Raw genomic sequence first — 51407 nt, 5'->3', positions numbered from 1 at the left:
CTGATGGGAGGAGTGCAATCTGACAAACCCTTTTTTTTGCAAAAATCATACTTTATTCAAAAAAACCTGAAAGAACATTTCAAAATGGCCATCACAGAAAGTGCAATGATATTCAAACTTTCTACATAGATCCTCTTGCACTCTGAGGTGCTTCAAAACAATTGAAATACATGTTATATTCACTGTAAACATTCAATGTAAGCCATATAGCCCGAGGGGTCTATGCAATTTCCAGCCCCTCGGTGTACAATGACTGAAAAGTCTTAGACAGCGACCCTTCCCCATTGCGCCTTTGTGGCAGCTGCCCCAAGCTAAAGTGCATCCCTCAGCACGTAGACCTGGAGCTTGGAATGTGCCAGTCTGCAACACTCAGTCGGGGACAATTCTTTACACTGGAAGACCAACAAGTTTTGGGCAGACCAAAGAGCGTCTTTCACTGAGTTGATGACTCTCCAGCTGCAGTTGATGTTTGTTTCTGTGTGCGTCCCTGGGAACAGCCCGTAGAGCACAGAGTCCTGTATCACAGAGCTGCTTGGGATGAACCTCGACAGAAATCATTGCATCTCTCTCCAGACCTTCTTTGCAAAGGCACATCACATAGTAGATTTAACGCTACGCATGTTAATGGATACAATCTTTCTCCTCATTTTAAAGCATTTTTTCACTTACCAGGCTTTGTTGTATTTGACAGTTCCAGTCTTTTGGTCTGCTCCTGCATATCCATAGCGTTTGCAAATTGTCTCACTTGTGATGGGCTGAGGAAACCGAACTCCTGAATCGCCGTGTGCGCTGAAAATTGACAAGGCAGCAAATGCGAGATCTAATGTGTGGCTATTTGTCTGCTTTCATACTTTTCAGTCAGAAAGTTGCCTCCTACTGGCTGACTGTCACTTACAGGAAGACCAGAGGGATGGCAGGGGGACATGGAAGCTGAATGTGAAACTGCTGACCCCAGGAAACAGTGAGGGACTCAAGAGGGATTACGAAAGTTGCTGAAGCCAAGGATTTGAGTGCATGATGCAGAGAGCAGAGGTGATGCATCGTTGGAGAGAGTGAGATACCATCAGAGGGAATGAAACATCATTGGAGGGAGTAAGACATTGTCGGAGGGGGAGTGAGACGCCGTTGGCGGGAGTGAAAAACTGTCAGAGGGAGTGGAGGGACCGATGCTCTGTCAAAGGGAGCGAGACACTATCAGAATGAGATATCATTGGAGGGAGTATACTCTGAATGGGGTACTTCATAGTCCATCATCTAAATAGCTCGATAGCATCACTACTGACTGAGCTGGTTAAGCTCTGAAGGACATATCTGCCAGGCTTGGCCTGCAGCAGATGGAGAGAGAACCAACACAAAGATAAAATCTACTTGACCCTGTCCTTGCCAATCTACCTGTTCCAGATGCATCTGTCCATGACAGTATTGTAGGAGTGACAACCACACAATCCTATGGAGACAAAGTGCTGTCTTCACACTGAGGACATGCTCCATCATATTGTGTAATACAACCACCCAGTTTAATGGGGTAGATTCAAAACAGATCTAACAGCTCAAAACTGGGCAACCATGAGGCACTGTGGACCATCAGCAGCAGCAGCAGAATTGTATTCAACCACATTATGTAACCTCATGGTCCGGCATATTCCTCACTCTACCATTACCATCAAACCAGGTGACCAATCCTGGTTCAATGAGGAGTTTGGGAGGGCATGCCAGGAGAAGTACCAGGTGTACCTAAAAATTAGCTGCTAAACTGGTGAAGCTACAACACAGGACTACAGCAGAAGCAGCATGCAGTAGACAAAGCTAAGCTATCCCACAACGAAGGGATCAAAGAACGGTAAGAACTTTGCGACAGTTCCCAGCAGCACAAATGACAATGTCCAGCCAATTCAATATACTCCAAATAATATCAAAAAACAGCTGAGTGCATTGAATACAGCAAAGGCTATAGGCCCTGACAGAATCCCACTGTAGTACTGAAGATTTGTGCTCCAGAACTTGCCGTGCCCCTAGCCAAGCTGTTCCAGTACAGCTACAACACTGGCATCTACCCGGCTACGTGGGAAATTGTCCAGGTATGTCCTGTACACAAAAAGCAGGATATTCAAACCCGGCCAGTTACCGCCTCATCTACTCTCAATCATCAGTAAAGTGATGGAAGGGGTCATCGACAGTGCTATCAAGCAGCACTTATTCAGTAATAACCTGCTCACTGACGCTCAGTTCGGGTTCCATCAGGGCCACTCTGCTTCAGACCTCATTATAACTTTGGTACAAACATGGGCAAAATTGAGGTCACTGAGAACCATGGGGAAAGCTCTTTACTGGCTGGAGTCATATCCGGGGTGTAATGCTGCCAGAGCGCACCGGAGCTGACAAGCGGCTGACGACTCCCGAACCCTGGGCCCAAGGAACATATCGGCGTTGCCGGAAACTTGCTGCTTTGAAGAATTCGGAGATTGCCGATTGGATTGGGACTTGAGGCCAGGCCTGGAGGCCAGGAACTGCATTTCCCAGCAGGCTGCAGCCGCTCTCGGGACTTTGACGCACGCACTGGCCGGGAACTGGCCGCACATGCACAGTTTTATTGTTCCTCGGGCCGGGGAAAGGCCCTGCACATCTGCAAAGAAGAAAAGGACTTAAAGAACTCACACAGTACAAAACTACAGGTCAGGAGACCTGAGCAGGAGCGCCATTACAGAGAAGGTGTCCCACAGAACAGGATGCAGCAAGGGGACTGGGAAGGTCCCAGAAGTAAAGTCCCAGGTAAGGGACAAAGATAGGGGTCAGAGATAGATCCCATTGAGTCAAGATAACTGACAGGAGCAGGGAAAAAGGCTCCAAGTTAAAGAAAGAGCTGCAGGGAGCAAATTGGAAGCAAAGTGGGCTTGAAAGAAGCCGTGAAGATCTGAGGAGTCAGCCGAAGGTTGGTGCCTCTCTACTGATGGCCTTTGGAGCAGTGGCGTTCTGCTTGACATGGCCGAAGATCTGGAAATGTCCTTGGAAGGTGAAGCTTGAGTGTACATGGAGGATCCAGAGGAATCGCTGAAGTAAGATTGAAACCCTGGAGGTGAACAATGCGCGAGAACTACTTTCCATTTCCGGCGCCACTGCATTGTGTGCCAGTCATCGTCTGTTTAGTGTCTCAATATTTTAACTTTTTTCCCAGGCACCCAGCCCTCAATGCCTCGAAGTGGCAGGTTAACAGCTTATAAAATAAAAAAGCCTAAAATCCACTGGTCTACTCAGTACTCACTGCCAACCTGAAGGGAGAAAGGCCTCAATCAGAATTGCTAACAGGTGTCCACAGGAAACAGGACAATTTCTAAAATCTCCAAACCCAGGAGCCTGCTGTACACATAATTTGGGGAAAAAACAATCAAACATTCAAAACCGCTTGATAGCAACACAATGACTGTGAAACAAAAAATCATAACCTCCTGAATTTGGAGAGAAAGTAAAGAAAGTGAAGAACGCTCATGTCCTGTCACACTGAGTTACGGTGGAGGGATAGGGAGAGGGAGAGCTCGAGTGCTGTTACACTGAGTGATGGTGGAGGGAGAGGGAGAGGGAGAGTGACGATGGAGGGGGAGGGAGAGGGAGAGCTCCAGTGCTGTCACACTGAGTGATGGTGGAGGGAGAGGGAGAGGGTGAGTGACGATGGAGGGGGAGGGAGAGGGAGAGCTCCAGTGCTGTTACACTGAGTGATGGTGGAGGGAGAGGGAGAGGGTGAGTGACGATGGAGGGGGAGGGAGAGGGAGAGCTCCAGTGCTGTTACACTGAGTGACGGTGGAGGGAGAGGGAGAGGGTGAGTGACGATGGAGGGGGAGGGAGAGGGAGAGCTCCAGTGCTGTTACACTGAGTGACGGTGGAGGGAGAGGGAGAGCTCCAGTGCTGTCACACTGAGTGACGGTGGAGGGAGAGAGAGAGGGAGAGCTCGAGTGCTGTTACACTGAGTGACGATGGAGGGAGAGGGAGAGGGAGAGCTCGAGTGCTGTTACACTGAGTGACGATGGAGGGAGAGAGAGAGGGAGAGCTCGAGTGCTGTTACACTGAGTGACGATGGAGGGAGAGAGAGAGGGAGAGCGCCAGTGCTGTCACACTGAGTGACGATGGAGGGAGAGAGAGAGGGAGAGCTCCAGTGCTGTCACACTGAGTGACGATGGAGGGAGAGAGAGAGGGAGAGCTCCAGTGCTGTCACACTGAGTGACGGTGGAGGGAGAGGAAGAGGGAGAGGGAGAGCTCCAGTGCTGTTACACTGAGTGACGGTGGAGGGAGAGGGAGAGGGTGAGTGACGATGGAGGGGGAGAGAGAGGGAGAGGGAGAGCTCCAGTGCTGTTACACTGAGTGATGGTGGAGGGAGAGGGAGAGGGTGAGTGACGATGGAGGGGGAGGGAGAGGGAGAGGGAGAGCTCCAGTGCTGTCACACTGAGTGATGGTGGAGGGAGAGGGAGAGGGTGAGTGACGATGGAGGGGGAGGGAGAGGGAGAGCTCCAGTGCTGTCACACTGAGTGATGGTGGAGGGAGAGGGAGAGGGTGAGTGACGATGGAGGGGGAGGGAGAGGGAGAGCTCCAGTGCTGTTACACTGAGTGACGATGGGGGGAGAGGGAGAGCTCCAGCGCTGTCACACTGAGTGACGGTGGAGGGAGAGGCAGAGCTCCAGTGCAGCAGCTGCCTCAGAGTAAGGGACAAAACTGCCCACACAGTGTACATCTGAAAGTGAGCTGGATACAGTGGCAGGTCAGTATCCCTGTGTGAGCAAAGGCAATGTAGAAGGGGAGACACACCCTTGGTTAAACTATAAGGATAAAAATCTTGGGTGTAAAGTGTGTGCAAATATTATTAGCTTATCACTTTTCACATCAAAGGGATTGAGACTTTTGAATGAATGGCGTTTGTACCAAGTGAAATCCAATGGATCCAGCCGGAAAGCAAGTTTAAAATCTCTCAGAAAAACACAAACTGTTGAAAGTTGCTATCACTGTGCAGTGTGTCACTGAAAACGCAGAGGGAAACACTCTTGGAAATATTCGCGAAGACCTGAACGCTTCTCATCTAAAGGTGACTTGTGCAGTTTTCCACTCTGCACATTACCCAGCTCAAAATAAGACCTTCCTCTGATCACTTTGCCTTGCTGGAACTTCAAAGTGCAAGTGGTATAGGCACGGGGACTGGGTTGCATTCCCTCTACAGTGCTGCAGAAATGATTGACTACATTAACTACCCCAATGAGGAAGAAAATCTGCTGACATATCAAAGTAATGGAGGGTAAAATTTTGATTATTATTGATGAATCTACGAGTCTAAGGATCAAAACCGCTCCATTCGTTTACCTGAAATGTGAAGGTGATAAGAAGGATGATCCACGCTTCATGTTCTTAGGTCTGATTGAACTCCCAGATCAAAAAGCTGATACAATAGTTAAGTATCTTCTTAAATGTCTTGTGAAACATGGTTTTGAGACTCTGACCCGAAACAGCACCTTGTAGTGTTTGCTAGTGATGGAGCGAGTGTTATGCTGGGCAGTCAAATAGAGCTCAGACGTATGGAGCAATACCCAGATATTATTATTTGGCATCACCTGAACCATAGATTAGAACTTGCAATGGGCGATTCAGTGACAGAAGTTAGTGGAGTGAACCATTTCCATTCCTTTATCCACTTACGCATCTCTGATCGACCAATTGCGTTTTCTTGACAAAGACTATTGGTCATGCTGAAATGCCACCAAAGCTATGGAGAATCATCAATAGCTTCTCTTTGCAAGCAGTTTAAATTATCATCTACTCCTGTAATCAATACTTACAGAAATTATGTGGAGGGAGCTGGACAACGCTTTCCCCAGAATTCACGACCATTACTAAATTGCACATAAATAATTAAAAGCAGCACTGCAGAATGTGAGCGTGGATTCAATCAAATGAACTTAATTATAACACCAACACACTCAAGAATTCTCATAAGACGGGTATCAGCATTCATGTTTGTCAGACTATACGAACCCCCCATACTTATAACGCTTTGGGACTCGACACCATTTGTCACAACCTGGCTGCGATGTCACCAATCGACTGAGGGCTCGAGGACAAGACCAGCCTCTCCCTCGAGGACACGTGTGGAACCCAAGCCGTGGTGTAAATTATTGTGAAGTGTTAGTCACTGAAATTCAGGGAGCGTCATGGTGTCAAGTTTTTGAGAGTGTGGTGATAAAGCCTCTGCAGACCATGACACCGCTGGAAAATCTGTTGATGAATTTGCTATGCTAGTTTCAGATGAAAACATCTTGCCTGAACAAATTTACAATGCTGACGAAACGAGTCTCTTCTGGCGATATGCCCCTAGGAAAATGCTAGCGATGGCTGAGGAGAGTGCACCAACTGGTGTTAAAGATGCTAAGGATAGGTTGACTGTCCTTGGTTATGCCAAAGTGGCCGGCAGATGTAAGTTGGCTGTAATTGGGAAGAGCAAATATCCCAGGAGCTTCAAGGGTATTCAGACATTACCTGTTCACTATTACGCCAATAAGAGGGTAACCAGGGACATGCTTTCTGATTGGTTTCACAACCACTTTGTGCCAGAGGCACGTGCGCATTGTCGGGTAGCTGGACTTGAAGAAAGCTGTAAAATCACGATGCTCCTGGACAATTGTTAAGCACATTCCCCTGCTGAACTCTTGGTGAAGAACAATGTTTTCGCTGTTTACTTCTCCCACCAAAGTAAAGTCATTAATTCAGCTGATGGATCAAAGCAATTTTCAGTCCATGAAATGTAAATATAAAGACTCCTTCCTGAATAGTGTGCTTGGTGCTGTGAAGAGAGGCCTGGCGCTGGGAGGTTTCCAAAAGGCGTTTACAGTTAAGGACGCCATGTACACACCTGCTAATGCCTGGTGCCTTGCTGATAAAGACACCTTGACCAACGGCTGGCACAACCTTCAGCCCGCAACAATGTTCACTGAAGACAATAATATTGACGAAGACTTTGAAGGATTTATAGGAACATGGGAGCAGATTTCATGTGAACAAGGAAGAAAATCTGGTAAACCAGCTCCCTGAGCGTGCAAAACGTGTATCAATGGAATGTGTGAATACGCTGGATTCTGAGAATATCAAGGAAGTGTTTAACATTGATAACAACGCTCCAGTCGCACATTCTTTGACTGATGGGAAGATTGCAGAAATGGTGTTACATCAAGATCAACTTGATAAAAACAGTGATGACGGGGATGACAGAGTGGACCCAACAGAGAAAGTGCCGACAGACGGTATTATTAAGATGTGTGACAGGTTGATAGATGCACTCGAACAACGTGCATTTATAAGTGAGCAAGAAATAATGTCAACCCATGAAATAAAAGACAAGCTTATGAAACAAAAAACAATGTTAATGAGGCAGATGAAGCTGGAAGAATTTATTCAAGAATGCCTCCCAGCAGAGTACATGGACACTCTGACCCCTCTCCTCCCAGCAGAGTACATGGACACTCTGACCCCTCTCCTCCCAGCAGAGTACATGGACACTCTGACCCCTCTCCTCCCAGCAGAGTACATGGACACTCTGACCCCTCTCCTCCCAGCAGAGTACATGGACACTCTGACCCCTCTCCTACAAGCAGAATCACAGATGGTGCCATGGGTGGGAACTTATTACAGTTACCCTACATTTGATATTCACTGATACATCTTGCTTTTCTAGCCAGTTTATTTACTTTAGACTATAGCTGGCCTAGGCTTCGGCCATTGTAATGTAAGTAGGCCAAGTCCTCTGTGCTGTATCCAAAAACCAAAATTATCCGAAATTCGAAACACAATCGGCCCCAAGGATTTCAGATAACAGATACACGACCTGTAAAATGTTGCATAATGAAATTTTAGTTACACTAATGATTCAAAATACCACACGGTTCACAATAAAATGCCTACCACCTACGAGCACTAATATTTTTCACTTAAAAAGCATAGTTTTACTGATTTTTGGGGACTCCAACAAGGCTAATAGTAGATTTAGAAATAATATGGCCAACACATTTTCTCAAAGCTCCTGCTCCTCAAAATTTGGCACTACACCCCTGGTCATGCCTACCACAAAGGAAGATGGTTGTGGTTGTTGGAGGTCAGTCATCTCAGCTCCAGGACATCACTGCAGGAGTTCCTCAGGATAGTGTCCTCAGCCCAACCATCTTCAGCTGCTTCATCAATGACCTTCCTTCCATCATAAGGTCAGAAGTGGGAATGTTCACTGACAATTGCACAATGTTCAGCACTATTCATGACTCCTCAGATACTGAAGCAGTCCCCGCCCATATGCAGCAAGACCTGGACAATATCCAGGCTTGTGCTGATAAGTGGAACATTTCAGTTGTGCCACACAAGTGCCAGGCAATTACCATCTCCAACAAGAGAGAATCTAGTTCAGTTTCTGGTCAACGGTAACCCCCAGGATATTGATGGTGAGGAATTCAGTGATGAGAATGTCATTGAATATGCCATGGAATCTAACCATCGCCCCTTGATGTTCAATGGCATTACCATCGCTGAATTCCCCACTATCAACATCCTGGGGGTCACCATTGAGCAGAAACTGAACTGGACTAGCCATATAAATACTATGGCTACAAGAGTAGGTCAGGAATAGTGTGATGAGTAACTCACCTCCTGACTCCCCAAAGCCTGTCCACCAACTACAAGGCACAAGTAGGAGTGTGATGGAATACTCCCCACTTACCTGGATGAACACAACTCCTACAACACTCAAGAAGCTTGACACCATCCAGGACAAAGCAGCCCACTTGATTGGCACCACATCCACAAACATTCACTCCCTCCACCACCGACGCACAGTGACAGCAGCGTGTGTACCATCTACAAGACGCACTGCAGAAATTCACCAAAGCTCCTTCGACAGCACCTTCCAAACCTGCGTCCTCTACCACCTAGATGGACAAGAGCAGCAGACATATGGGAACACCACCAACTGGAAGATTCTCCCCAAAATCCTGGAACTCCCTCCCTGGATTGCTTGCTAGGGCATTTAAGAGTCAACCACATTGCTGTGGGTCTGGAGTCATATGTAGGCCAGACCAGGTAAGGATGGCAGATTTCTGTCCTTAAAAAGACATTAGTGAACCAGATGGGTTTTTATGACAACAGGCAATAGTTTCATGGTCATCATCAGACTTTTAATTACAGATTTTATTTAATTCAAATTCCACCAGTTGATGTGGTAGGATTTGAACCCAAGTCCCCAGATTACTTACCCAGCGACATTACCACTACACCATCACCTCCCCTTTACTCCCTAGCTGACCCTATGCTCTACCTGTCCTGGGAGTGTTTGATGGGGACAGTGTAGAGGGAACTTTACTCTGTATCTAACCACATGCTGTACCTGTCCTGGGAGAGTTTGATGGGGACAGTGTAGAGGGAGCTTTACTCTGTATCTAACCCCGTGCTGTACCTGTCCTGGGAGTGTTTGATGGGGATAGTGTAGAGGGAGCTTTACTCTGTATCTAACCCCGTGCTATACCTGCCCTGGGAGTGTTTGATGGGGACAGTGTAGAGGGAGCTTTACTCTGTATCTAACCCCGTGCTGTACCTGTCCTGGGAGTGTTTGATGGGGACAGTGTAGAGGGAGCTTTACTCTGTATCTAACCCCGTGCTGTACCTGCCCTGGGAGTGTTTGATGGGGACAGTGTTGAGAGAGGATTACTCTGTATGTAATCCAACCTGAGACACCTTCCTTATCCTTCCTGTAGTTTGAATATTTTATAAAAACTGATGTTTTCTTTATTGGAGGAAATATGCCTATTAATTACTTTAATGACATTTCAAACCTCATACAGATGTCTGAAATGTTTATCGACTTTGTTCAATTCGCACCTTTTCGAGTACTCACTAACTCCAGTTCTCTCACTCTGCCACAGCTGATTGCTTGAACCTCAGTGTCCTCTCACAGATTTACAGCACACTGAAAATCTGTGCAGCTCAGTCCAGACAGATTGTATTCTTCCAGAATGGGTTTGATTCTCTTTGGCTGTACCTGCCATTAGTGAGGTATATTAGCTTTGAGAAAAGAAGGAACAGTCAGACTCAAGTGCATCGTTACAATTTGATCACAAGATGAGAGGAATTGCCAGACAGGTACACACTTGTACAAAATCCAATGGAAATGCTGCTTTTGTGCCAAGTTCTATTGAAGAATTTTGGATTAAAAGTTTATTCTTAAATTGAAAACAAAATTGTCAGTTACTAGTTTCTGAATATCCCAGTGAGCATCTGTGTCCAGCAGAGTTTCATAGACCAGGGACATCTTGGGTTCAATTCTTGGTCTGTGCTGAGTCAACCATGACAGCAAAATCCTCTCCAACACTGCCAGTACAGTACTGAGGGAGAGCTACACTGTCAGAGGGTCAGTACTGACAGAGTGCTGCACTGTCAGAGGGTCAGTACTGAGGGAGAGCTACACTGTCAGAGGGTCAGTACTGACAGAGTGCTGCACTGTCAGAGGGTCAGTACTGAGGGAGTGCTGCACTGTCACATGCAGTACTGAGGGAGTGCTACACTGGCAGAGGGTCAGTACTGACAGAGTGCTGCACTGTCAGAGGGTCAGTACTGAGGGAGTGCTGCATTGTCACATGCAGTACTGAGGGAGTGCTACACTGGCAGAGGGTCAGTAGTGAGGGAGAGCTACACTGTCAGAGGGTCAGTCCTGACAGAGTGCTGCACTGTCAGAGGGTCAGTACTGAGGGAGTGCTGCACTGTCACATGCAGTACTGAGGGAGTGCTACACTGGCAGAGGGTCAGTAGTGAGGGAGAGCTACACTGTCAGAGGGTCAGTACTGAGGGAGCGCTGCACTGTCAGAGGGTCAGTACTGAGGGAGTGCTGCACTGTCAGAGGGCCAGTACTGAGGGAGTTCTGCACAGTCAAGGAGGTCAGTACTGAGGGAGAGCTGCACTGTCAGAGGGTCAGTACTGAGGGAGTGCTGCACTGTCAGGGGGTCATTACTAAGGGAGTGCTGCACTGTCAGAGGGTCAGTACCGAGAAAGTTTTGCACTGACGGAGCGTCGTTACTGAGGGAGTGCTGCATTTTTGGAGGATCAGTACTGAAGGAGAGCTGCACTGTTGGAGGGGCCATTTTTGGATGAGACATTATACTGAGGCCCCACATAACCTTACAGATGGATGTGAAATACTCCATGGTGACTATTGGAAGAGCAGGAGAGTTGTTCCTGTGTTGTGGACAATCATAATCAATGGAACAGATGATGTGGTAATTTGTTTTGTTGTCTGTGGGAGCTTGCTGTGCACAAGTTGGCTCTTACACTACAGCAGTGCCTACACAAAAATACCTCTTTAGGGTGTTAAGCTATTCATGATATTGATGAGGTTGTGAAAGGTGCTTTGAAAGTGGGGAGGCAATGGTGTAGTGATGTTGTCACTGGACTGATAATCCAGAGATACAGAGTAATACTATGGGGACATGGGTTCGAATCCCACCACGAGTGATGGGATGGTGGAATTTGAATTTAATAAAAAATCTGGAATTAATAATCTAATGATGACCATGAAGCCATTGTTGATTGTTGTAAAAACCCATGTGGGCCACTAATTCCCTTTAGGGAAGGAAATCTGCTGTCCTTACCTGGTCTGGCCTACATGTGATTCCAAACCCACAACAATGTGGTTGACTTTTAACTGCCCTCTGAAAGGGCCTAACAAGCCACTCAGTTGTATCAAACCGTTACAAACAAGTCAAGAAGGAATTAAACTGGACGGACCACCCAGCATCAACCTAGGTACCCAAAACTCAGTCTGTTGACCCTACAAAGTCCTCCTTACTAACATCTGGGGGCTAGTGCCAAAATTGGGAGAGCTGTCTCACAGATTGGTCAGGCAACAGCCTGACATAGTCATCCTCACGGAATCATACCTTACAGATAATGTCCCAGACACCACCGTCATCATCCCTGGCTATGTCCTGTCAGGGCAGGACAGACCCTGCAGAGGTGTCATCACAGTGGTATACAGTCGGGAGGGAGTTGCGCTGCGGGTCCTCAACATTGACTCCAGACCCCATGACGTCTCATGCACTTGAAGCCATCCTCACCAACCTGCCTGCCACAGATGCATCTTCCATGACAGCATCGGTAGGAGTGACGACCACACGGTTCTTATGGAGATGAAGTCCCGTCTTCACTTTGAGGATACCTCCATCGTGTTGTGTCGTGCTATCACTGTGATAAATGGGGTAGATTCAAGACAGTTCTGGCAGATCAAGACTGGGTATCCATGAGGTGCTGTGGGCCATCAGCAGCAGCAGAATTGTACTCAAACACAATCTGAAACCTCATGGCCCAGTATATCCCCAACTCTACCATTACCATGAAGCCAGGGGATCAGCCCTGGTTCAATGAAGAGTGCAGGAGGGCATGCCAGGAGCAGCACCAGGCATATCTAAAAATGAGGTGTCAACCTGGTGAAGCTATAACACAGGACTACTTGTGTGCTAAACAGCACAAGCAGCAAGTGATAGACAGAGCTAAGCAATCCCACAACCAACGGATCAGATATAAGCTCTGCAGTCCTGCTACATCCAGTCGTGAATGGTGGTGAAAAATTAAACAACTCACTGAAGGATCCACAAATATCCCCATCCTCAAAGAAGGTGGAGCCCAGCACCTCAGTACAAAAGATAAGGCTGAAGCATTTGCTACAATCTTCAGCCAAAAGTGCCGAGTGGATGATCCATCTCGGCCTCCTCCGGAGGTCCCCAGCATCACAGATGCCAGTCTTCAGCCAATTCGATTCACTCCACATGAAATCAAGAAACGGCTGAAGGCACTGGATACTGCAAAGGCTTTGGGCCCTGACAATATTCCAGCAATAGTACTGAAGACTTGTGCTCCAGAACTTCCCGCGTCCCTAGCCAAGCTGTTCCAATACAGCTACAACACTGGCATCTACCCGGCTATGTGGAAAATTGCCCCATTACACAAAAAGCAGGACAAATCCAACCCGGCCAATTACCGCCCCATCAGTCTACTCTCCATCATCAGTAAAGTGATGGAAGGGGTCATCAACAGTGCTATCAAGTGGCACTTGCTTAGCAATAACCTGCTCACTGATGCCCAGTTTGAGTTCTGCCAGGGCCACTCAGCTCCTGACCTCATTACAGCCTTGGTTCAAAGATGGAAAAAAGAGCTGAACTCCTGAGGTGAGGTGAGAGTGACTGCCATTGACATCAAGGCAGCATTTGACCGAGTGTGACATCAAGGAGCCCTAACAAAACTGGAGTCAATGGGAATCAGGGGGAAAACTCTCCACTGTTTGGAGTCATACCTAGCACAAAGGAAGATGGTTGTGGTTGTTGGAGGTCAGTCATCTCAGTTCCAGGACATCACTGCAGGAGTTCCTCAGGGTAGTGTCCTTGGCTCAACCATCTTTAGTTGCTTCATCAATGAACTTTCTTCCATCACTAGGTCAGAATTGGGGATGTTCACTGATGATTGCACAATGTTCAACACCATTCGCGACTCCTCAGATACTGAAGCAGTCCATGTCCAAATACAGCAAGACCTGAACAATATCCAGGCTTGGACTGATAAGTGGCAAGTAACATTTGCACCACACAAGTGCCAGGCAATGACCATCTCCAACAAGAGAGAATCCAACTCTCTTCCCTTGACATTCAGGGGCTGGAAATTCTGCAGAGAGTAACTCACCTCCTGACTCCCCAAAGCCTGTCCACCATCTACAAGGCACAAGTCAGGAGCGTGATGGAATACTCTCCACTCACCTGGATGAGTGCAGCTCCCACAACACTCAAGAAGCTTGACACCATCCAGGACAAAGCAGCCCACTTGATTGACACCACATCCACAAACATTCAGTCCCTCCACCCCTGACACACAGTGGCAGCAGTGTGTACCATCTACAAGATGCACTGCAGGAACTCACCAAAGCTCCTTCGACAGCACCTTCCAAACCCACGACCATTACCTTCTAGAAGGACAAGGGCAGCAGATAGATGGGAACACCACCACCTGGGATTTCCCCTCCAAGCCACTCACCATCCTGGTTTGGAAATATACCGCCGTTCCTTCACTGTCGCTGGGTCAAAATCCTGGAACTCCCTTCCTAACAGCACTGTGGGTGTATCTACACCACATGGACTGCAGTGGTTCAAGAAGGCAGCTCACCACCACCTTCTCAAGGGCAACTAGGAATGGGCAATAAATGCTGGCCCATCAAACATTCCCAGGACAGGTACAGCACAGGGTTAGATACAGAGTAAAGCTCCCTCTGCACTGTCACCATCAAACACTCCCAGGACAGGTACTGCATGGGGTTAGATACAGAGTAAAGCTCCCTCTACACTGTCCCCATCAAACACTCCCAGGACAGGTACAGCACAGGGTTAGGTACAGAGTAAAGCTCCCTCTACACTGTCCCCATGAAACACTCCCAGGGCAGGTACAGCACAGGGTTAGATACAGAGTAAAGCTCCCTCTACACTGTCCCCATCAAACACTCCCAGGACAGGTACAGCACGGGGTTAGATACAGAGTAAAGATCCCTCTACAATGTCCCCATCAAACACTCCCAGGGCAGGTACAGCACGGGGTTAGATACAGAGTAAAGCTCCCTCTACACTGTCCCCATCAAACACTCCCAGGGCAGGTACAGCACAGGGTTAGATACAGAGTAAAGTTCCCTCTACACTGTCCCCATCAAACACTCCCAGGGCAGGTACAGCACAGGGTTAGATACAGAGTAAAGCTCCCTCTACACTGTCCCCATCAAACACTCCCAGGACAGGTACAGCACGGGGTTAGATACAGAGTAAAGCTCCCTCTACACTGTCCTCATCAAACACTCCCAGGACAGGTACAGCACGGGGTCATCTACAGAGTAAAGCTCCCTCTACACTGGCCCCATCAAACACTCCCAGGACAGGTACAGCATGAGGTTAGATACAGAGTAAAGATCCCTCTACAACGTCCCCATCAAACACTCCCAGGGCAGGTACAGCACGGGGTTGGATACAGAGTAAAGCTCCCTCTACACTGTCCCCATCAAACACTCCCAGGACAGGTACAGCACGGGGTTAGATACAGAGTAAAGCTCCCTCTACACTGTCCCCATCAAACACTCCCAGGGTAAGTATAGTTTGGGTTAGACAAAAATTGCTTTGTACATTTTACCAACCAGTTGCCAATTTTATAATGTCAGCCCCTTTGATTGCATCGCTTTCATTTTGTAACTGGTAAACAGGGAAATTTCATGCCAATGTTTTGTCTGGGATTGGAGCCCAAGTCAAAAAGTCTAATCCAATGTGTAGCTGAGATTTCCATTGGAATTACTTATACCATCACATTTGGAAATGCACCATAAATAATATCTGCTGCACCAGGATGCATGCTGGTATTGCATACCTGCTCTAACTTGTCAATCAGATGCAGCGTTGTTCAGTAACTCACACAGCCCACAGCAAGCCCCTTCAACACCTAAACATCATCCAGTGTACTTGTCCTTCCCCATGCACCAGCAACAAATCTCATGTCCAGTCTGGAACAATGGCACAAGGACAAGGAAGGTCCAAGAGTGAACCCAATTGGCAAAGAAAAAAACGAAACTTGCATTTCTTTCGCATCTTTCACAACCTCTGGACATTGGAAATACTCCACAGTCAATGGAGAACCTTTGGAGTTTAGTCACTGATGTATTACAAGATGTGTGGCAGCAATTTGTGCACAGCAAGATCACACAAACACCAATGTGATAATAACCAGATAATCAGTTTTCCTGGCAATTTATCCTCAATAGATTTGGACCCCAGGACACTAGAAAGTAATTCCCACTGCTCTTCTTCAGAATTTTGCCATGGGATCTTTTACATCCACCCAAGAGAGGATAGCGTAGTGGTAAAGTTGCTGGGCTAGTAATCCAGAGACCCAGGCTGATGCTCGGTGAGGGGGGAGAGGCATGGGTTCAAATCCCTCCCATGGCAGCTGGTGAAATTTAAATTCAGTTAATAAATCAGGAATATAAAGCTAGGCTCAGTGATGGTGACCATGAAACTATCATCAGTTGTCATAAAAATCCATCTGGTTTACTAACGTCCTTTAGGGAAGGAAATCTGCTGGTCTGGCCTACATATGATTCCAGACCCATAGTGCTTGACTCTTAACTACCCTCTGAAATGACTTAGCAAGGTCAGTTTGAGGACAATTGGTGATGGGCAATAAATCCTGGTCTAGCCAGTGACACCCACATCCCATGAAAGAAAAAAGAGGGCAAGTATGGTTTTGGTTTAACTTCTAACCTGCAAGATGACACCTCTGACAATGTAGCACTCCCTCAGTGCCTCTGTGGTATTTAGCTCTCGTTTACACTTAACACCAGTTTGACTCTGAAGTGGAACAATTTGCAGTCAATTTCACTTGGCATATTTTAGCAGGCGATTAGCAGTATTTATTTGAGGAAGTATGAAAATTATGATTCAGAGAGTGATTGTGTGGATTTAAAATGCCATTATTAAATTGATCTAATCTGAGCAAGAGTGGAATTTGAAATATATACCAGGAATGTTTGATAAATAATACCAATCAATTAGCAGGGCAGTGAGGTGGTTATCTTACTGTACAATTAATCCAGAGAGTGTCAGTTCACATCGCGCCTGACAGTTTGAGAAGTTAGACTCAGGTGAAAACAGTAAAAGTGACCACAAAGCTGTCAGACTGATGTAAAAACTCATCATTAACTAATGTCCTTTTGGGAAGGAAACCTCATGCCCTTACCTAATCTGGGCCTATATGTAACTCCAGTCCTACAACAAGATGGTTGATTCTTAACTGCCCTTTGACTTGGCCTACAAAGACACACAAATGTATCGTACACCACAAAGAATATCAATCAGCATTGTAAGAGCATCTTCACCACTGGTAGTGGTTCAAGAAAAAGGTCCATCAAACAAACATATGAACAAGGAGCAGGATTAGGCCATTCAGCCCCTCAAGCCTGCTCCGCCATTTAATAAGATCATGGCTGATCTGGTGGTAACCTGAAATCTGCATCCCACCCACCCCGATAACCTATCACACCCCTTGCTTACCAAGAATCTATCCAGCTCTGCCTGAAAAATATTCAGAGACTCTGCTTCCACCACCTTTTCAGGAAGAGAGTTCCAAAGACTCACTACCCTCTGAGAGAAAACATTTCTTCTCATCTCTGTCTTAAATGAGCGACCCCTTATTTTTAAACAGTGACCCCTTTCTCAGGATAACTGGGGATGGGTACTAAACGCCAGCTTTGCCAGTGATACCCACATCCTGAATTAAAAATATACCAATGGCCGGGAAATGATTTTCGATCTTGAAGCATTCCTGGTTTCTGTGTGAAAGTTGTACCTGCCTTCAGAGCTATTCAGCTGAAGGGCCAATGCATTACAAGATAGAAGGAGAAGGCCATTCAGCCCCTCAAGCCTATTCCACCATTCAATGAAATCATGGCTGACTTGTATCTTAACCCCACTAAGCCACCTTGGTCCTGTATCGCTAATACTCTTGCCCAACATAAATCTCCTTGTTGTCATTTTCAATTGACCTGAACCTCAACGGATGGTTTGGGGAGAGAGTTCCAGATTTATAGGTTTCCTTGGAAAGGAAGAAAGACTTGCATTTATAAAGCACTTTTCACAAGCTCAGGACCTCCCCAAGAACTCGACAGCCAATGAAGTGCTTCTGAGGTGTAGTCACTGTTATAATTTAGAAAACATGATCACAGCTTTTACAGCACACTCCAAACGCACAAGAATTGGCCTTCAGTGGGATTTCCTCACAGCAGCTGAAACCCTGTTTTCATAAATACCTTTTCACCACTTTCATCTTCGTTCTCCATTGTCTTTCATATATCCCTTTGAAAACTCGGGGTCACAAATATTAAAACCTTTCATGTTCCTATTTCCTCTCTATTTTAGGTAAATAAAATTTACAACGCCTGCCCCTGTTCACTCACAAATATCCTGCAAAATGTGAATGTTCTTTTAAACCTTTGAGACTCCTTTGAAATGCAACAACTGCGCATCAATTTCAACACGTATCCCCAAATAGTCGTTGGGTAGAACAAAACTTGAGTATTGCTGAAAAAAGACATTTTGTCGAAGCTTTTCATCTTGCACTCATCAGGACAATTACAAGAATACCAATGTCAGGGGAAGCAACAACTTTATACTGTATGAGCGGAGAGTGCTGATTGGTAGAGACGTTGCCATGGAGAATGCATCAGTTGATGGTAACTGACAGTTAACTGCCAAGCATTGTTTGAAATTTAAACCAGGCTGCTTGACTGATTGGTCAAGACAGCATTCGCTGGTTCTAATTTTAAGATTCTGCTACCTTTTCCTGGTTCCCCCTTAAGCAGAAACAGTTTTTCTCTATCTCCTATGTTAACTCCTTTAATCATCTTAAACTTCTCAATTAGATCACTGCCTTGAATCTCCTGTATTATAGGGAACACAAGCCCTGTCTCTCTTTCAGCCCCGGGATCATTCTGGTGAACCTACACTGCACCCCTCCAAGACCAATCGATCCTTCCTGAGGTGTGATTGTCAGAAGTGAATGGAGTAATCTATTCCCAAGAAACACTAAGACAGACTGTGAGGTGAATCAGGGAGTATTGAAAGGGCATTGACTAATACAATATTCTAGCCCAACACTCCTGCAAACCAACACAACACACCAACAAACTCCGAAAATCCATGAGCAAGCCCCAGAACACACAAACAAACACAATACATGACTGGTTGTTAACAGCACTGGGGAGGGGGGATGTGAGACAGAACAGATGTGGGCAATATTGCAGAGAGGGTGAAGTAAAAGGATTTACTGATAGTTAGAACTGAGAATGGGACAATTAACTGGGAAACACAAGTGAGCTGGAGATGGAATGTTTAGTGAGAGCCTTAATCCACCCCTAGTTTGTACTTAGTATAAAACCCCCAGCCAGGGTCTCCTTGTAGAGGTTCATGGGCAATGGTAGTATTGTGGTGTAATTAACAAACTAGCAATCCAGACACCCGGACTAATAATCTGGAGTTGTGAGTTTCTCTCACCAGGGCATTTAATTTCAATTCAATAACAAATCTGGAATAAAATGCTAGTCATGACATTGTTGTAAAAACCCATCTGGTTCACTAATGCCCTTTAGGGAAGGAAATCTGCCCTCCTTACCTGGTCTGGCCCTACACGTGACTCCAGAACCCACAGCAACGTGGTTGACTCTTAACCACCCTCAATTGTAGATGGCTCACCTTAAGGGAAATTTGGGATGGATAGCAAATGCTGGCTTTGCCAAGAACTAATAAAAAAAAAACCCACAGCATTATGTTCCTGTGCTGATGAGGGGTTGTATATAAATCACGAGTCAGTTCCTTCCCTCAGGAACCCTGGTCAGCAAATGCCAGCAATGCCCACCTGCCAAGGATGAATTACAAAGTAGTGCCCTCCCACCAATGATTTCCTCCGTCACTCCTCTCTCCTTACCCCGTCAAAGTGCTGGGAGAGGGAATATATAAACGCTGATAAAACAACAGCCCACACTGCCAGAAATTCCCTTTCCAACGTGCCTTCGAATGACAGCTTGCTGATCACATTATCAAGGAATGGGAAACACTTGTCCTGTGTGTGTTTTGTTGGTGAACAAGGAGTGGGAGATGTGGGTCAATTCCTGAGCTATCACTAAGCTGCCGTGGAAACTAGCCAACGTAGATGTTTTCCTGAAAAAATAAATATTTAAGAAAAATGTTTTGAAAGGTCCTGTGGAGCGTTCCCCACCCACCCCACCATGAGGTGTGCCAAACCAATGGGAGCAGGAGAAGCGGTCGAGCCTTCCGAGTCCAGCCCCTGCATTTTAATCACATACAAAACCCTCAGCAGTCATGTGAGGAATGGATTTAACTCTGCAGCAATAGGAAACACACTCTATAAACACAGGCTGCATTTACAGCCAGCTTCAAGGGCGCCTTGTTTCAGGTAGGTCAGTCCTTGAATTTTAATACAACATGTTTTTTTTTTAAAAAGATGCAATAACTGGCTTTCAGATCCGAGGGGATTTATTTTATTTATTAGTCACTCTGATCAGTCACTCTGTCAAGTTACATGTCAATTTCCGAATTGTATCACTGTCCCAGACAGTCATCCTGATGGGGATACAATATTCCAGCGTCTCGCTTCCTTCCCTTCTGCGATTTGAAACTAATTATTTTTGTTTTAATTCTCCCTCCGCCAGATTCTGGGTAAAATATGTCGGGTTTGGCACATCTGGAACCGAGCGAGGGAGCTTTTCGGATACTCCGATGTGCTGCCAATATTGACATGTTTGCTCTGGGAGGGTTACTGTCGGTCAAACTGATAGGGGGCCAGTTTTGGGTGGAGAGAGAGACAGACAGAGAGAGAGATGGAAGGAAGGAAGGAAGGGGGAGAGAAGGAGAGGGGCGAGAAAGAAAGCAATAGAGGGAGGAAGGGGGAACGAGAGGAAGTGGGGAGAGTGAGGAGGGAGTAGAGAGAAGAGAGGGGGAGAGTGAGAGGGGTGAAGGAGAAGGGGAGAGAGAGAAAGAGAAGGGGAGAGGGAGTGGTGTGCTCAATGTGTCCAGAAGTTTTATCCGAAGTCCAACATTGGACAGTTAATTCAATAAATCTGGAATATAAAGCTAGTCCCAGTAATGGTGACCGTGCAACTGTTATTGATTGTTGTAAAAACCCATGTGGTTCACGAATGCCCTTTAGGAAAGGAAATCTGCTGTCCTTACTCTCTGTCTGACCGACATAAGCCTCAAAAAGTCTCAGCCGTGGCTCAGTTGGTAGCACTCTCGCCTGCCAGTTAGAAAGTTGTGGGATCAAGTCCTTAAAAATCGAGGTTGACACTCCAGCAATACTGAGGGTGTGCTGCTTTCTCAGAGGTTCTGTTTTTCTGGATGTTAAACCTCAGGTGAATGTTAAAGATCCATGGCATTATTTCGAAGAGGAAAAGGGAGTTCTCTCCAGTGCCCTGGGCCAGTCAACATTACAAAAGCCGATTACCTGGCTATTACCGTACGACTGTGAGAACTGGCTGTGCATTTCCTACATTATAATAGTACTTCAAAAATACTTCATTGGCAGGAGAGAGCTTTGTGATGCCATACAAGGTGCTATACAAATGCAAGACTTGATTTTTTTTTTGCAGACCCACAGCACTATGGTTGATTCTTAACTGTCTGCTGAAATGGCCTAGCAAGACACTTAGTTGTATTAAAGAAGGCAGCTCACCACCACGTTCTCAAGGGTGATTAGGGATGGGCAATAAATGTTGGCCTAGCCAGCGACACCCACATCCAGGGAATTAACAAAAAGAATTATTGCATCCCCAGGTTAGAGTGTGCTCTGCAAGCTGAACTCAGCCCTTTGGGGACAGTACAGTTGGACGTGGTGCCCCTGACAGGGCAGCCAGTTATCCCCAACCGGAAAATCGAAAGTGTGTATGTGGACGAAGGCAGTCGCGTTGCCCCTGCAGACGAATAGTCTGCTGATATTGTCAAGTTGATACACAGAGAAAATGGGAGCCAAGAGTAAAGAGAGCACCAAGGGCTTGTGATACAAATGCCAGGGACTTTGAGAGGAAGGAGGAGAGAATTTTACCAGTGGAGTGTCTGGATGTTTCTTCTCCCGATTCAGTGCCCAGATCTGAATGCGCTTCCAGTATTGTTTCTCCCCTATCACTGACTCTACCCACCCATTCACTCCTCTCTCACAGCCCCATGTACACTCTCCCCTATCACTGACTCTACCCACCCATTCACTCCCCTCCCACATCCCCATGTACACTCTCCCCTATCACTGACTCTACCCACCCATTCACTCTCCTCCCACATCCCCATGTACACTCTCCCCTATCACTGACTCTACCCACCCATTCACTCCCCTCCCACATCCCCATTTACACTCTCCCCTATCACTGACTCTACCCACCCATTCACTCTCCTCCCACATCCGCATGTACACTCTCCCCTATCACTGACTTTACCCACCCATTCACTCCCCTCCCACATCCCCATGTACACTCTCCCCTATCACTGACTCTACCCACCCATTCACTCCCCTCCCACATCCCCATTTACACTCTCCCCTATCACTGACTCTACCCACCCATTCACTCTCCTCCCACATCCCCATGTACACTCTCCCCTATCACTGACTCTACCCACCCATTCACTCCCCTCCCACATCCCCATGTACACTCTCCCCTATCACTGCCTCTACCCACCCATTCACTCCTCTCCCACATCCCCATGTACACTCTCCCCTATCACTGCCTCTACCCACCCATTCACTCCCCTCCCATATCCCCATTTACACTCTCCCATATCACTGACTCTACACACCCATTCATTCTCTTGAGAGAATGTTCTCATCACCAAAGACATTCAAAGGAAACTCCTCAATATTTGACACTATTTAGATCTTCACCACTGAATCTGCAGCCTCTGTCCACCATGTACTCTTCAATCCTCTAGCCAGAATTATAGCGATCATCATGCCATAGATCCAGCATGCACAGGAGGTCATTCAGCCCATCATTCCTATGCTAACTCTCTGAAACACTTTCCCTCTAGTCCTGCAATTTTTCATTTCTAAATATTTATTTAATTCCGTTTTGAAAGTTTTTATTGAATCTGCTTCCATTTCCTTGCAAGTAGCACATTTCAGATCACAACAACTCGCTGAGTAAAACAATTTGTACACATGTCGCCTTTGGTTCTTTTACCAATCAACTAAAATCTGCTTGGCCTGTGATTCCTTCCATGGCCAAATATCCTACTGACAACCATTCATTCAGTTCAGTGAGAAAGCATTGTTGAAGATAGACTTCCTTAACTACAACCCAAAAGGAAACAGTAAGAGCGACTGGCAAGATGTTAGGAGGAATTAGAAAATGTGAAAGGTACAATGTTACCACACCATGGGAGACAGAGGGAGAGTGTAAAAATATCTCCTGATCAGGCTGATTATCTACACTTGTGATTTTGACACTTCAGTTCTGATGATGAGGCTCATCTGATGCCATTATTTAATCAATGTGCTTCAGACATTCTGATTTGTTTGGTGCTGTCAAAGTGGTTAAGCATTCTCCTCACTGCCCCAGTCCCCACACTCCCACCCACCCACAGTCAGCTGATATAGACCAGATCAAACAGATTATGGATCTGTGCAACCACTTAATGCAATTGAGTTAAACATCTAGCCAGTGCTGTACCTGCCCTGGGAGTGTTTGATGGGGACGGTGTAGAGGGAGCTTTATTCTGTATCTAACCCTGTGCTGTACCTGTCCTGGGAGTGTTTGATGGGGACAGTGAAGAGGGAGCTTTACTCTGTATCTAACCCCGTGCTGTACCTGTCCTGGGAGTGTTTGATGGGGACGGTGTAGGGGGAGCTTTACTCTGTATCTAACCCCGTGCTGTACCTGTCCTGGGAGTGTTTGATGAGGACAGTGTAGAGGGAGCTTTACTCTGTATCTAACCCCGTGCTGTACCTGTCCTGGAAGTGTTTGATGGGGACAGTGTAGAGGGAGCTTTACTCTGTATCTAACCCCGTGCTGTACCTGTCCTGGGAGTGTTTGATGAGGACAGTGTAGAGGGAGCTTTACTCTGTATCTAACCCCATGCTGTACCTGTCCTGGGAGTGTTTGATGGAGACAGTGAAGAGGGAGCTTTACTCTGTATCTAACCCCATGCTGTACCTGTCCTGGGAGTGTTTGATGGGGACAGTGTAGAGGGAGCTTTACTCTGTATCTAACCCCGTGCTGTACCTGTCCTGGGAGTGTTTGATGGGGACAGTGTAGAGGGAGCTTTACTCTGTATATAACCCCGTGCTGTACCTGTCCTGGGAGTGTTTGATGGGGACAGTGTAGAGGGAGCTTTACTCTGTATCTGACCCTGTGCTGTACCTGCCCTTAATGAACATAAAGAATTTGAAAAAAGTTAGTGTATTACAGATGTGATGCCACTGTATAGTTGTTTAAATGTAAATATAAATCATCTTGTGTTTATTAGGAGCTGTGTCTGTTTGGCATAGTGCGGATTGGATCCAGATAGCTGCCGACCTGAGGGAGTAAGTCATTGACTCTGATTTCTCTTCAAACTGCGATGGTGGACCACCTGCTCTCTACTGACGCAAGCTTCCTGTCAATGAGACCCCCTGTGGGTTACCTTAGCAACATGGTGATGGACAGCCGGGGCTACCAGATGCTGCAATCCCCCCTCTCTGAGGATGATAGCGACTGTTCCAGCTCACGCTCCTGCTCCAGTCCTGACTCTCTGGTGCTAAGCTCCAGCTACAAGAGCACTGACAGCGGGGACAGCATCGTAGATTACCTGCTTTCCCAGGCTTCCATTGGGAGTTTCCCAACGCAGTGCTGGGGCAAGAAGGATTGTCATCCAATCGTCAAGAAGGAAGCTCGGGAATTTCCCAGTTTTGGAATGGAGATGGAGGATTTGGGGTTATTCCAGCCTACGCTGGAAGAAATTGAGGAATTCCTCGAGGAGAACATGGACGTGGGCTCGAAGAATGAACCCGAAAGCGCGGCGAAGGAGCTGAAAAATGGGGATTGGGGATCGTCTAGCACAGTGCAGGAGAAAAACCAAATCAAAGCGTGTCCCATGCAAGCAAAGTATGAACAGGTCAGCAAAGGGATGAGTGTGAGGAATACTGAAGAAGCATTGAAGGTTGAAGGAGCCATCCCAGTTATTCTTCATCTCCAACCCGTTGAGGTGAAGCAGGAACACGGCAGCGCTGTTAGCCCACCACCTCGGACAGACCTGAAGATTGCACAGCTCCTTGTCAACATTCAGGGGCAAGCGTTCACCCTGGTGCCTCAGTGTGTGCAGTCGTCCAGCCTGAGCTGCTCCCGCCAGTTTGTCCGGATTGCACCCGTGCCCATCGCTGCCAAGCCCATGGCTGGAGTTGGCGACAGTTCCCAGGGCCAAGGTGGGGTCCTTCTGGGCCAGAAGTTTCAAAAGGGGACCCCAGCGGAACTGCTCAAAATGCACAAGTGCACGTTCCCAGGATGCGCTAAGATGTACACCAAGAGCAGCCATTTGAAAGCTCACTTAAGAAGACACACGGGAGAAAAACCATTCGCTTGCACTTGGCCAGGATGTGGTTGGAGGTCAGTTGAAAATTCTGTTATTGTAAAAGAAAAAGCAAATGTACGTTTCAATCACATCTTTCACAACCTCAGGACATCACAAAGTGCTTTAAATGTAGTAGTTGGCAAAGTCCCACAAACAGCAATGTGATAATGAGCGGATCATCTGTTTTTTTTTAGTGATGTTGACGGAGGGGTAAATATTGACCAGGACATCGGGGCCAATCCCCTGCTCTTCTATGAAAAGGTGGCCAAGTGATCATTTACATCCACTTTAGAGATCAGACATGGAGTTAGTTTCACAACCCACCCAAAGACACACCTGCAATGGAGCAGCTGTACCTCCGCATTGATAATGCACTGGAATGTCCGTCTAGGTGTTCAAGTTCCCAAAATGGGATTTGAACCCATAACCTTCCAACTTAGAAGTGAGAGAATTCTACTCACTAAACCACGGCTGACACAAATTGTGTGAACAAAATCCAGAGAGGTGAGGCTTTAAACCAAGGTCCCAACTGGCCTCTCAGTTGGATTTTGTTCTTTCATGGGATGTGGGTGTCACTGACGGGGCCAGCATCCCTAATTGCCCTTGAACAGAGTGGCTTGCTAGACCATTTCAGAGGGCAGTTAAGAGTCAACCATATTGTTGTGGGTTTGGAGTCACATGTAGGCCAGACCGGGTAAGGACAACAGATTTCCTTCCCTAAAGGACATTAGTGAACCAGATGGGTTTTTACAACAATCATTTCATGGTCACCATTACTGAAATTAGCTTTTTATTTCAGATTTATTTAATCAAGTTTAAATTCCACCACCTGCCATGGTGGGATTTGAACCCATGTCCCCAGAGCCTCTGGATTACTAGTCTAGTGACACCAGCCACTAGCCACCATCAAACATTAAAAAGCTTCAATGTTAAAGATTTGGATGTTAAAGATTATGTGAGTACTATTTCAAAGAGCTGGTGGTGTCCTGAGCCAGCATTCAACTCTCCACCAACATCACTAAAATAGACAATCTGCTCATTTATGTCAGTGCTGTTTGTGGGATCTTGCTGTGTGCAAATTGGCTGTCGCGTGACTGTGCTTTGAAAAAGTATCTCTTTCAGCTACGAAGCATTTTGGGATGTTCTGAGATCGTGAAAGGCGCTATAAAAATGCAAGTCTTCCTCTCTTCATTCGGGAGATTTTCTACTTTAGCTTTCCTGAGAGATGTTGGGTGTCACGTGTTGGGAAAATTGGATCATCCCCTCAACGGACAGACAATCGAGCTGAAAGGTATGAGAAATGGGAAAATGTCAGTTTGGTTCCCAGATTCACTGGGATGCTGCCTGGCACGAGAAATGACCAATATGAAGAAAGACATTAAATGTTGGGTCTTTTTCCATTAACACAACACACATTACAGGGCAATGTTTAAAATAGTGAAGAGGTGGGACAGGATAGACAGAAGCAGATATTTCCAGCAGTTGAGGGGAATCATAGACACAAGATTAAATGTCAGAGATTTCGAACAGAGAGCAGGAGAAACCTCTTCACATGGAGAGTTGCGAGGCTGTGGATTCACTCCCTGGGTTAGTGGTTGAGGCAGACACTGTGTCAACATTGAGGACTGGATTGAATGGGGCGGGTGATGGATAAAAGGTTGGAGGGAGATGGGAACAGGGTGAATGGGATTGGGACTGTTTTAACTGTCTGTTTTTAAGAAGCAAATCATGGAACGTATTCGTCAATGAGGCCACTTGAATATTCTGCCGTTTAACAACACAGTTGATTCATTTGATTTCAGTAGTTAGCTCACAATACAGCCTGGATAGATTCCGAAGCTGTCTGATGATCGAATACTTCATGGAACACAAAGCTTCTGAGGTGGGGGAGAAAGCTGTGTGGGCACAGTGCAAATGGAGAGATGGATGAATATCCTGGAGTTTTAATTGATTACCTTTTGAGGATTGGCAATTATACAGAACTTTCTCTTGGGTGAATAAAGTCCACAATAGGATAGAGTGTATGTCCTCCAAGATCTCTACCCCTCTGGTTCTGACTCCTTCATCTACCATTGATGGCTGTGCCTTCAGCTGCCTGGGCCCTGAGTTCTGGAATTTTCTCCCTAAACCTCCCCATCTCTGTAGCCCTCTCTCTCATTTAAAATCTACCTCTATTGACCAAGCCGTTGGTTGCCGGCAATAATAGCTACTTCTGAGGTTCGTTGTCAATTTGCGTTTGATATTGCTCCTGTGCAGCACCTTGGGACATTTTATTACGTTATAGGTGCTATGTAAATGTAAGTAGTTGTCATTGTTGGACTCCCTTTCCCCATTCAATACTTCTTGATCGGAATTTTTTTCAGTTCATCGGGAAATCTTAACCCAGTTTAGAAGTCAGTTGTTCCTGGTCCTTGTGGCTGTAGAACATCATCTTCCTAGAACATGCATCCTCCATGTTACCTCCGATATCTTATGTGAAAGAAAGACCTAAATTTATATATCACCTTTCACATCCTTAGGCTGTCCTAAAGTTTTTTTATAGTCAATAAAGCACTTATGAAGTCAATTTGTGCACAGCAAGAACCCACAAACAGCAATGTGATAATGACCCAGATAATCTGTTTTTAGTAATATTGGCTGAGGGATAAATACTGGTCAGGACACTGGAGATTAATACCCAGCTCCTCCTCAAAACGGTGCCATGGGATCTTTTCCATTCACCTTCGTTTAATGTCTCATCTGAAAGTGCGGCGCTCCCTCTGTACCGACCCTCTGACAGTGCGGTACTCCCTCTGTACCGACCCTCCGACAGTGCAGCACTCCCTCTGTATCGACCCTCCGATGTACCCTCTGTATCGACCCTCCGACAGTGCGGCGCTCCCTCTGTACCGACCCTCCAACGGTGCTGCGCTCCCTCTGTATCGACCCTCCGATGTACCCTCTGTATCGACCCTCCGACAGTGCGGCGCTCCCTCTGTACCGACCCTCCAACGGTGCTGCGCTCCCTCTGTACCGACCCTCCAACGGTGCTGCGCTCCCTCTGTATCGACCCTCCGATGTACCCTCTGTATCGACCCTCCGACAGTGCGGCGCTCCCTCTGTACCGACCCTCCAACGGTGCTGCGCTCCCTCTGTACCGACCCTCCGATGGTGCGGCACTCCCTCTGTACTGACCCTCCAACGGTACGGCGCACCCTCTGTACTGACCCTCCGACGGTGCGGTGCTCCCTCAGTACCGACTTTCTGATGATCCCTCTGTACCAATCCTCCGACGGTGCGGTGCTCCCTCTGTACTGACCCTCCGACAGTGCTGCGCTCCCTCTGTACTGACCGTCCGATGATGCGGCGCTCCCTCTGTACCGACCCTCCGACGGTGCGGCACTCCCTCTGTACTGACTCTCCGACGGTGCGGCGCTCCCTCTGTACCGACCCTCCGATGGTGCGGCGCTCCCTCAGTACTGACCCTCCGATGGTGCGGCGCTCCCTCTGTACTGACCCTCCGACGGTGCGGCACTCCCTCTGTACCGACCCTCCGACGGTGCGGCACTCCCTCTGTACTGACCCTCCGATGGTGCGGCACTCCCTCTGTACTGACCCTCCGATGGTGCGGCACTCCCTCTGTACTGACCCTCCGATGGTGCGGCACTCCCTCTGTACTGACCCTCCGATGGTGCGGCACTCCCTCTGTACTGACCCTCCGATGGTGCGGCACTCCCTCTGTACTGACCCTCCGACGGTGCGGCACTCCCTCTGTACTGACCCTCCGACGGTGCGGCACTCCCTCAGTACTGACCCTCCGATGGTGCGGCGCTCCCTCTGTACTGACCCTCCGACGGTGCGGCACTCCCTCTGTTCCACACTAGGAATTTCAACCTGGATTATATGCTCAAGTCACTATTTGTAGTGAAACCAGTGGCTTGTTAGTTTCCACTGTCAGTTATAATTTTGCTGCGAGTTGCTCAGGAGGAAATGATGTCCCTTCCCTACCAGAGGGAAATAACCACCAAGTACAATATTGAGTTCTTTTGATTGATGAATGGAGATGGTCACTGCTGTGATTGACTTTATGGTGATTGAAGCTGAATTCTGATTGGTGGAGAAACCGCTGATGGTGAGGTTTGGATTTGAGGGAGGCATTCGCCCGATCGAATATTTTAACAATGCAGAATCTTTTCCCACTGAAATCATCACCACCTGGGCGGTGGTGTCAAAAACCAGCTCCATGGGGGTGGAACTAGGGCCAATTTCAGGACCAAGTCAAGAAAGCTCACCGTCACTCATTAAAACCTCCAAACTGTGTGGTTACTCAGAATGCATGAACTTCCTGAACTTGTCACCACCACCCACAATATCCTTTGAAACACAGACCACGCAGGAGCAAAGAATATCCCACCAGGGCAGACATGGGGCGAGTTGCTGCTAGACTCATAACCTTTGCTGTTTAATTCCATAACTCCACAACCCTCTGACTGCAAATGATTCTTCTTTTTATTCTAACTTGCTCTTTTGTTGACTTGGGGTATTTTTGAAGTGTGAATATTTCCCTTGCCCTGGTCAGTTTCCCCTGGATAACTTTGTCCATTCCCATCGTTACCTGGAATTCTCCAGTGTCATCACCTGAAACAGCAAGAATACAACTTCCTTAATTTTTCCCCTTGGCCCGTGTTTTCCGATGCCTGGAGCCAACTTGGTTCCCTATCTCTGAAACACTGCCAAGGGGCAGTCAGTGTGTTTAGTGGACTTGGGGTTCGACATGGCCAGCTAACGCAGAGCAGAAGTTGAGAGAGCAGATAGAATGTAGAGCCACATAGTCAAGGCAGTAGAATAAAAGTGCTGTAGACTGTGTGGAACTTTTAGTTGACAGCATTGAACATTGAGACCTTTGCTTCACCAAGAGCCCCTTATGAAAGAAAGGCTTGCTAGCACTTTTCACAATTACTGGATGTCTCAAAGCACTTTACAGCCAATGAAGTACTGTTGAAGTGTGGTCAATGTTGTAATGTACGAAACCTGACAGCCAGCTTGCGCATGGTAAGATCCCACAAATGACAATGTGATCATCTGATAACAGATAATCTGTTTTTTGTGATGCTGATTGGGAGATAATTATTAGCCTGGGCACTGGGGAGAATTCCCCTGGTCTACTTCAATACAGTGCCATGGGATCTGTTATATCTCCCCAAGCCAGCAGGTGGGGCCTTGCTGTGACATTACATCAGGAAGACGGCCCTCCAACAGTGTAGCACCTTCTCAGCAGAGCACTGCAGGTTTAGCCTTGGCTTTGTATCAAAGGCTGGAGTGGTACCCGAACCTGGAAATCTTGTGGTTCCAAGACCAACATGCTACCAACCAAGCCACAGTGGACACCTAGGGATGAGTTGGAGGCAGTTCAGGAAAGAGCTACAAGGATGATCCTCGAGTCTCAGGGGGTTTACCTGTATCTTATGAATATCCTTCCCGTGAATGTGCTGTATGTGCTGTGATCACACTGTCCCGAGGTTTACTCAACTTGTTGTCTTTCACCTCCAGTGAGCTCCCAGAAACCCCTGTACGACAGCTCTGCTTCTTTCAAATTGACTGGAACTCCAAAACTCCGCACATTTTCTGTTTGTTACATGTTACGTCTGTAATATTATAAATATTGAGTAATTTCACTGGCCAAACTAATACAAAGAATTTTCCCTGGCCCATCCTTCTGTCCTTACATTTAATTTTTAATAAATTGAGCATTGCTGGCTGGGCCAGCAGCTGTTGTCCATCCCTAATTGCCCTTGAGAAGGTGGTGATGAGCCACCACCTTGAACCACTGCAGTCCCTGTGGTGTGGATGAGGCCCATGAAGGGATTGGAAAACAAGAATGAGAATTTTAAAATCAGGTTGTTGTGGACCAGGAGCCACCATAAGTCAGTGAGCACAGGGGTGATAGATGAACGGGATTCGGTATGAGTTAGGATACGGGCCGCAGAGTTTTAAATGAACTCCCCTTTATGGAGGAGGGTAGATGGGATGCTGGGCGGGAGAGAACAATAAAATAAAAACAGAAAATGCTGAAATATTCGGCAGGTCTGGCAGCATCAGTGGAGAGAGAAACGGAGTGAATATTTCAGGTCAATTCATCAGAATGAGAAGGAGATAAGACTTGCTCTGGGGAGACAATGGTGTAGCAGTAATGTCACTGGACTGGTGATCCAGAGGCCTAGGTTAATGGGTTCAAATCACAGCCTGTGGAATTTGAATTCAATTACATTAATCTGGTGTTTTAAAAAAAAGCTCATGAAACCATTGTTGATTGTTATATGAATTAGGATCAGGAGTAGGCCACTCGGCCCCTCGAGCCTGCTCTGCCAATCAATAAGATCATGGCCAATCTGACTGTAACCTCAATCCCACATTCCTGCCCACCCCCAATAACCTTTCACGCCCTTGCTTAACAAGAATCTATCCACCTCTGTCTTAAAAATATTCAAAGACTCTGCTTCCACCACCTTTTCAGGAAGAGAGTTCCAAAGACTCACCACCCTCTGAGAGAAAACATTTCTCCTCATCTCTGTCTTAAATGAATGACCCCTTATTTTTAAACAGTGACCCCTAGTTCTAGATTCTCCCACAAGAGGAAACATCCTCTCCACATCCACCTTGTCAAGTCCCCTCAGGATCTTATATGTTTCAATCAAGTCACCTCTTACTCTTCTAAACTCCAGTGGGTACAAGCCTAACCTGTCCAACCTTTCCTCATAAGATAACCCACCCATTCCTGGTATTAGTCTGGTAAACCTTCCCTGAACTGCTTCTAATACATTCATATCCTTCCTTAAATAAGGAGACCAATACTGTACACAGTACTCCAGATGTGGTCTGACCAGTGCCCTGTATAACTGAAGCATAACCTCCCTACTTTTGTAATCAATTCCCCTCACAATAAATGATAACATTCTGTTAGTTTTCCTAATTACCTGCTGTAGCTGTATACTAGCCTTTTGTGATTCATGCACAAGGACACCGAGATCCCTCTGCAACTCCGAGCTCTGCAATCTCTCACCGTTTAGATAATAAGCTTCTTTTTTATTCTCCATGCCAAAATGGACAATTTCACATTTTCCCACATTATACTCCATTTGCCAGATCTTTGTCAACTCACCTATCCTATCTATATCCCTTTGTAGCCTCCTTATGTCCTCTTCACAGCTTACTTCCCTGCCTATCTTCATGTCATCAGCAAATTTGGCAACCATCCCTTCAATCCCTTCATCCAAGTCATTTATATAAATCATAAAAAGTTGAGTTCCCAGCACTGATCCCTGTGGCACACCACGCATCACATCCTGCCAACCAGAAAATGACCCATTTATGGCTACCCTCTGTTTCCTGTTATCCAGCCAATCTTCTATCCATTGCCAATATGTTACCCCCTACACCATGAACTTTTATTTTCTGCAATAACGTTTGATTTGGCTCTTTATCAAATGCCTTCTGGAAATCTAAGTACAGTAAAAACCCACCTGGTTCATTAATGTCCTTTAGGGAAGGAAATCTACTGTCTTTACCTGGTCTGGTCTACATGTGACTCCAGACCCACAACAATGTGGTTAACTCTTAACTGCCTCTGAAATGGCCTAGTAAGCCACTCAGTTCGAGGGCAATTAGGGATGGGGAACAAATGCTGGCCTTGCCAGTGATGCCCACATCCCATAGATAAATTTTTAAAAATTCTCTCTCCACAGATGCTTCCTAACCTGCTGAGTATTTCCTGCATTTCCTGTTTATCTTGGAAGTTAGCGTTGTAAGAGGTTTTAAGCAAGTAGAGGCAGGGAGAAGGGGGAGAAAGGAACATACAGACAGGTATGTGATAGGGTTTTTTAAGATTCGTTCACAGGGTGTAGGTGTTGCATTTTATGGCCCCATCCCACGGTGACAGTGATGGCAAATTCTGCCCAGATTTCCAGTTTTCCACTGCCCTTTGTGTGAAGAACTGCTTCCTGACATCACCCCTGAATGGCCTGGACGCTGGGAGAGGGGATAAGTTGACCATTGATGAGCCAGTGGTGGAGAGATGATTGTCTAATCTTTTGATTCTTTATTGCAGGTTTTCGAGGTCTGACGAGCTGTCTAGACACAGACGTTCGCACTCCGGGGTCAAACCGTACCAGTGTGCAGTTTGTGAAAAGAAGTTTGCTCGCAGTGACCACCTGTCCAAACACATCAAGGTCCATCGGTTCCCTAGAGTCGGCCGGACAGCCCGGCCTGTGAACTGACCGTCCTGAACATTGACTGAGCAGCGCCTCAAGAGCTGCACTTGATTTTAAATTAGGGTGGAGGGGGGCTGGGGGTGGGCATGGAAGGTTATTGTGGCAGAAGCGCACAGTTTTATTCAAGCCCATCGCAAGGACTCTGCACTTTGACCTCTTCCAAGTTAGGAGTGACCGGCGTGAACAGGATTAACCCTTTGATTTTAATGCTGCTGTGAGGTGATGGGTTCAAGATGACTGTCTCCAGCTACCAATCGGATTCTGGCCTCTTGACGAAGCAACTCCTCTTAAACTAACGCAGCAACTCGCTGAATCTCGAATGGAAGGGTGTTCCTCAGTAAAGCTTTCCTTGTTGCACTGCATGGAAAAGTTAGGCCTTTTAAAGCTCATCGTTCACTTGAAGCTCACTACAAGGCCTCCTTTTACAAAAGCAAAATACTGCGGATGCTGGAAATCTGAAACAAAAATTGCTGGAAAAACTCAGCAGGTCTGACAGCATCTGCGGAGAGAGAGAGAGAGAGTTAACGTTTTGAGTCCGTATGACTCTTCTTCAGAATACAAGTTCTGAAGAACCAAGTTCTGAAGAAGAATCTTACGGACTGGAAAGGTTAACTCTCTCTCTCTCTCCACAGATACCGTCTGACCTGCTGGGTTTTTCCAGCAATTTTTGTTTTTGCCTCATTTTACAGTTTGGGCTCTGGATTGTGAGAGGGACACTCCCAAAGTACACCTCAGGTTATCTGCTTGGCTTTTTTGAGCATGTTTTCTAGGAAATGCATGAATAAGGCAGCAAAGGTTTGTCTTTTCTCTTAATTTTACACGTGACATTTAAAAAAAAAAGTGTACAGGTACATCCCAAATTTGCAGGGCTATGGGGAAAGAGCAGGGGGAGTGGGGTTAATCAGGTAGCTCTTTCAAGGAGCCGGCACAGAAACACTGGGCCGAATGGCCTGCTTCAGTGCTGTACGATTTGATGATCATGCAGTGATTCTGATCTGGACTAGCAAACTTGAGGTTGTGAGTTCGAATCCTACCCTGGCAAGTTGTGAAATTGAGTTCAATAAACCTAGTGATGTGTGGGCTGGAAGCAGAATAAAAGGGCCAGGAAAGTTGCTGGAATGTTGTAAAAAAAAAACACCTGGTCACTAATGCACTTCAAGGAACCAATCGGCCTTAGCCAGACTGACTTGCGTCTCCAGTTTAAGCTAAGTTTAATGACAGACCTTTAAAATGAAGAAAGGTTGTATTTGTATGCACAAGCTCAAGATGTCCCCAAAATGCTTTACAGACCAATGAAGTACTTTTTGAAGTGTAGTCACTGTTGTAATGGAGGAAACACAACCGCCAATTTGAGCACAGCAAGATCTCACAAACAGCAATGTGATGATGGCCCAATAATTTGTCTGTGATGTTGGTTGAGGGGTATATATTGACAGTGCAGCACTCTCTCAGTACTGACCCTCTGACTGTACAGTGCTCCTTCAGTACTGACCCTCTGACAGTGCAGCACTCCCTCAGTACTGACCCTCTGACAATGCAGTACTCCCTCAGTACTGACCCTCTGACAGTGCAGTGCTCCCTCAGTACTGACCCTCTGACAGTACAGCACTCCCTCAGTACTGACCCTCTGACAGTGCAGCACTCCCTCAGTACCGCAGTGGGAGAACCAGTCTGGATTATGGGGCTCGATTCTCTGGAGTGGGACTTGAATCCATAACTATCTGTCTTGGAGAGCGTGCTATCACCGAGCGGCAGCTGAGACTTGATGTTGCTTTGAGGTGGCTGCAGAGCAAATAGTTGCAGGAAGGGAAGGGGTTGAATCTTTTCAGGGTAACTTGGGATGGTCAAGAGTTGTGGTTTTAACCACTTTCCAAAAATAAAAGCTTACTTCATTGGAGTGACCTGCATCAAACCCGTACATGTTGGGACCATTGTGCTGATCCCTAATCGTTCAACACTCAACCTATTTAGTACCTCAGAAAACTGTCCTGGAGGTTGGAAAGCCTCTTCTGTGGCCTCTGTTAAATTGTAGCATCACTCTGTTGCCCAGGAGACAGGGCTGATCCTCCCAGTTCCCATTGTCCTCCATTGCCAGGGCAGCTAACGGGTTTGAAGCTGTGTTTCCCGTTGCCGACCTCCTCGCTCGTTCCCACTGGGGAATTCCGTCCAAGTCCAGGTGACCAACCAGTTTAATTATTAATCTGTGAAGCCTTCAAGTGACCTTCCAGAAACTGTAGATAGCAGCATGGCTGAAAAAAACTCTCTCCACTGGTGATGGAGTGCTTTGTATTTATATCAGGCCTTATCAGCTTTCTCCAAACACCTCAATTGCCTTACCTACAATCAATGACTTTGAAGTGCCCAGGCTTGTTATGTAGGTGGATGTGGCTGCCATTTTGTGCACAGCAAGATCCCAGACACAGCAAGTGATGAATGACCAGTATTTGGTGGTGGTTGAGAGTAAGCTAGTGGACCAGGAAGCCAGGGAGATCCTCCCTGATCTTCAAAGAGTTCCCCAAGATCTTTAACGTTTACCATTGACTTTCCAACTCACCCTTTCTTTCTGCATTTTTATAAAAATATCCACACACTTAATCTGCTTATCATGTTACTTATTTTGCCAATATATTTGGTATTAAACAAAAGTAATGAAGAGTTTGCAATGACCAAAAGCTTCCAAGTTCCCTGAATACCTATGGACATCGCACCTTTCTATGTTAGAGTCATTGGTTATCGCAAAATATTCCTGGGATAATGTCGACTGTAACAAGCTGTCTCACCTTGCCCAGAATTTGGGGGTGATGGTGCTGTAGTAGTAATGTCACTAGCCTAGTAATCCAGTGGCTCAGGTTAATGCTTTTGGGGACATGGGTTCAAATCCCACCATGGCATTTGAATTTGAATTTAATGACTAAATCTTGAATATAAAGCTAGTCTCAGTAACGGTGACCATGAAAACCATTGTCAATTGTTGTAAAAACCCATCTGGTTCACTAATGCCCTTTAGGGAAGGAAATTGGCTGTCCTTACCTGGTCTGGCCCACAAACCCACAGCAATGTGGTTGACTCTTACCTGCCCTCTGAAATAGTCTAGCAAGCCACTCAAGTTCAAGGGCAATTAGGGATGGGCAACAGAACCAGAGAACACAACCTACCTTGAGAGGTTAATATTGATTCATTCAAATTTCTTTCAGAAATTAACATTTTGGGATCCAGTATCTTGAGTAAATTGAGACATAATGTGTGCTGAGTGGAGTGTATTCAGGAGGAACAGATGACTTTAGACCAATTGTCCCCAAACCTCTTCCCCCTCCGGGGGTTTTCCTCACCTCGTGTCTGGGTATGTTGTAGACTCATTGATGGTGATCGATCACTGTGGTTAGTCGATAACTCCATTGTAACATGTGACCACCAGGATGTGAGAAGGTGAATTCGATGGACCTTGACATTTTCTTGCCAAGCGGTTGTGGTGTTCCTGAGGTTGGGAGTTCTCAATGTGTTTGTTTAGTTGGCTAGCCTCCAATGAAGTGGGGAGATGTGCTGTATAATACCACCCATCCTTTAAACTCCAGTCCACTCTTTCAATTTCTGAAGACTGTAACAGAGAACATGACAACATCCTTCCTGTGATGTAGAGTTCTGACTAAAGTAGACAACCCTGTAGGCAAAACAATAAAATCTGCTCTGAGGTAAAATGGGTTCTCTGAGAAATAAGGATCAGCATTTCTGGTTGGCTGTATTCCTGATGGATTCAACACATGACCTCCTCCCTCCAATGGCCTTGCGTCTCTGCTCCCAGCCCTCTCTCATTGGTCTCCCAATATGTCCATCCTCGCAAAGCCCCTCCGTCCCTCAGCCAATTGGAAATCAGACAGATATTTTGATTACCTGATTGGATGATTCACTCTCAATTTCAAACCAAACTTGTTTTCTTCTCATCTCCAACGTTTTCATTATTGTATTTTAACACTTCTATCAGTTATTTTTATTTTAAAGCCTGCATGATTGATCCCCTGGGATTTTCTTCCCAGCTGTATCCTGGAAATTAATCTTCAATTCCTGGAGACTCCAGGACAATGCTGGAGACTCCAGGACAATCCTGGAGATTCCAGGACAATGCTGGAGGGTTGGCAACTCATAGGCCCAAAGCCTAACTTAAAATATTGCGTGGTTCCTTACACACTCAAAACATAAAACAGCCTTTTAAATTCCACAAGGTGAGGATATAATTTAATGTACAAAAGCAAAATATTGCGGATGCTGAAAATCTGAAATAAAAACAGAAAATGTTGGAAATAGCAGGTCAGGCAGTATCTGTAGAGAGAAACAGGGTTAATGTTTCAGGTCAATGGCTTTTTATCAGAACAATTTCATTAGCTTGGTTTGGAAACTGTTTTGCCTAGACAACAATTCTGCAATATGTTTAATGAGTGATGCACTGTACAGAGAGAGTCCTTGTCCAGCTGCCATAGACAATGTGGTTCACGGGGTTAAACTCGGAATCTGTTTCATCGACATTCTCTTTCTGCTGTTGATTGTGTTTGGAATCTAAAGCGTTGCCGATTCCTCCCTGTCTGGTACAGAAGCGAGGGAAGGTAGTTTTTAATCGGAGTGGTTTTTAAATTGATTATCGAAAATGGGGAGTTTCTCCATCTAACACCGCTTTGTGTAAAATAGAGTTTGTTTTTCTTTGAAAGAATGACCTGTGCCATTCACCTCCTCAGGCCATTCCAAAGCACTATACAACCAACTAAGCATAATCACTGTTGTAGTGTAGGAAATGTGGTGTCCAAGCACAGAAAGATCCCACAAACAGCAATACGATTATGAGCAAGTTTTAGTGATGTTGACTGTGGGATAAATATTGGCAAGGGCTGCTCTGCTTCAAAATAGTGGCTGTGGAATCTTTTACACCCGCCTGAGAGGGTAGACTGGGCCTTGGTTTAATGGTCTCAAGTGAGAGCTGACACCTCCGACAGTGCTGCACTCCCTCAGTACTGTGTCAGCCTGGATTATGGGCCCAGGACTCTGAAGTGGGGCTTGAACCTACAACCTTCTGACTGAGTGGCAAGAGAGAATGCGTTTCTCACTGAGACGCTGCTGACATGAACAAGCCTACGACTCCTGGTGTGGGCTGTCAGAAGTTAAGATCAACAATGGGTTTCGATCAGGGCCAAACAAAACCCTTCTCGAGTCTCTGCCATGCCTCCATGTCTTGTCTTCCTTGCCTTGTGCTTCACCCCTACACCCTTTCCATCCCCTGTCCTCATCTCACCAGCAGCCCTTTGCAATTCAGCCAGTTCGCTAACTCCCCACACAGGACTCCCTCTAACTTTCACAGTCCAGGAATTAAAATTAATTCAACTAGGAAAAATCCAGGACCTTTTGGACATTTCAGCCTTATTGGTGTCCCTATAGTAGTTGGAATACAGTTGTTAACTTAGTGACTTATACACATTTATAGAAGCAGTGTACATATATATTTAGCAGTGTGTTCATTCTGACACAGTACATTATGTTTAATGTAGCCAATCTAGTTTGCATCCTATGAATGTGTGTACATATCCTGTATACAGTTAGGCTTTATATAGTTAAACAACTAGAGATTTGGCACTGATTATGTAAATTTTGTGAATTATGTGATGTACATATAAAGCAATTCTGTATATTTTCTTTGTTCTATAAAATATATTTACTTTAAAAAAAAAATAACATTAATTTCAGAATATAAGAGAATTTTTGATGAACTGTTTTTTGAAAAATTGGAATTGGCCTTTGTATAGCTGGATGTCCTCAGACCCTGCCAGTCTGATGCTGATATGTGGATTTGACAAACAATCGCCCTTCCTCTTGTTTGTCCTTCAAGATGACGATGATTATGTTCATCACCTGGGAGTTTGGTAGGGTTCCGGTTGGTAGGTGACTGCTAAGACCTGTGGCCTGTGCCCAGTAAATAGGACAGGATGCCACAGGCAATCGAGTTTTGGACAAGTTACTGGTTTGGGATTTTCTCTGCTTGTGTTTTCTCTCTGCCTGATCTGCACTTGCTTTCACAGGAGGCCAGACCATGTTTTATTTGGTTGCACCAGGTCCGGTGATCCTGGGCGAGATTCTCCCAGGACTCGGGGTCATATCAAAACTCCTAAGTCTTCAGAGTGTCCGTGTAGAGCTCCCTTTGACTGTCATGAGAGTGCACCCCAGACTCGAGTTCCCAAAACGATTCCCTTTGGTAAGTGAGTGTCGGGTGAGTGTCAGTAACCAGGTCACCTCAGGGTGTGGTATTTTGACCATCTGATCTCCAGAAGCTTCCAAAAGCAGCTCAAGTGAAAGCAGTTGAGCTTCTTGGCATAACGATAGTGCACAGTCTGAGTTTCACATGTGTAGCGCAGAGTGGGCAGGACTATTGCTCCACAGTTTGGAGGGGAGACTGACTCCTTTTCGTTCCCAGACTGATGCTCGATGTCTGCCAAAAGCTACACTTGCTTTGGCAACTCTTGCATGTGTCTCGTCGTCAATGTAGACAGCTCGAGAGAGAGAGTGTGTGCGCTGCCAAGATAAGTGAACTTAATCCATGACCAGAACCTGTCAGTGGATGAAACTTTGGGCTCGAGTCAGGGCTTTCCTGGAGCAGATTAGTACATGAATTCACTTTCTTTTGTGCTGATCGTAGACCCCCTTCTACCAGCTTCCAGACAGTAAGATTTAGATTTCTATAGCGCCTTTCACACCCTTGGGATGTCCCAAAGTGTTTTACAGCCTCTGAAGTACTTTGAAGCCTGGTTACTGCTGTAATGTAGGAAAGAAGGCAGCCAGTTTTCCCATAGCAAGATCTCACAAAGAGCAACTGGATAATGGCCTGGTAATCAGCTTTGGACATGAGGCCAAGTCCCCTGTAAGGGGGTGGAGGGGGAGGGCTCTATTGTTCTTCAGAACAGTGCTTGAGATCTTGTACATCTGAGAGGGCAGACAGGGGCTTTGGTTTAAACTCTCATCTGAAAGACTGCCAGTGCAGCACTCCCTCAGTACTGACCCTCTGACCCTCTGACAGTGCAGCACTCCCTCAGTACTGACCCTCTGACAGTGCAGTACTCCGTCAGCACTGACCCTCTGACAGTGCAGCGCTCCCTCAGTACTGACCCTCTGACAGTGCAGCTTTCCCTTAGTTCTGAACCTCTGCCAGTGTAGCACTCCCTCAGTTCTGACCCTCTGCGAGTGCAGCACTCCCTCAGTTCTGACCCTCTGCTAGTGCAGCACTCCCTCAGTACTGACCCTCTGCCAGTGTAGCACTCCCTCAGTTCTGACCCTTTGCTAGTGCAGCACTCCCTCAGTTCTGACCCTCTGCTAGTGCAGCACTCCCTCAGTACTGACCCTCTGCCAGTGCAGCACTCCCTCAGTACTGACCCTCTGACAGTGCAGCACTCCCTCAGTACTGACCCTCTGACAGTGCGGCATTCCCTCAGTACTGACCCTCTGACAGTGCAGCACTCCCTCAGTACTGACCCTCTGCCAGTGTAGCACTCCCTCAGTTCTGACCCTCCAACAGTGCAGCACTCCCTCAGTACTGACCCTCTGACAGTGTAGCACTCCCTCAGTTCTGACCCTCTGACAGTGCAGCACTCCCTCAGTACTGACCCTCTGACAGTGCAGCACTCCCTCAGTACTGACCCTCTGACAGTGCGGCATTCCCTCAGTACTGACCCTCTGACAGTGCAGCACTCCCTCAGTTCTGACCCTCTGCCAGTGCAGCACTCCCTCAGTACTGACCCTCTGACAGTGCAGCACTCCCTCAGTTCTGACCCTCTGACAGTGCAGCACTCCCTCAGTACTGACCCTCTGACAGTGCAGCACTCCCTCAGTTCTGACCCTCTGCCAGTGCAGCACTCCCTCAGTACTGACCCTCTGACAGTGCAGCGCTCCCTCAGTACTGACCCTCTGACAGTGCAGCGCTCCCTCAGTACTGACCCTCTGCCAGTGCAGCTTTCCCTTAGTTCTGAACCTCTGCCAGTGTAGCACTCCCTCAGTTCTGACCCTCTGCGAGTGCAGCACTCCCTCAGTTCTGACCCTCTGCTAGTGCAGCACTCCCTCAGTACTGACCCTCTGACAGTGTAGCACTCCCTCAGTTCTGACCCTCTGCTAGTGCAGCACTCCCTCAGTTCTGACCCTCTGCTAGTGCAGCACTCCCTCAGTTCTGACCCTCTGCCAGTGTAGCACTCCCTCAGTTCTGACCCTCTGCTAGTGCAGCACTCCCTCAGTTCTGACCCTCTGCTAGTGCAGCACTCCCTCAGTTCTGACCCTCTGCCAGTGCAGCACTCCCTCAGTACTGACCCTCTGACAGTGCAGCACTCCCTCAGTACTGACCCTCTGACAGTGCAGCGCTCCCTCAGTACTGACCCTCTGCCAGTGCAGCTTTCCCTTAGTTCTGACCCTCTGCCAGTGTAGCACTCCCTCAGTTCTGACCCTCTGCTAGTGCAGCACTCCCTCAGTTCTGACCCTCTGCTAGTGCAGCACTCCCTCAGTTCTGACCCTCTGACAGTGTAGCACTCCCTCAGTTCTGACCCTCTGACAGTGCAGCACTCCCTCAGTACTGACCCTCTGACAGTGCAGCACTCCCTCAGTACTGACCCTCTGACAGTGCGGCATTCCCTCAGTACTGACCCTCTGACAGTGCAGCACTCCCTCAGTTCTGACCCTCTGCCAGTGCAGCACTCCCTCAGTACTGACCCTCTGACAGTGCAGCACTCCCTCAGTTCTGACCCTCTGCCAGTGCAGCACTCCCTCAGTTCTGACCCTCTGACAGTGCAGCACTCCCTCAGTACTGACCCTCTGACAGTGCAGCACTCCCTCAGTTCTGACCCTCTGCCAGTGCAGCACTCCCTCAGTACTGACCCTCTGACAGTGCAGCACTCCCTCAGTTCTGACCCTCTGCCAGTGCAGCACTCCCTCAGTTCTGACCCTCTGACAGTGCAGCACTCCCTCAGTACTGACCCTCTGACAGTGCAGCACTCCCTCAGTACTGACCCTCTGACAGTGCAGCACTCCCTCAGTACTGACCCTCTGACAGTGCAGCACTCCCTCAGTACTGACCCTCTGACAGTGCAGCACTCTCTCAGTACTGACCCTCTGACAGTGCAGCACTCCCTCAGTACTGACCCTCTGACAGTGCAGCACTCCCTCAGTTCTGACCCTCTGCCAGTGCAGCACTCCCTCAGTTCTGACCCTCTGACAGTGCAGCACTCCCTCAGTACTGACCCTCTGACAGTGCAGCACTCCCTCAGTACTGACCCTCTGACAGTGCAGCACTCCCTCAGTACTGACCCTCTGACAGTGCAGCACTCCCTCAGTACTGACCCTCTGACAGTGCAGCACTCTCTCAGTACTGACCCTCTGACAGTGCAGCACTCCCTCAGTACTGACCCTCTGACAGTGCAGCACTCCCTCAGTTCTGACCCTCTGCCAGTGCAGCACTCCCTCAGTTCTGACCCTCTGACAGTGCAGCACTCCCTCAGTACTGACCCTCTGACAGTGCAGCACTCCCTCAGTACTGACCCTCTGACAGTGCAGCACTCCCTCAGTACTGACCCTCTGACAGTGCAGCACTCCCTCAGTACTGACCCTCTGACAGTGCAGAACTCCCTCAGTGCTGCACTGGAGTGTCAGCCTGGATTATGAATCTCTAAGGTTCTGACCAGGAATGAGAGAATGTTACCCACTCAACTATGGCTGATGTCAGTGTTTCTTCTTTGTTCAATTGGTGGAGCTCTGGAAATATATCCCCCATTAGCCCTCCAGAGTCACGTGATTGATTAGGACATAATTTAAATCTCCTGCTGTTTTGTTAGGTTAAACAATGACAAACATCTAGAACCTCAGACTGTGTGGCTGCTGTTTTGGATCCATCAGGTTCTTGAAGAATGTACAGGATGGGAACTTTGCTTCCAAACTCTCAGGCTCGTCACTGTGACCAATGAGCAATTTCACAATGGTCTCCTCCTTTCACTTTGAGGGATGTTGTTGCTGGAAAGCAGATCCCTTCCCATTCCACACACCCGTGTGCAGTCTCAACATCAAACGTCCAAGTCAGGAATAGAATGAACTAATTCATGTTTTGTTATGAGGGTCGGGGTCTAAACGGGGTTTTGGGGATTGTCCATTCTCCCAAAGTAGCTGCTCGAGTCTGTAGTTTCTCAAAACAATGCCTCTTTATTTACAGCAAATGTTTACGTATTTGGACCCCGATCGGGGCTGAAGATTCTCCTCCTTCCAGATCCCTCTTACTTCTGGCATCATTGTAACATCAGCACCATGTATGGTTCTGATGTCAACCCTTTACAATTAAGGGTCTTTTTAACTTTCCCTCTACACTGTCCCCGTCAAACTCTCCCAGGGCAGGTACAGTACGGGGTTAGATACAGAGTAAAGCTCCCTCTACACTGTCCCCATCAAACACTCTCAGTTGACAGGCATTCTGGCTAAGTTTGCAAATGATACAAAGATAGGTGAAGGGACAGGTAGTATTGAGGAGGCGGGGAGGCTGCAGAAGGATTTGGACAGGTTAGGAGAATGGACAAAGAAGTGGCAGATGGAATACAACGTGGGGAAGTGTGAGGTCATGCACTTTGGTAGGAAGAATAGAGGCATAGACTATTTTCTAAAAGGGGAGAGAATTCAGAAGTCTGGAGTGCAAAGGGACTTGGGAGTCCTAGTCCAGCATTCTCTTAAGGTTAACTTGCAGGTTGAGTCGGTAGTTAGGAAGGCAATTGCAATGTTGGCATTTATTTCGAGAGGATTAGAATATAAAAGCAGGGATGTACTGCTGAGGCTTTATAAGGCTCTGGTCAGACCACATTTAGAACATTGTGAGCAATTTTGGGCCCCGTATCTCAGGAAGGATGTGCTGGCCCTGGAGAGGGTCCAGAGGAGGTTCACGAGAATGATCCCAGGAATGAAAGGCTTAACATATGAGGAACGTTTGAGGACTCTGGGTCTATACTCGATGGAGTTTAGAAGGATGAGGGGGGATCTGATTGATACTTACAGAATACTGAAAGGCCTGGATAGAGTGGACGTGGGGAAGATGTTTCCATTAGTCGGAGAGACTAGGACCCGAGGGCACAGCCTCAGAGTAAAGGGAAGACCTTTTAGAACAGAGATGAGGAGAAACTTTTTTAGCCAGAGAGTGGTGAATCTATGGAATTCATTGCCACAGAAGGCTGTGGAGGCCAGGTCATTGCCGAGATAGATAGGTTCTTGATTGCTAAGGGGATTAAAGGTTACGGGGAGAAGGTGGGAGAATGGGGTTGAGAAACTTATCAGCCATGATTGAATGACGAAGCAGACTCGATGGGCCGAATGGCCTAATTTCTGCTCCTATGTCTTATGGTCTTATGGACTGCTGTGGACACCAGTAAAACACAGGAAGATAAGATTAGCAGGTTAAACATTAATCTTCTGTGACCTGAACGGGTATTGCTGGCCTTCACGGTTAACATTTAATGGATTTCGTGGGTCACCATAGTAACACTAGTGAAAGAACTGTGAAGTTCAGTTGAAGAAAAATGGAGTCAAATTTCCAAAGGCCAATCTATAAGTGGCTGTATTTGCACAACACTTGGACAAGCAGCATTTGATCCTTTTGAAGTACGCTGATCTCCAGTTAATGTACCTTGTTTGTCATTTGAGTTCAGAGGTTGAAGCCATTGTCCGTGCGAGCCCCATTCCTCCTCTCCATTCCTGGAATCACTATTACCTTGGCTGAGGTAGGGTTTTCCTCAGTGATGACTGCTCTCCAACACCTCTTCCTGCAGCCAACATGTGACCCACATGAAGCCAGCCCAACTATGCCCAGTGCTCACACATGCCCATTGCCTAGAATGGGCAGCCAACCAACAGCCAGTATATCTATCCTCTAGCCCAGGGATGTTGGGATGAAGTCTGGTGACTATAACCACTGCCCTGGCAGAGTCTGACTCACTCAACACAACTCCAGGACCTCCGAGCTATATTGCTGTGAGTATAAGGAAGGAAAGATCTGCCATTCTGCAGTGCCCTTCAGACATCCCTAAGTGCTTCACAACCAATCAGGTACTTTTGAAGTGTAGTCGGTGATGTAAGTAGGCAGCCAATTTACACACAGCAAGCTCCCGCCAAAAGCAATCGGATAAATGATCATGTTTCGGCATTGCTTGAGGAGCTTCATTTGACTGTAAAGTGATTTGGGATGTCCAGAGGGCACTAAGAAGCTCCATAAATGCACCGTCTCTCTTTCATCTGCCTGGTCCATGGCATAAATTTATGCATTCCTGGGATGTGGGCATTGTTGGCCAGACCAGAATTTATTGCCCATCTCTAGTTGCCCTTGAGAAGGTGGTGGTGAGCTGCCTTCTTGAACCGCTGCAGTCCATGTGGTGTAGGTACACCCACAGTGCTGTTAGGGAGGGAGTTCCAGGATTTTGACCCAGCGACAGTGAAGGAACAGCGATATATTTCCAAGTCAGGATGGTGAGTGGCTTGGAGGGGAACTTCCAGGTGGTGGTGTTCCCATCTATCTGCTGCCCTTGTCCTTCTAGATGGTAGTGGTCATGGGTTTAGAAGGCGCCTTAATGAGTTGGTGCAGTGCATTTTATAGATGGTAAACACTGCTGCTACTGTGTGTCAGTGGTGGAGGGAATGGGAGTTAAATGTTTGTGAGTGGGGTGCCAACCAAGCGGGCTGCTTTGTCCTGGATGGTGTTGAGCTTCTTGAGTGTTGTGGGAGCTGCACTCATCCAGGCAAGTGGGGAGTATTCCATCACACTCCTGACTTTTGCTTTGTAGATGGTGGACAGGCTTTGGGGAGTCAGGAGGTGAGTTACTCGCCGCAGGATTCCTAGCCTCCGACCTGCTCTTGTAGCCACAGTATTTATATGACTAGTCCAGTTCAGTTTCTGGTCAATGATAACCCCCAGGATGTTGATAGTGGGGGATTCAGTGATGGTAATGCAATTGAACATCAAGAGGCGATTGTTAGATTCTCTCTTGTTGGAGATGGTCATTGCCTGGTACTTGTGTGGCGCGAATGTTACTTGTCACTTGTCAGCCCAAACCTGGATATGGTCCAGGTCTTGCTGCATTTGGACATGGACTGCTTCAGTATCTGAGGAGTCGAGAATGGTGCTGAACATTGTGCAATCATCAGCGAACATCCCCACTTCTGACCTTATGATGGAAGGAAGGTCATTGATGAAACAGCTTTTGTTGGCCTACACATCACAGTGAATTTAGAGACATCTCCCTGCAAACAGGCCATTCAGCCCTATCATTCCATGTTGCTGGTTTTTCTGCACACAAGCAGTATCTTAATCACATGTAACCATCCTGTTCACAATTTCCTTCATCTCCCTTTTCCTTCAGTCACCTCTCTAACCTGTCCTTAAACAATGATGTGCTCTCTACTTCAATCACTAAGTCTCAGTGCATTCCACAGGCTCACAACCCTATGCCGTCTGCCCGAAATCTCTTACATTTACTTTTATATCTTTGTCCCCTTGTTCCGAACCCATCAATCACTGCTAATCTGCTTCTATCTATACCCTGTCCCATCTCTCCATAAATTTAAACACCTCAATCAAGTCACAACTCAATCTGCTCTGCTCTAATTAAATTAATTAAAGCCCCAGTTTTTCAAGTTTTTCTGAATAATTCGCCATGCCAGGATTCTGGGCTGTCCCCTCTCTATTTGCTGCAACATCGTGCGTGGAGTGAGGAGCCCAAGTTAACATACTGTCCTCCAATTTGGTCTTCCTAAGATTTTATAGAGGTTCACTTTACATTCTATACATAGTTTCACAGAGAATACAGCATTCCCTCATAGAAACAGGCCACTCAGTTCAACTGCTCTATGTCAATGTTCATACACCCCACGAGTCTCCTCCTGCCCCCTTTTCATCTCACCCCCATCACCATCTCCTTCTATTCCTTTCTTCGTTTATCCAGCTTCCCTTCAAATATATCTACACTATTCACCTCGACCATTCCCTGTGGGAGCAAGTCCCACATTCTCCCCACTCTCTGGGTAAAGACGTTTCTCCTGAGTTCCTAATTCCTCAGAATCCCTGTATTCCATTAGATTATTGTGACATTTTCCTCTCAAGTTATTGCCAGTACCTTGTTAAACCGGAATCCCAAATCCCTCTGTTCTTCCAAATCACCGTTACCTAGCATTTCCAACTGTGATTGAATGTATTCCTGGAGGTTTCATCACATGACTTGTCCCCGCGCTCCAGCCATTAGTCGGTCAAAACACCCATCCTTGTGACATCCTGCTTTCCTACGCCAACTGAAAAGCAACAAGACTCATTACCCAACTGGATGATGTTTGACTGTCAGCCAAACAACCTTTTTCTCCCCATTTTCAATATTTTATATCTGGTAAAGAGAATTGTTCAAAGAAAATGACAACAAGAACCAATCTTTTTTTAATGTCCCAATGATTTTTCTCCAGTAGCAGCGTACTAGAGATTGATGTTCAAGTCCTGGAGGCTTCAGGCCAATCCTGGAGGGTTGGCAACCCTCTTTATTCACAGTGTTACTCTCATTGTTTTTATCAATATGACCCATCTCGCATTTACTGGCATTGCATTCCATTTGCCACATTTTTGAACATGTCACCATCTTATCGATATCCCCTTGCACCTTCCTTTGTTCTTCAGAATAACTTTTTTGTCCCTCTGAGCTCAGCTGTGGTTCAGTAACACTCTTTGGCCTCTGAGTCACAAGGTTCGGGACCAGAGCTTGAGTGCTAAAAAATCAAAAAAGCTGACACTCCCAGTGCTGCAACGAGGGAGCGCTGCAAAGTTGGAGATGCCATCTTTTGGATGAGATGTTAAGCCAAGGTCCCATCTGCCTGTTTGGATGGTTGTACCAGATCCCATGGCACTATTTTGAAGAGGAGCAGGAGAGTTCTCACCGGTGTCCTGGCCCAATATTTATCCCTCAATCAACATCAGAAAAACAGAGTATCTGACCATGATCACATTGCTGTTTGTGGGATCTTGCTGTGCACATATTGGCTGCCATGTTTCCTATAACCGTAACTACGCTTCAGGAAGTACTTCATTGGCTGTAATTCACCCAGAAATGTCTGGTGGTTGTGAAAGGCACTATAGAAATACAAATCTTTATTTCTTTTTGCTTTTTACCTTCTGTTTTACTGTTATCTGTCTATGTGGACTCCATTCTCTTTAACTCTGAATTCAGATCTTTCATTTCAAGATCAACATTGCTTTTTAGGGCAATAATGTAGCCCAGTCAGTAATGCTCTTGCTTCTGGGTCAGAAGATTAAGGGTTCAAGCCCCACTCTAGAGACTTGAGCACACAATGCAGGCTGGAAGTCCCAGTGCAGTACTGAGGGGGGTGCTGCACTGTTAGAGGCGCTGTCTTTCAAATGGGATGTTAAAGGGAGGCCCTGCCTGCCCTCTCAGATGAAAGATGTTGCAGAATTTTTTTGGAGGAGGGCAGGGGAGATCGCTCAAGCTGCCTGAGTCCAATATTTATACCTCAACTAATATCACTGAAGAACAGGTTATCTGACCAGTTATCTCATTGCTGGTTGTGGGATCTTGCTATGCGCAAATTGGCTGCCGATAAAATGGTGACTACGTTCCAAAGAATACATTGCTTGTTGCCAATGTTTTGTGAGGTCTCAAGGGTATGATATGGTGTTGAGTCCAAGTGGCATTTGGTATGTTACTGCATTGGCATTAGAGAGCCCTTTCTTAGTTACTGAAGCAATTCCTGAAATCTCGGATCTCAGGGAAAGTGAATGAACATCTGGAGTGGAAAAGAAGAAATTCAAAATAGGGAGAATTCTCTCTTTTGTACAAAATTGGCTCGATGCCTCACAATTCAATAATTAAAGACACAGCTGTCTCCCTGAACAATATTTTACCTGAGAGATGTAACATTTTTTTAATATATTCATTCATGGGATTTGGGCTTCGCTGTCTGGGCCAGCATTCATTGCCCATTCCTAACTTCCCCTTAAGAAGGTGGGGGTGAGCTGCCTTCTTGAGCCGCTGCAGTCCATGTGGTGTAGGTGCACCCACAGTGCTGTTAGGGAGGGAGTTGCAGGATTTTGACCCAGCGACAGTGAAGGAACGGCGATATATTTCCAAGTCAGGATGGTGAGTGACTTGGAGGGGAACTTCCAGGTGGTGGTGTTCCCATGTATCTGCTGCCCTTGTCCTTCTAGATGGTAGTGGTTTTTGGTTTGGAAGGTGCTGTCGAAGGAGCCTTGGTGAATTCCTGCAGTGTATCTTAGCATGTTAGCAATAAGTTAATGATTAATCCAACAAACCAATTAAAAATATAATCCAATCTCAGTCCTGAAGGCAGAATAACATTAGATGCTGATAGTGCCTTGCTTTTAGCCTTCCCAAACTCTCTCATCTGCTCCAGCCTTACCATGCTCCAAGTTCCCCGCATTCCTTTAATTTTGGTCTGCTGTTCATCCCCGATCTCTATCCCTCCATCACTGATGGCCGTGCTTTCAGCTGCCTGGGGCTGAAACTCTGGAATTCCCTCCTTAAAACTTCTTCATCTCTCTTTCCTCCTTTAAGATGCTCCTTAAAATCTACCCCTTTGATCAAGGTTTTCAGCACCTATCTTAATATCTCTTTATGTGACGGTATCAAATTTTCTTTGATAATGTTTCTGTGAAAGTTTGCTATTAGTCGTTTTGGTGGAACAGAACTGGAATATTGCGGAAAAAAGACACATTTTGTCAAACTTTTTTGTCTTTCACTCATCAGGACATTCTCAAAAATAACAAATGTAAAAGGAGAAACATTTTATGCTTCATGAGAAGAGAGTGCTGATTGGTTGGCAAGTAGAGAATTAACCCGTTAACTGATGACTGATAGTTAGCTTCCAAGCTTTGTTCAAATTCAAACTAGGCGAGTTGACTCTGATTGGTCAAGGCATTGCCCTGGGGAATGAACCACAGATAGGCTGTCACCTATTTTGTCTAGTCGGGCTTGTACTGTTGTAAACTTATGCATTCTAGAAGCTACATATATTAGTACACAGGGCCCTGTTCTTTGCAGACCGAAAGAACACGTACACACATTGTGCTGTTTCAACTAAACAAAATAAGTGACAGCCATTCGCTAGTTCATTCCCCAGAGGAATGCCTTGACCAATCAAGCTGCCTGGTTTAAATTTCAAGCAAAGCTTGGCAGTTAACTGTCAGTCATCATCACTGGTGCATTCTCCATGGCAACGCCTCTATCAACCAGAGTCCACTTGCCAACCAATCAGCACTCTCTTCACATACAGTATAAATTGTTGTTTTTCCCCTTATATTGTTATTCTTATGAGGTGTCCTGATGAGTTCCAGATGAAAAGCTTTGACATGTCTCTTTTTGAGCAATAAATCTAACCCTCGGGAAGTATCGGGCTCGAGTGGGGACCAAAGTGGCAATCTGTGCATGGAGCCAATGGATGTAGGTGAGGTTTTAAATGATTACTTTTCATCTGTGTTCACTATGGAGGAGGATGATGGAGGTGTAGAAATCAGGGAGGGGGACTGTGATATACTTGAACAAATTAGCATTGAAAGGGAAGAGGGATTAACAGTTTTAGCGGGCTTAAAAGTGGATAAATCCCCAGGCCCAGATGAGATGTTTCCCAGGCTGCTGTGTGAGGCAAAGGAGGAGATTGCAGGGACTCCGACACTAATTTTCAAATCCTCTCTGGCCACAGGAGAGGTGCCAGAGGACTGGAGGACAGCGAATGTGGTACCATTGTTCAAGAAGTGTAGTAGGGAATAAACCAGGTAATTACAGGCCAGTGAGTTTAACATCTGTGGTAGGGAAACTATTGCAAAAAATTCTGAGCGACAGGATTAAACAATCTCCACTTGGAGAGGCAGGGATTAATCAGGGATAGTCAGCATGGCTTTGTCAGGGGGAGATCATGTCTAACAAATTTGAATGAATTTTTCGAGGAGGTGACT

General features: G+C 46.6%; 1 protein-coding gene across 1 annotated transcript; it reads left to right on the top strand.

Moving 5' to 3' along the window:
• The first annotated feature begins 24106 nt into the window (after positions 1 to 24106).
• On the top strand, positions 24107 to 33712 carry klf15 (Kruppel like factor 15). Its single transcript, XM_078542895.1, has 2 exons — positions 24107 to 25204; positions 33253 to 33712. The coding sequence occupies exons 1-2, from the start codon at positions 24183 to 24185 to the stop codon at positions 33419 to 33421; spliced, it is 1191 nt and encodes a 396-aa protein (XP_078399021.1). The 5' UTR covers positions 24107 to 24182; the 3' UTR covers positions 33422 to 33712.
• Positions 33713 to 51407: the final 17695 nt, after the last annotated feature.

The sequence above is a fragment of the Cetorhinus maximus genome, chromosome 6 (assembly GCF_964194155.1).
Source record: "Cetorhinus maximus chromosome 6, sCetMax3.hap1.1, whole genome shotgun sequence".
NCBI lineage: Eukaryota > Metazoa > Chordata > Chondrichthyes > Lamniformes > Cetorhinidae > Cetorhinus > Cetorhinus maximus.
Note: the sequence above shows the minus strand (reverse complement) of the source record. Positions and strands in the feature narration are given on the sequence as shown.

Coding starts and splice junctions, on each gene's coding strand:
- klf15 (XM_078542895.1), top strand. CDS start 24,183: ATGGTGGACCACCTGCTCTCTACTGACGCAAGCTTCCTGTCAATGAGA. Junction 25,205..33,252: donor TGGCCAGGATGTGGTTGGAG/GTCAGTTGAAAA, acceptor TCTTTATTGCAG/GTTTTCGAGGTCTGACGAGC.